The 72089-nt window shown below is 41.2% G+C and overlaps 2 protein-coding genes across 2 annotated transcripts in view; one reads left to right on the top strand and one right to left on the bottom strand.

Annotated features, from left to right (window-relative positions):
* Nucleotides 1-17426: 17426 nt before the first annotated feature.
* Nucleotides 17427-51737, top strand: TMEM123 (transmembrane protein 123). The gene is made up of 5 exons (XM_026675611.2): nt 17427-17646; nt 33873-33950; nt 42718-42957; nt 45101-45245; nt 50759-51737. The coding sequence occupies exons 1-5, from the start codon at nt 17592-17594 to the stop codon at nt 50781-50783; spliced, it is 543 nt and encodes a 180-aa protein (XP_026531396.1). The 5' UTR covers nt 17427-17591; the 3' UTR covers nt 50784-51737.
* Nucleotides 51738-58729: 6992 nt separating this feature from the next.
* The window catches only part of LOC113417299 (putative inhibitor of apoptosis), a 17143-nt gene continuing 3783 nt past the window's right edge, over nt 58730-72089 (bottom strand). Inside the window, exons 2-9 of the mRNA XM_026675610.2 lie at nt 66930-68758; nt 66724-66823; nt 65324-65402; nt 63658-63706; nt 62365-62607; nt 60446-60697; nt 60121-60162; nt 58730-59558 (exon numbers count right to left, since the gene is read on the bottom strand). Coding sequence (XP_026531395.1) covers nt 59365-59558; nt 60121-60162; nt 60446-60697; nt 62365-62607; nt 63658-63706; nt 65324-65402; nt 66724-66823; nt 66930-67902 — 1932 coding nt within the window. The 5' untranslated portion in view covers nt 67903-68758 and the 3' untranslated portion in view covers nt 58730-59364. The remainder of the gene's footprint in view (nt 59559-60120; nt 60163-60445; nt 60698-62364; nt 62608-63657; nt 63707-65323; nt 65403-66723; nt 66824-66929; nt 68759-72089) is intronic.

The following is a 72089-nucleotide window of genomic DNA, read 5'->3' as shown; positions in this document are numbered from 1 at the left end:
ACTTAATATTGCATGTCTTGACAGCAGTATATAATATTGCATGTCTTGACTATTTGCACAGTACTGGAAAAATGAGGGAGCACCTATAGAAGAAGACATAATTTTTAAAAAATTAGATTGAACAGAAATGGATAGATTGACCCTAAAAATAAAAGAAAAAAGAAGATACAGAGTATTTTCAAACATGGGACTTGTTTTACAAATGGTTGGATAGTAGAGGTAGAAATTAGAGTTGGGAAAAGTATTATTATATATATAAATAAAATGACCCAGACAATGAGCTGTTCATTAAGCACCTATGTATCAGTGATGGGATTCAAATTTTTTACTACCAGTTCTCTGGGCATGGCTTGGTTGGCGTGGTGTGGCTTGGTGGGTGTGGTGTGGCTTGATGGGAGTGGCAGGGGAAGGATACTGGAAAATCTCCATTCCCACCCCATTCCTGGGGAAGGTTACTGCAAAATCCCATTCCCTCTTTTCAGCGGGTTGCCCTCCTGTGCAGGGCAACAAAAGAAGACCCAGCCGATCAGCTGGGACTCGGGAGGCAGAGAATAGATGGGGGCAGGACCAGTCAGAGGTGGTATTTGCCGGTTCTCCGAAGTACTCAAAATTTATGCTACCGGTTCTCCAGAATTGGTCAGAATCTGCTGAATACCACCTCTGCTATGTATGTAATGTGAAAATATACAAATGAACTGTTAAAAAATTAAAACCACAGGAGGGCAGGGAGGAATGGGATCTCTGTGATCAACAAAACACTTTTGTGATCAGACCACCACTGATCTTTCTCATCACGGTTGTTGGAGAAGGAGCCACAGAAGCCTCAATCCTGAAACTGTTTATCCTTCTGACTGCTTGGGTCTTCAGACGTGGAGAGAGGAAATAAAGGACATCCTATTTGTCTCTCCTTTATCTCACTTTCCTTTCCTTTGTCTAGAACAGGGGTTCCTAACCACCGGTCCCTGGACCGGTACCAGTCCGTGGATCATTTTTTACCGGGCCGCAAAGCTTGGGCGCCGCCATCTTGTTTCGACGGCGCTTCCAGGTTTTCGGTTGCTTCCGGGTTTTCGGTTGGAAAATGCTTCCGGGTTTTCAGTTGGAAAGCGGCGTTTGGGTGCTCGCGCCTTAGTTTCGTCGAAGGGGGGGGCAGCTTCGAACGAAGAGCCATCCCGATGGCGGTGGAGTCTCGCGTTACTCAGGTACCGGTCCGTGGAAGAATAAATAATCGTGAAACCGGTCCCTGGTTCAAAAAAGGTTGGGGGCCACTGGTCTAGAAGATTGATATCCTTAGAAGCTCCCGTTCAGCATCGTACTTTTAAAAAACCCTCTACTTTGCTCCATCCTGAGGACAAAAGAGACGCTAATTTGAAACTCCAACACATAACTTCCATAATAGATTTCATTTCATGGACTTTACCCATTTCTAGATACATTTGGTGAATAATTCTAGTCATATATATATATATATGCTATGCTAAACAAAGGTGCTGAGATTGTATCAAAAGATTCCAGCATTTCCATGTTTTCTTCAGATAAGTTTTCTCTAGGTAGGAAGGGAGATCTTGAGAACTTGGACAATATACTTCAAATTACCCACACATGGGCTTTGTTACAGATAAGATCATAGTATGATAGGACTAAAAGGGACCTTAGAGGTCTTCTAGTCCAACCATTACTCAAGGCAGGAGATCTTATACTATTCTGGACAATGGTTACTTAATTGTGCCATTTGTTTCATCTTAGAGGTGGTATTCAGCAGGTTCTGAACAGTTCTGGAGAATCGGTAGTGGAAATTTTGAGTAGTTCAGAGAACTGGCAAATACCACCTCTGACTGGAGATTTTACAGTATCCTTCCCCTGCCACGCCCACCAAGCCACGCCCACAGAACCGGTAGTAAAAAAAAATTGAATCCCACCACTGTTGTTACCCATCTTTTACCCTCAACATTGATAGTATGTCATGTTTTGTCAACCGCATTAGATAGCTGACCTGCTTCAATGGCTAATTTATTTTATTAGGAGAAAAACAGTGAGCTACTCCAGTGATTCCCAAAGTGGGTGGTACTGCCTCTTGGGGGTGGGGGGTGGGATGCCTTAGGGGGCACTAAGGGGCAAGGGGAGTGCTGAAGGTGGGCCCCTCACAGAGTGCAATTCAGGGGTGGGATTCTCTGGTTTATTACCGTTCCCGGTAGTTCAGAGAACCGGTAAAATGAGCCCCTGGCTGGCCCTGCTCCTTTCTGCCTGCTCCTCTGTTTCCTGCCCAGTCAGTTCTTATTGTGCATTAGGTGAAAAACACACGGCGTCTGGAGGCTTTTTGCAGCGAAAATTACTGACTGAAAATTACTTTGCTCCACTTCTCCAACGCACCACCACCGCCGCGTTCTAGGTGCCGGCCATGCAGGCTCACCCCATTGACTGCTGCACCACTCCACTCGGACTTGCTTGGGCAAGTCCCTCCGGTGCAGCGGGCTCAATGGGGTGGACCTGCGGGGCACCTAGAATGCAGCTGCCGTGGCACGTTGGAGAAGCAGAGCAAAGCCGGAGGTCGGTAATTTTCACTGCAAAAAACCTCCTGCTGCTGCGTGTTTTTTTCCGTGTGGCTCCAGTCCAGTCGCACCGAAAAAAACATGTGGCGGCTACAGGCATTCATGACAAGGGTGACATGGGCTGGCAGGGAGCCCAGCGACAACAATGGCTCAGCCCTGGCTTGCTTCCCTGGCACCCAGCCATGGGAGGAAGGTAAAGTCATGGCTGTGGGATGATGAAAGAGGCGGTCGTGGGGGACGAAATGAGGAATTAAGGACCGGGGCCCCTGAAAGGGGAAACGGGGTGAAGCAGGATTAACCCAGACCTTTGACAGATTAGGCCATGCCTATATGGGCATAAAATAGGTAGATAGGTTAAGGAAGGGATAGAGAGAGAGAAAAGGGAGGGAAAGAGAGAGAGGGAAAGAGAGAAAGAGAGAGAAAGAGAGAGAAAAAGAAAGAGAGAGAAAGAGAAAAAAGAAAGAGAGAGAGGGAAAGAGAGAACAAACAGACAAGAAAGTAAAGAAAGAAAAAGGGAGAGAGAAAGGAAGAGAAAGGAAGAAAAGGGATAGACAAAGAAAGGAGGGATGGAAGGAAGGAAGGGACAGAAAGGAAGAGAGAGAGAGAAGGAAGAGACAAGAAAGAAAAGAAAGAGAAAAGGGAAAGAAAAAGGGAGAGAGAGGAAAAAAAGGATAGACAAAGAAAGAGGGGGGGATGGAAGGAAGGGGCTGTCAAAACTCCAAAAACAGGTCAAGTAGCTCTGGGGAGGTCAGTCATAAATTATAACACTTACTAAGCAACTGGCCATTAAGCGAGGACCACTTATATTTGGTTTGCCAGTCACATGGCAACCTGGACACATGACCACCCAGTCACATGACCACCAAACCATGCCCACCCGTTCACATGACCACCAAACCACTCCCATCCGGTCACGTGACCACCAAGCCATGCCCACCCAGCAAGCCATGCCCACCCAGTCACATGACAATCAAGCCATGCCCACAAATTAGGCCACGCCCATAGAACCAGTTGTTAAGAAATTTGAATCCCGCCCCTGGGTGGGGAGCACTGAGGATGAGTTTGTAGCACTAAGGGGGCGGTGAACTGAAAAAGTTTGGGAACCACTGAGCTACTCCATCTATTTTTTCTCAACCCCAAACTATTAAGTCTACAAAATGGGCATTATTCCATACAAACACCTCTTCCCATTTGTACAAAGCAATCTTCAAATTTCCACAATGTAGCTGATGTTGCTGAAAATGTTATATCCTGTCTCAAAACAACAAAACAAAGTTATGAAATAACAGACTATAAAGAAATATATCACCTAAAATCTAGCTTATCTTCTCAAACATTATCTATATCTATCTATCTATCTATCGCTCATCTATTATCTATTTTTTGTGTTTTCCTCATTGGAGCTCTGTTTTTCTGAATATTACTCTGGATCCAGATATCAAACTAGGCTGGATTATTTCTAGAGACTTTTCCTTCCAATCAGTATAGCCATAACTCATTTCCTCTTAATTGTCTATATCTTGAATATCACAAACATTCTTTTCGTGAACTGAAGTTATCAGAATGATTCTTTGACACACATTTCTATGTCTTCATTAGTGGCTGTAAAATAAATACAAAGTAGAATATTTATTTATAGTAATTATCAGCAAATTTTACCTAACTACATATTAGTAGAATAGCAATGCTTGCATTGCCTCTTGCCTAGCTGTGATTGAAGCTACATATAATTTGAGAGAGAGAGAGAGAGAGAAGGAGGGAGGGAGGGAGAGAGAGAGAGAGGGAGGGAGGGAGGGAGAGAGAGGTATATCGGGCTGATAAAAGAGAAGAAAATCTCGGCTGCTCTTCTAAAAGCAAAACAGCCCCCAAAGAACTGAATTCCACAGCCTGGAAGCCTTAGATTCTTCTCAAATCTCTTCCTGCCATCTAGTGGGTAAAGCAATTCAGAAATAGATAAACAGAGATTTTCTCCAAGTTTTCAGAAGAGGCTCCAGTGAGTGAAAAAAGAGTCATGTGCAGTCCTGAAGCTACTCTCTCTCATCCTACAGATTTTATTTAATTAGTTGTATTTAGTATCTTGCCACAATCCAAATCAATTATCTTAATAGGTTTTTTTAAAATGTCTACTTTTTTAGCGAGTGGAATTCAGAAAACATGCCTGCGCATCAGGACAAATATATAATGTATTCATTACAACCAATTCCATCCACCCACCCACCCATCCATCCTTTTCTGCAGATATTTTTCCTTTTATTTGATTCATACAAAAGGAGCCCTATAAAATAGGTTGTGCTGTGACTGAACAATACAAAGCCATCCAGTGAGAATAGAGTAGAGTAGAATAGAGTAGAGTAGGGTAGGGTAGGGCAGGGCAGAACAGAACAGAACAGAACAGAACAGAACAGAACATTCTTTATTGGCCAAGTGTGATTAGACTCACAAGGAATTTGTCTCCAGTGCATAAGCTCTGAGTTTGTTTGTTTGTTTGCTTGTTTGCTTGCTTGTTGAATGTATAGCCTTCTTAATTACATGACTGGTGGTGGCTAACAATGCTTAAAACATAATAAAAGCAAAATAACAACACTATAAATAACATAAACGGCAACTTAGGGGAAAACAACTCACACTAATTAATATATCCATAAAATAGGCTCTTGAGGACCCCAAGGTAGACAACAACCCAGATCTTCAAGGCCTTATGGAAGGTCAGCAGGTTTTGGGCAATTCTGATCTCCAGAAGATTCATGTTCCAGAGAGTAGATGCCATGACAAAAAAAGCTTTCTTCCTGGGTTCAGACAGATGACACTCCTTGATTGACAGGACTCAGAGCATGCATCTCCTGACAGAACAAGAGATACAACCAGGAAGAGACCTTTCCTTGAGTACATTTCCATGCTTGAGGATGAAGCTGGATCCTCCAAACTTACTCTCAACACCTTCTTTTGATTCCCAAACTTTTTTCTAATAACATGTTCCGAAGACAATGCTCACCATTTGGGGAAAGTATATTTGTCCACACCTAAAGGCCACATAACTCACTCAATGTCATTTCCCTGTTTTCTACCAGAGGCCAAGGGAACAAGAGGTCGCTCCTCGGGGACTTTGTGTCCATGAGACACAAACCACATAGTTCAACTTCGTGCAAGATTAAGGAATCAAGAGCACCCAGATTTGCTGACCACAAATCCTATATTTTTTTTCATTGATGGCTATTGAAGGAGAAAATATTTAATAAATTATTTTATTAATAAATAATTAATTTAGAAAGTTTGGCCGAACAAAATGGCTGCAGAGAGGTATCAGCAGAGGTGGTTATTCAGCAGGAGAACCAGTAGTGGAAATTTTGAGTAGTTCAGAATATCACCTCTGACTGGCCCCGCCCCCATCTATTCTCTGCCTCCTGAGTCCCAGCTGATTGGCTGGGTCTTCTTTTGTTGCCCTGCACAGGAGAACAGAGCTGGAAAGCAGGTTAGTGGGGTGGGGAGGGAATGGAGATTTTACAGGATATCCTTCCCCTTCCATGCCCACCAAGCCACGCCCACCAAGCCACGCCTACAGAACCAGTAATAAAAAAAATTGAATCCCACCACTGGGTATTGGTACCTTTTTGTAGAGTTGTAATTGCAGGAATGTTCTTATCTTGGATGGCAAACCTCAGATAAAGAATGTTTACAACCAAATACAACTCAGGCAAACAAAGTCACTAATCTAAAGGAGGATTCGAGAGAGGAAGTAAACATATGTTAGACTTTAACTAGAGATAATTAATTGTGTTAATTACTATTATGCTAAACAGTAATGAAAGTTAAGCAGTAACCAAAGTTAACCAATGATTGAGGATTACTAAAAATGTGTATAAATGCAAAACTAGACTCCAATAAAGATCATCATGATTCAGTTGATCATGATCAAACACCTCAACTGCCTCGTCATTACAACACCTTTTTGGGAGGTAGGGCGTGCCTTGGGATCAGTGTTAATTCCTAATAACTGCCTGGACCAGTCCTGCAAGGTCTTTTGGCCAGATTTCTAGGACCGAGAGAGAATGATTGGCTCTAGGTAACCCATGGGCTTCATCCCTAAAGCAGCAGCCTCCCAAGTTCCCCCAAGTTCAAGGAAGGCACCTTAAGCCAGGGGTCTTCAAACTTGACAACTTTTAAGACGTGTGGACTTCAGCTCCCAGAATTCCTCCTCCAGTCCTGTTAGCTCAGGAATTATGGGAGTTGAAGTCCACACGTCTTCAAGTTGCCAAGTTTGAAGACCCCCCTGGCTTAAGGTGCCTGCCTTGAACATGGGAGAACTTGGGAGGCTGCTGCTTTAGGGATGAAGCCCATGGGTAACCTAGACCCTTTCCTTAAACACTAAAACCATACTGGCTCTTTGATCATATGACATACAAATAGCTTTCTAAGAGGTTGGAACTGCAAACTCAGGGCTTATGTCCTGGAGACGTTGATCCCTTCTAGGGTCATGACTGCTACTCAAGGCTTGCTGAGCACACAAATCAGAGGCTAAACATACTTGGGTTGTTTTGGTCATGGGTTTGAATGGGAGTCATTCTGCCTTTCCTGTAAGATCCCTTCTAGGGTCATGACTGCTACTCAAGTCTTGCTGAGCACACAAATCAAAGGCTAAACATACTTGGGTTGTTTTGGTCATGGGTTTGAATGGGAGTCATTCTGCCTTTTCTGTAAGAAAAGGAAAACTAGGTAGTCCTCAATGTATGACCAAAACTGAGCCCAACATTTATGTTGCTAAAGTGAGACAGTTAAACAAGTTTTGCCCCATTTTACAACCTTTCTCGCCACATTTGTTAAGGGAATCACTGCAGTTGTTAAACTAGTAACCCAGTTGTTAAGTGAATCTGGCTTCCCCATTGACTTTGCTTGTCAGAAGGTTGCAAAAGATAATCACATGACATCAGGACACTGCAATGGTCATAAATATGAGTCAGTTGCCAAGCCTCTCTGAATTTTGATGCATGGGGATGCTGCAATGGTTGTAAATGTGAAAAATGCTCATAAGTTTTTTCAATGATGTTGTAACTTTAAATGGTCACTAAATGAACCTGTACCAGCTCAATAAACTTGGCTCAAACAGATCGTATTGGTCTCCGTTGTCCATTGAGTCTGGGGTAGTTTTCCCCCTTCACTCTACTGGCTGGGGTGCAGCAAAGTTGTAGCTCATAGTATGGGGGAATCCCACAATGTGTTAGCTGGCAGCAGGTGCAGACGGCTGAGGAGAGCAAGGACTCAGATGAGGGGCCAGGACCATTAGGAAGTGGACTGCTGCAGAGGTGGGATTCAAATTTTTTAACAACTGGTTCTGTGGGCGTGGCTTAGGTGGTGGGCGTGGCTTGGTGGTCATGTGACTGGGTGGACATGGCTTGGTGGTCATGTGACTGGGTGGACATGGCTTGGTATGGTGGTCTCTCATGAATGAAGACACTGAGGCAGTCGTCTTGAAGCCAAATCGGGATGAGAGCCCAGGGCAAGCTCTGACACCCTCTTTTATTAGAAGCAATCTTTGTTAACGTTTGCAATTTTTTGTTAGTGTGTTGTTACAAACTCATTACATCACACAAAATACCATATGAGAATACAAAGCTGTAAAGTTTAAGTTTGCTACAATTCTGGGTAAGAAGTGGCAACATTTCGACCTTGTCCCTCGCCTCGTGTTACAAACAACTACCAGAAGGCCCGTTGTCCTTGCACGCGCGCAGGAAACAGATAGCAATTCCCACATCTCCTCTGTTTTTCTTTTTTTAAGAGACAGGGAGTGTTTTAGTTCCAACAGCAGCCTTTGTCAGGCGCGTAGGCAAGAGTGCTGTGTATGTTGATGTTATCCATGGCGTTCGTGACTTCTTCGACCATCACAAACATCTTGTCCTCGTCTGGGTCATCACAGGTTGGCTCTCCCATTTCTTCTTCGGATGGCAGTGGTTAGTTATTTGTTGATTCTAGAGAGCCATTACCTGTGCAGTGGCTTTTTCTCAGCCAAAAGGGATAAACTGTTAGAAATAGTGCGTACAAAGATAGGTAATACACAAGGCAATATAATACATCCTGCAGCAATCATACCAATAAGTGCTACAATAGCTTGCAAACCAGGTAATTTTGGGAACCAGGATCCAAACATGTCTCTAAAATCAAGACCATTCCATGTTTGTACAGGTACCGTATTTGCCGGCGTATAAGACGACTGGGTGTATAAGACGAGCCCCAACATTTCCACTCAAAATATAGTTTTTGTTATATACTCGCAGTATAAGACGACCCCCACTTGGAGGCATGCTTTTCAAGGCAAAAAAGTCGTCTCATACGCCGGCAAATACGGTAAGTTGTAACACTTGGGGTATTCTGGATATAATTCTTGATTGACACCCCCAACCCCTTTCCCCCAAACTTACAAAGCCACCAAAATGCTTTAGAGAGGCAGCTTCGCCTTTCTCAGGCTGGCACTCAATTCCTCTCCCTTTGTGACAGCCCCTGCGTGCGTGCCATCGGGACTCCAAGGGTGGGGATGGACAGCTGCCAACTCTCTCTGTGTGTGTGTGTGTGTGTGTGTGTGTGTGTGTGTGTGGAGGGTAATTCCGGCTATCTCTGGCCTCCGCTCGGTTTTAAAGTCGCTTGGCCGGTTCCCAAGTCGCAAGCGCGCTGGCCGAGACGCGGCGCCGGGTGGAAGCTCGGTGCAGGGGAGGCAGATCTTTCTCTCTTAAGCGGGGAGGGAGGAGGGGACAAGAGGAGGGACGGGACGGGACAGGGGGCGGGAGGAGGGCGCTCGCCTTCTTCCACCGCCCACCGGACCCTTTTCTTCCCAAGGGGACCCTGGAAAGCAGCTCGGGAGCCGGGTGGCCCTGCCCAGCGGGGTCCCATCAGGAACTTCCTGAGGACACCCCCCGCCCCAAGCACAGCCCTCCCGGTCTTTCAAAGAGGGAGGGAGAAGTGGGAGGAGCAAATTGCCGCCCCGCCCGCTGCCCAGAAGGAGGGGCGCCACAGTCCACCCCACCACCTTCTCCCCCCACTCCCCGGGCCATTACGCGGCTCGGGCTGGCTGGGCGGCGGCCCGCCAGAGACCCTCCCGCTCCACCCCCACCCCACCTCCAGATTGGCCTCCGCAGCGCCCGAGCCGGGCGGAGGGTGGGTGCGTGGGTGGGAGGAGGAGGAAGAGAGACTTCGGCTGGGCTTGAAGGGGCTTCGCAAGTTGCGGAGCTCCGCCCCGTCACTCTTGCACCGAGTGACAATGTATTTACCGGCGTATAAGACGACCCCCACTTGGAGGCATGTTTTTTAGGGCAAAAAGTCGTCTTATACGCCGGCAAATACGGTACATGTGCAATCTTGATCATTCTATCAGTAATTTGTTGAATAACTTTTCCACTATCATCTATTTCAATACAACAATTACTAAGATTAAATTTTCCACACACTCTTCCTTCTTTGGCAAGAAGATCAAACGATTTTGCATGATATATGTTCTAGACAATGCACTTTCTTTAGCTAGTGTTTTCAAAGCAAGAGCAGTTTCATTGGTTATAATTTCTAATACAGCTTGCAACCTTATAATTCTATTGAGCATATATATGTGGGGGTATGGTACCCCTTGTTTCAGGTAAGTGAGTGTACAAGCAAATAGGATTACATTTGTCAGTGGTACATGAAGTAGAGCTTGATTTAACAGTGATATTAATATTTTGAGGGCCTCTTACTTGAGCAGAGTCAATAGGTGGGGTGTATCAGTAGTTGTAAACAGTGGTGGCCCCCACATTAGTGCCGGACACCTTTTGGAAGAGATATTTCTTTTCCTGTAGATAAGATCTTTGCCAGCTGTGTGAGCCGCAGGTGACTCCTGCAGTGTCGTTAGGACCTTGGCCTTTGTTGATGGCAAAGCAAGCATCAAAACACACAGAAGTGTTGGTATCCCCCAGTGACATTATGGGTAATGTACCCATTTTTGCTTGACTGGTAGAGAACATTGAGGCAAGGTCAGAGCTGGATCCTCCTTTGTAGGCATAGACATACAGTGAGGCGGTGATGGGCCCCACAGCCTTTGGTTCGTAGCATTGGATACTTTGTTTGGTGTAGCATCGTGCATATTGAGTGTTGTTATGCAGACAAGGGGAGACCGTCATGGAGTTGCATTCAGGTTTCAAAGTATGATAGATCAGGGTGGACTGGGTCTTCGCTCCGCTGCGAGTAGTTTTGATGCAGGCATCACAGGAGGATGGGGTGGCTGTCATATCGGCAGGAACGATGTGGAAACCCAGAAAGCAAATGATGAATGAAGTGGGCAGCTTCATGATGCTGATGTAGGCAAGGCTGGTTTGGGTAGAAAAGGCCTTACTTGTCGCCCAGGGACCCAGATGATGTTGTTGTTGTAGGAAACAGCAGCGCACTCCCCCAGGTTATAAGTTCAGCAGGACCTTTCCACTGAGGATCTGGAAGCTGATACCGTTGGTCTGGGTTCAGGATGAGGCGAGGAAGCGAAATGACGTGATGCTGCTGTGCATGGGGGATCCGGACTCATTGAGGAAGTTAAGAGTAAACAAGCAAACATTCAATGCATTCTGAGTCCTGGCAACCCTGTGACATTTTTAAATTTGAATTTAAACTGTCTGGCCAAGGCTTTTTTGTTTTGATGAAAATAACTATGACTGTCCCAGGGTGTTTGTTGTGAAAGAATCATGCAAGAGATGGCGCTGTCTGCGGTTGCAGCTGCAGCTGCCGCATCAGCCATATCATTGCCTTCCTGGAGAATTTCTGGGAAGGGTTGGTGGCTGCGAATGTGTGCTACAAAGAGCGGGTGCTGGTGCTGTGCAACAAGGTGTTGCAATGTAACAAAAGAGAGAGAAGATTTTTAGAGACAGAGACTGAAGTGAAGGATAGGCAGTAGTTGAAAACATTTTATGCGTATGGAGTTAGTATTTCGATGAAATCAATCTGTGTTCTCTGGAAAGGCCAGCCCATCAGGGGTTGCCCTCCCATTTCTTTTTTCCTTGCTACTTTCTTGTTTACTTTCAAACATACTTTGCATTCACAGAAACCACCTTCACCCTTCTCAGTTTCCCAACTCATCTTTCTCTTTTTCCTCAGGTTTCCAATCCTAACAACTCACATTTCTGCGCAGACCATGAAGGAAGGGAGGAGCCCTTTTATGACCTCCCCTGCTCCTATCATGACTGCAAATCCTGATTTCCTCTTTCCTTCTTCAACCCTGCTTGACCCATCCACCTACTTGCAACAAACAATCATGGTCCTCAGTTCCCACGATTCTGCAAGCCTTTAGATAGCCCGAGAGGGAAGCCCCCTCGGGCAGATAGAGGCTGCAGAATCCTCTTTCAATCCTCATTTGCATTTTCAACAACCAGTTTTAACAGACTAAGAGATTTTTAGGAGTGTTGAGGAAGATGTATCCATTCTAAGATAAGGAGGTTGCTAGTGTGCTGAGACTTTTGGGTTAATACAGCAGTAGGTAAGGAGGGGGTGTATTGAGCAAGATTAAGGAAATAGGAACATTGTTGTGACATCGGTTGACCCACCTTTTCTGCATAATGTGCTATATGTCCTGGGTGATTTTTAATTGATGATCTGTAATGGTAATTTTATCCCCTGGAGTGGTTCCTCCCTTTAACACCTCAAACAGGGGTTGAGCATGTGTGTAGTGATGCCAAAATAGGGATGGGTCCAATTAATAGCCCCTAAATATTGTTGTAATTGTACGAGGGATGTCTACACAATGGCATCACGTGTGGATGGACTGAAACTTGTATATCAAAATTTAAAAAAAAAAAAAGCAAGAAGGGAAAGGTGTCCTAGGCACTCTTTTCCAATATTTTACAAGGAGAAGCAAGAAGCAAGGGAGAAAGGAAGAGATGAGAGGCCTTAAGCAAAAGTTCTCCAGAGACAATAGACAAATTCTACTGAAAAAGGGATTTCAGAAAGGCACACAAGACCGCATTTCTACACCTGCCTCCAGAAATAACCATAGAAAACTGGAAACAACATGCAATTCAAAATGTGACAAAACACTCAGTATAATCTAGTGAAACCTTTGCCAAGAAAAGAAAGAGTACTGTAATGAAACAATGATTTAAGACATGGGATGTGGGGGGGAACAATCCGGGAAAGCATAAGTGTTCCCACAAAGGCATGATATCTAACCGAAAGGGGTAAAATGTTCAAGACATAAATGATTGTAAACATCAATGATTAGACTATGTTATCCCAGCGAAACCTTTTGTGAAATGAGAGATCTGAAGTAGGAGAAGGGGAACACTGCAATGAAATAATGATCAATAATATGTGATGTGGTTTAACTGAAAAGCAATGTACCAAATGTTCAAGACACAAATGAACAGCAACACTAATGAATAACAATACTGCACAATTTCAGAATGCACCAGATAGAATCCCAGTGCAAATTATGTGTTCTATATTAAGTATTACAAATATAGGGGAAAGAGTTAAAGGCATCACACTCCATTCAGTGCACAGGAGAAGTTTTTCTTCAAAGAAGAAAGATAAATGGATAGCTGGAAATAGAACAAAGAATAACAAACTATGATTCGAATTGAGAGGAGATAAACAAAATAAAACCGAGAAAATTCAAAAGAGAGGAGAAGCTATGTAGAAAATTGAAAATGCCAATAAGATGCCAATGGTATGCAAAATGCCAATGGTATGCAAAATGCCAATGGTATGCAAAATGCCAATGGTATGCAAAATGAACACGAATCTGAATCTGTGTCTGTACCAAGAGTTTTGACTTGGGACTAAGCAACTTTCAGAAAAGAGATTTTTATGCTTTTATGTTTTGTGTTTCTGTGTATCCATGTTCTGCATGTCTTTAAAAATTAACAAAGTTTGTTAAAAAAAAAGAGAGAGAGGCTGAGAGTTTTGAGGAAGGATAGAGCAGATCGGGAACCACAGAGATTCCTTTGAGAAGGGCATGAGGGTGAGATTGTAAGAGCAGTTTTATCGGAGAAGAAGGAGGCAGAAGGAGGAAGCTGTGTGCTGACAGAGATGGGGAAAGGATATGAACACATCTTCTGCCATTGATAATTCATACACAGTGGATGGTATATGGGCAGCCTTGGGAGAGGGCTAGCTGCCGGCCCCTCTACTGTCAAGCATCTCTGCTGGCGGAGGGCTTTGCTGCCCCCGCCGGGGCTCGACATTGTGATTTAAAATGACCAGGCTTCCCACAATTGTAACAATTACCAGATGGTTTATTACCTCTGGTGATAGCTGCAGCCATCATTTCAGAAGTGTCTAAAGAGGCTTTACTGAGGGGTTTTTTAAGAGAGCCCTCTTTTAAAAAGGAAAAATTTCGTTTGGTTGATTCTCTTAGTTCCTCAATGTGCAATTTCTGGTCCTGAGAGAATCCTCCACCCATACTCACGAGGATCCACGGCGATCGCCTGCGATCGAATCAGGGATGAGGTATACCAAGGCTATGCCAGCCGATGAGTATGGATGGTCCAAAGACGTACCACCTCGCAGATGATCACGTCGGGGTCACCAGTTATGGTGGTCTCTCATGAATGAAGACACTGAGGCAGTCGTCTTGAAGCCAAATCGGGATGAGAGCCCAGGGCAAGCTCTGACACCCTCTTTTATTAGAAGCAATCTTTGTTAACGTTTGCAATTTTTTGTTAGTGTGTTGTTACAAACTCATTACATCACACAAAATACCATATGAGAATACAAAGCTGTAAAGTTTAAGTTTGCTACAATTCTGGGTAAGAAGTGGCAACATTTCGACCTTGTCCCTCGCCTCGTGTTACAAACAACTACCAGAAGGCCCGTTGTCCTTGCACGCGCGCGAGGAAACAGATAGCAATTCCCACAGCTTGGTGGTCATGTTATTGGCTCACATCGAGGCACGCATCTCCTAGCCTGGGCCCCTCATGACTGTGGGGATGCTGCAATAGTCGTAAGTGTGAAAAATGGTCATAAGTCACTTTTTTCAGTGCCATTGTAACTTTGAAAGGTCACTCCACACAAGCAAAGTACCAGCAAAGGAGGGGGAAAAAAACTCCAGAGAAGTTCCTGAGACAAGAAGTCTAGTCCTGCCAAGAATGTAATAAGGGTTAATGGAGAGGCAGTTTTGGTAAGCAACACCAGAATGTTTCCTTCCTGCCTTCCTTACAGGATTAGGCCAGTAATTTCTTCTAACAACCAGTTCTCCAAACTGCTTAGAATGTTAACAACCGGTTCTAGAGAATAGGTGCAAACTGGTAGAATCCCACCCCTGGACTGCTGCCTTCTGAGATTGTGGGGGCTGGCAGCAGTGATGAGGAGATTCCTGAGGATCCTGTGCCAAGTGCACGTGTGCGTACTTGGAGGATTTCTCAGAGGTAAGAACAGTTACAACAGCACAGGCAACTCGGGAGTAAGGCTGCAAGGTAATGGCCCCTCCTTCAAGAAGATAAAAGATAGCTGTGAACGAACATACTTTGCAGAAGGCAAAAACATTCTGAACTCAGCCTCGTGGACATTACAGTTGGTATTTGAAGACTTGTGTTGTAAACTATTTTTTAATCTGTTGTGTTTTGGCAGACTTGCAAAAACTTGGCAAGGCTCTTTCTTGTTGGAGCTAATTAGTTGGAAGCAGCCTTTTATCTGTGAAGAAACAGGATTCTTAGCTGAAACATAAAAAGGTTATACTGTTGCCTTTGTCTTGTGTTTGCTTTCTTGGAACCAGGTTTGGGTCAGAACACAATTGCTTATCCCTTGCCTACCACGTGGTGGGAATCTAGCCCACGTGGTTAATTTGAGTTTCTGTGTGTCATAGGAACCTAGAAGACACGATTCAACACATCGTGGGTCAGAATTAGGCATAAGGGTATACAGTAGAAACGAGCCACACTGTTCAATCACTGTAAGCATGTAGGGTTTTTAAAAAGTGAAAAAGTAAAAAAAAGAGAAAGCAGAGAAGTCCCAACAGTGCTTTTTCAGGAGGCAACTGGACTTTTGTTGTTTTTTCTTTGAAGTTATTTTGTTTCTCATCCAAGAAACTTCTTCAGCTCTGAAGTAGGGAATGGAAGGATCCACCATCCAATCAGAGCTGAAGAAGCTTCTTGGATGTGAAGCGAAACTACTTCCAGTTTAACATTTTTATTGAGTTATAAAATACTAAATCTATACCCGTGCTTCGCTACGAAACTATGTGATCGGGCTTAGTTTTTGGGGAGGAAAATAAGGAGAAAAAATTGTGCCTCTGCCAGCATCCATCAGTATTCATCTGGCTAGCATCCTGTCAGTGTGTGAGAGTTGAGGGCTGTTTGGAAAGCGAAACAGTATTTGCTGTGTGAGCAAGGAGCGTGGGCGTGGCTTAGCTCAACTGTTCTGTACAAAAGCTGCTTGGCGCTGTGAAAGTAAAACTGAAACTGAAACTCCTCTGCTTGTGTTTTGCATTTGGAACATATTTCTTTTCAGGTGAGGAGGGGGATTAGAACTCCTTGGCATCAGAGTGTGTTAATAATAATATACAAAATATTAATGCTCTGATGGTAATTTTGAAAAATCCTTTCTTAGTGAGCACCTAGAAGCCAAGAGGAACATACGTGCCAAATTTCAAGTTTGTAGGCTTTACGGTTTTGGAGATTTTGTGATGATGCATGACTGGTATTTCGCTTTTCTATATAGATTATAAAATACAAAAGTAAACAGAAAAGCAGTAGGGAGGAAAATGAGGGGGAAGAAAAAAAGAAAAAGAAACATGAACTTTCAACTCTGCTGCAGTAAAATAAGGCATTGGCATCAAATCACAACTTTTTGCTTTTTCATAATGATATGAACCTAGAAGCGAAACGACTTCAACAGAAAAAAACAAGAAAGTCCAGCTACCTCCCGAAAAAGCACATTTGGGTCAGAGGTGGTATTCAACAGGTTCTGACCGGTTCTGGAGAACTGGCAGCGGAAATTTTGAGTAGTTCGGAGAACCGGCAAATACCACCTCTGACTGGCCCCGCCCCCATCTATTCTCTGCCTCCTGAGTCCCAGCTGATTGGCGGGGCATTCTTTTGTTGCCCTGCACAGGAGAACGGAGCTGGAAAGCAGGTTAGTGGGATGGGGATTTTGCAGTCTCCTTCCCCTGCCACGCCCACTAAGCCACGCCCACAGAACCGGTAGTAAAAAAAAAATTGAATCCCACCGCTGCTTTGGGTCAACCATGACCTGGATGACTTGAGAATCTCCATAGACGTTCAGGGAAAGAGAAGAATCTCCGCTTCAAAATGGGATCCTTGCTGGATTTGAAGCCTTTTGCTGAAACGGCATAGGGTTCTCCTGCTTGAGCAAGCGGGGGGCGGGGGGCTGGACTAGAAGACCTCCAAGGTCCCTTCCAACTCTTCGCTGTTCTGTCCCACAGCACACACACACACGCAGGGGTCGGAAAACGAAAAGGGAAGTCCGGGGCTTGTTTTTGGGGACACGTGAAAACATGCCCAGAGACCGCTGCCAGACGCGCCCCGCCAGCCAAAAGGATCGAGGGTGCCGGAGCAGGCTTGGTTTTTGTTTTTTGTTTTTTTGCACGTGGAGGCTTGCCCAGCCTTCGGGGAAATGGCTGGTGGATTGGGGCACCCACTTCAGGATGCCAAGGATCCAGCGCCACGGGGAAGAGCGTGGGGGGGGGAGAGTGGGTCTCCCCTGCAAAAACGGGGGAACGAAGCAAAGGAAACCTAGCCAGCCCAGCCAGGGGGGCAGTCGAGGGGTGGGTGGGGAAGGAGGGCTTCCTAACCCCGCAGAATTTTGCATTTTGCAAAACCTACAGCCTCCCCCCACCTCCGCCGCTGCCTTTGCCCAAAACGGGACCTGCCCTGCCGTCCCGCCTCCTCTGCTTGCACCACGTGGGAAGCTCGCCCCGGGGTCCTAACCGGAGCAGCCGCGCCTCGGAGGGGAAGTGGTGCGCGCGTTGAGGAGCGAAACCCGTGTCTAGGTCTTCGCTGGCGCTAAACGGCTTGGCTCCGGATTCCAGCTGTTGGGAAGAACTTTTTTTGTTTTTTGTTTTCCTTTTCCCCCCTAATCCCCATCGAGGCCACCATGAACCCGAGGTTGCTGCCGTGGCTGGTGCTCCTTGCCCCCTTCTGCCTTTCGGGTAGGTGATCCCGGGAAATAATACCCCCCCACCCACCCACACCCCATCCCTGGGAAGTAAGCGACAAGGGGTCGCTTACCGCCACCACCACCACCCTGCAAAAAAAAAAAACACTTTTTCTCTTCGACTTTCTCCTCCTTCCACGTTTCTCCGACTCGTGGCTCTCCGAGGACGGCGGCGCTTCCCAAAGTTTCCCGCACCCACCCACCCACCCACCCTTCCGCCGCCAGATTTTGGGGAAAACCGAGAGGGGTGGGATCGTCGGATTCAAAGGGGGTTCTTGGAGTTGTTGTTGTTTTGGAGTTGTTGTTTTCGCTCCTCCGCGGACGTAGCCAAAAACTACTTTCAATTCGGAGTCCAAACATGCCTGCGCTGGAAAAGAGGCCAGCGGTTCTCCTCTTTCTGGGTACAGGCTGGTGGAAGGGAAGGTGTTGGGATCCGGTCTGGGGTGATCCGAAAGTCAGTCCAGCCTGAACCACGGAAGTTCGGTAGGCGACTTGAGGCCATCTACTCGCTCTCAGCCTGTCGCTCTATCGGGGTTTTGTTGTGTGGTTAACAAGCCACCCCCACCCCACCCCCGCTCTTCCCTCCGGTGTCTATATTCTTTGAATTCCTGGTTTAAAATGAGATCTAACTAAAATAAATATTAGAACCATGGATAGGTGTAAGGCAGGTTATGGACAGATGGTTTCTTTTTATTTAAAGGGAAGGCAGAAGCCATCAGATTGTCTGTCCTTCGTTTAAACCTATTTTTCCCCCAACTTTTTATTTACTGCTTTTTAAAGTAATAACAGAAGAAAAAAGAAACAAAATGCAAAATTTTATCCCTAGTGTTTTGAATTCAAACTGGGCAATTTGAAGATATGGGAACTTCAACTCCCACAATTCCCCAGCCAGCAGGCTGAAGTTGCTGGGAGTTTGAAATCTTCACATCTTCAAGTTGCCAAGCATGAAAAAACACTAGGTCAAAATGCCCTGAAGTTTGCAAAAGTTATAAGGTGGGGGTTTTATTGGGGGGGGGGAGGTGGGGGGGCAAAGGCTGACTGAGGAGGCATCCAGGGATTACAATTTCAGGGGTCTCCAAACTTCTGGCTGGAGAATTCTGGGAGTTGAAGTCCACAAGTCTTAAAGTTGCCAAGTTTGAAGACTTGTGGATTTCATGAATATTGACCTAGGATTGATGATGGCTTGTTTGAAAAAAAAAACTGGAAAGAAAGGTAGGAATGGGGGAGGGAACAGGAAGGAGGGATATACGGTTGATTGATTGGAGCAGGGGGGGGAAATGTACCTACCACATTGTAATTTTTTCTTTCAAGCTCCATTTATCAAAAGAGACTGTTCTGTTTTCTCATTGTACCGATAACCTAATTTTGTTCTGGAACTCTCATTGTCTCTTGTAAATGCTCATAGTTCAGCAATGCTGTACTCTTCATTATCATTTTTTCAAATGCTAGGGTATTTGCACTGTTTATTTGGTAACAGGGTTTATGCCTCATAATTACTGCAGCATAATTTGAAAGGCATTAGAACACACAGCAATATTTTGCCTTTTCTAAGACGGCAGTGGAGGGCACTCTTTCCTAAAATCCAAAGCAAGCCATGAACAGAGCTTGCCATATTGAGTCAAAACACATATAAGGAAGCCAGTCTCATCAATTGCTAGACAACTTGCTTCTTCCAAGTAAGGCGACAAATCTTAAGCCTGGCTGCTAATACAATCAGCCGTGCTCAAATTTGAACAAACTTTTTTGCACCGTGGAAAGCATATCCTGCAAGCAAGCCAGAAGCTGTACTTATCTGTGACAGTATAAAGTAAACATGGCGGCATATATACAAACAAATATATCCTGTTCTCTCTGATACTTAGTGTATTTTCTCCAAATGGACATTAGACAATAAAAGGGGGGAGGATTGGGGAAGGGTGGGAGGGAGGAAAGGAAAAGAAAGCATGGATGGAAGGAAGGAAGAAAAAAACATGGAAGGAAAGAAAGCAAGGAAGGAGGAGAAAGGAAAGCATGAAGGAAGGGAGGGAGAGAAGATTGATTGATTCTGATGCTCCTTGTCAACTTCTTTGGTTATTTTTTTTAAGCTTCTGGGTAGTTGCTGAATTTCTCCTATGAAAGGAAGGAAGGAAGTCTTAGAGGGCAGCAAAGGATCAGAAGCATGAGCCAGGCCTTATCAACAGCATGGTCAAACTCATGTCTCCAAACTTGGCAACTTTAAGATTTGGAGACTTCAACTCCCAGAATTCCTCAGCCTGCCATGCTGAGGAATGCTGGTTGGTGAATTCTGGGAGTTGAAGTCCACAAGTCTTAAGGTTGCCAAGTTTGGAGTCCCCTGGTCAAGCTGACATTCATGATAAGAGTCCCCCGGTCAAGCTGACATTCATGACAACAGTTTGGGAAAAGCAGGCGGGAAGTCACAATTCTTGTTATGTGTGTTGAGTGGACATATTGGCAAGCATCCTTGTGGTTAATTTGATGAGTTTGCCACAAATGTTTGAAAGGGAACCACTGTCATTTGGGAGGCATGAATCAGAGAGGTGGGAGAATGGTTTAGGGCTGTTACTGCTCTTGTGTACAGGTCCCAAGCCACTCTTTACAGGATCACAAATGGGCTGCAAATCAAAGAACTTTGGCTGAAAACTCCAAGTGAAAAAGCAAGTCATTCCAACACAATTTCTGAAGTCGCAGCATATAAATTTAGTAAATAAACAAACTAAATGTCTGTGGGCTGAATCCAGTCCCAGAATAACTTACTTTAAAAGATTGTTATTAACACATCCTTAAAAGAGTATGGGGGCGTGGTGGCTCAGTGGCTAAGACGCTGAGCTTGTCAATCAGAAAGGTCAGCAGTTCAGCGGTTCGAATCCCTAGCGCCACGTAATGGGGTGAGCTCCCATTAGTTGTCCCAGCTTCTGCAGTTCGAAAGCATGTAAAAAATGCAAGTAGAAAAATAGGGACCACTTTGATGGGAAGGGAACAGCGTTCCGTGCGCTTTCAGCGTTTAGTCATGCCGACTACATGACCACGGAGACATCTTCGGATAGCGCTGGCTCTTCAGCTTTGTAACGGAGATGAGCACCGCCCCCTAGAGTGGGGAATGACTAGCAGGTATGTGCGAGGGGAACCTTTACCTTAACAGAGCATTCATGACAGCCAAGGCAATGCAGAAAGTCACACAGGCAGATTTCTTCCAAGAGCACCCTCGTTTTTAAGATGAAAGAAAATATAACTTGGAAAAGTGAGTTTGGGCAATGAGGTGCCTAGTTTCTCAGAAGTAAGTCCTATTGAGCTCAAGCTGGCTTAGGAGATGGTTTTGTATAATGCATCATATGCACATTGATCACTCTAGTGCAGTGTTTTTCCACCCTGGCAACTTTAAGATGACTGGACTTCAACTCCCAGAATTCCCTAGGCAGGCTGGGGAATTCTGGGAGTTGAAGTCCAGCCATCTTAAAGTTGCCACAGTTGAGAGACGTTGTTCTAGAACAGGAGTGTCAAACTCAAGGCCCGCAGGCCGGATGGGGCCTGTGGGGTGCTTAGATCTGGCCCACGGGGCTGCCCTGGAAACTGAAGGACCGGCCTACAGTACCTCTGCCAGTGAAAATGGAGGTTGGTGAGTACACCCGTTTTCGCTGGCAGAGCCCTGCAGGAGGCCATTCCAGCTGAAAACAGAGCCTGTTTTCGCTGGCAGAGCTCTCAAATCACCACAGGCACCCCGAACACGAGTGATGTTGAACTGGACACACCCAACCTGGACATGCCCACCCCCCAAGGTCAAACACAACCCTATGCAGCCCTCAATGAAATCAAGTTTGACACCTCTGTTCTAGAGCATTATAAAGGATATATTTTGGTAGTTTCCTCCTACCCCAAGAGTTCTTTTTTTAAAGACAAAATAAAGTTTTCCTACTTAGTAAGTACAACTGACCTTGTGAATTTCATTTACCTTCAATGATAATAGGTTCATGATCTCTGATTAACTAGGATAACTGCTATACACAGTATAATGAACAATGGGTTTTTTCAGACCTGTATAATATTAGCATATTGTCCAATTTATTCCATAATATTATGCATTTAATTAGTGATACAGGTAGTCCTCGACTTACAACTTGTTGCTTAGCATTTTGGGGGCTTGGCTACTGGCCCGTATATATACCTGTTTGCAGAATCCTGCGGCCATGGAACCATGATTTACATTGTTTTTGCCATTTACTCTGTTTTTTTTGGCAAAAGTACCCCATAGCAAACAATGAGTTTGCTTAACTATCACTGTGATCGCTTAATGATTACCATAAAAAGGTAATTAAAATCGGGTCAGTTATCCACTTACAACATCCTAACTTAGGATGGCAATGGGCAGGCTCCACTGAAATCATAAGTCAAGGACTAACCATACTTGCTATCTGGCTGTTGGCCAGATGGGATCATTCAAGGAAGAATAAAGCCCAAAAGGAAAGTAGCATGTATGAAATGATAAATGAAGACAATAAGAGTAAAAAAGATTTGTTTTGCTTTTTTTATGACCCTCAACCTGATGGGAAAAAGTACTATTTTTAATATTCTGGAAAAAGAGCAAGGAGGGTGACTGTATTCATGGCCCACTCCTTAAAGCAGGGGGTATAACTCAAAGCCTGTGGGCCGGATCCAGCCCATGGGTTGCTTAGATCTGGCCCATGGGGCCACTCGGAAAACAGTGGAGGACCGATCCACGGTGCCTCTGCCAGTGAAAATTGAGCCTTGATAGCCTCCTGCAGCCCTCTACCAGTGAAAACGGAGCTCGTGGGGGCGGGTGTGCCATCATGGCAGGAACCCATCATGGCCAAAAACAGATCTCGCCCACCCAGGCCATAACCGGTGTCCCCGACACGAGTGATGTTGAGCTGGCCATACCCCCCTGGCCACACACACACACCCCAACGTCAAATACAACGCTGATGCAAAATGAAATCGAGGTTGGCATCCCTGACATAAATCTTCAAGAAGTGGATTGTTGTATTTTAACAAAGACTTTATACAGGTATTGACTTACAACAATTCGTTTAGTGACCATCCAGTGTTAGAGCAGCACTAAGAAAAGCGACTTACTACCATTTTTCACTCTTACGACCGTTGCAACATCCCCATGATCATGCGATCAAAAGTCAGAATGCTTGACAACTGGCTCAGGTTTATGACAGTCGCTGTTTCCTGCGGTCACCTTTTGTAACCTTCTGACAGTCCAGTGGGGAAGCCTCATTTACAGCCATGTTACTGATTTAATGAGTGGAGTGATTCACTTAACGACCATGGCAAGCAAGTTTGTAAAATGGGGCAAAACTCACTTAACAACTCTCTCATTTAGCAATGGAAATATTGAACTCCATAGTGGTTGTAAATCAAGGACTACCTGTATTGGTAACATCGTTATAAATATACAGTTCTTGAAGCTGGTAGTTGCTTATGCCTTGAGACCAGCATCTTGAGTAGACTTATATAGGATGGCACAAAATAAACATGAACTAAGCCAGTATTTCTTTAAGAGAAAAGAAGCAACCTCTCTTTTTACTATCTGGCAAGGAAGTTTCTCTCTTACTCTTGCAATTTGATATTTAAATTATATAACTGCCATTGACACAAACTAGATGAATATTGCATTGTTTTTCTTTCCATACAGACTACCGATCGGCTAAGGCTAATGGAAATTAACTCACAGAATGGGCAGACTGTCTTTTGCTTTAGGAAAATACTAGCTTGATACCCGTGCTTCGCTAGGAAACTGTGGTCGGGCTTAGTTTTTTGGGAGGAAAATAAGGGGAAAAATTGTACCTCTGCCTACCAGCATTCATCGGTATTCATCTGGCTATTGTCCTGTCAATGTGTGAGAGAGTTGAGGGCTGTTTGGAAACTGAAGCAGTATTTGCTGTGTGAGCAAGAAGGAGACAACAAGGAGCCTGGGAGTGGCTTAGCTCAACTGTTCTGTACTAAAGCTGGTTGCTTCTGTGAAACTAAAACTGAAACTCCTCTGCTTGTGTTTTGTGTTTGGAAGAGATTTCTTTTCAGGTGGGGACAGGGAGTAGAACTCCTTAGCATCAGAATGTGTTAATAATAATACTAATGCTCTGATGGTAATTTTGAAAAATCCTTTCTTAGTGAGCATCTAGAAGCCAAGAGGAACATACATGCCAAATTTCAAGTTTGTAGGCTTTACAGTTCTGGAGATTTTGTGATGATGCATGAGTGGTATTTCGCTTTTATTTATATAGATTGTAGGATGCAAACACACAATATTTTGTGGTCCGAGGACTGCATCTCTCCTTCGAGTGTCATGCTGAAAATCACATGTCAAACATTGGGTGGAAACATCAGGCAGTTAAGATTGTTCTCTTCTGTCACCTTAAATATTGAAATGTGATAGTTGATGGCAGATATTAGAGGAGTTTCTGTGTAGAAGAATCCAGAAGCTGTGCGGTTTTTTTAAATTGTTTTTTGCTGTCTCACTTCCATCTCCTGTTGGGCAATGTGTTTGCACAATTAATATTTCCAATTGCACAATCAGGCTTGCTAAAATTTACAATAGTCCAAAGTCATAACAACAATTTGCAGACTTCATTTTGGACAGTATCTGAACTAAATAATAGTAGAGAGCCATCAAGAGTGAGAACAAGAGTGACAGTGAGGAGAACAATCAACTAAATGGAACAGTTTTCCTTTGGAAGTTGTGGGAGCTTCATCGATGGAGGCTTTCAAGAAGGGATTGGGCTGCCATTTGTCAGAAATGGTATAGGGTCTCCTGCTTGGGTGGGTGGGGGTTGGACTAGATGACCTACAAGGTCCCTTCCAACTCTCTTAATCTGTATCTGTATAAGACGACATGTGAAGGGAATATTCAAAAACAATGAAGGCAGAAACATTTTTAAACTTTGGGAAAAGTGATGGTATCAGGCATCAAGCTGGCTCTACCCTGACTTAATTGGAATATAAGAAAAAAAGGAAGATAAAACACAAACAGAGTTTCAAGATTCGTTACTATAGCCTATCTCAGTTTAACTGAGATATAGTCTTCCTGTGGCGTGGGTTTCTTGATCTGGTGTACCTCATAGATCTGAAGGAAATGGATTGTGGTTTGGGAGTAATTTCTAGTTCAAACAACAGCAGAAATCATGGTTTAAAAACTCAACAGAGACTTCCAGTTTGTCGGCTTCGCTAGCGGCAGGGATTCGCGATACTGTGCGATCCCTGCGGCGCTAGCCGTTTTGGTGCCTCCGATCCAGACGGGTTTGGAGGCTAAGGCTGCCCTGCAGGGGTGGCTGAAGACAGGGGGATCCGGAGAGGGGTTTGGGGGTGTTGCAGACCCCCCCCGGCCGGCAAAACCCCCTTTTCTCAAGACGTGCAGCGGCGGTCCGTAATGGCCGCCACAAAGAAGCCGGCAGCTGGGTAAGAATGTGCAGGAGGAAGAGGAGAAAGTTTTTTTAAAGTGAAACTTTTTCTTGGCTGACCCAGGACTTTAAGACATATTTAACATCCTGAAAATTATGGCTTTCTGAATGATACTTTCCAGAAGAGAACTATAAGCGGCAATTTTGAGGTGCTGAAAGGAAAGTTTACTCTCCTTCTCTATGGAATCAACAAATGGATATTGAGAAACTTGTCTTTTTATAGAAAGTTAAAACTTGCTTTCTGTGATAAGTGGGAAGGGAGAGGACAATATATATATATATATATATATATATATATATATATATATATATATATATATATATATATATATATATATATATATATATATATATATATATAAGATCTTGTTGGAGGAGATGCCTTAAGGATTTGAAGACTGAAATTTATTGCAATAAGGCTTTAAAATACAGATTTGGTCGTTTTTTTGATTGATATTACCCCAGGAAGAGAAAGTGAGAACTTTGTTTTGGCTTGGACTGAGTGGTGACTTTGGGATTTTGGGACTGTTCTAACTTTTGAAACATCTTGGTTGTTGTAAGAAGAAAGAGGAAAAAAAAGAAAAGAAAAGATTTATAATGGCTTTTTCCTTTGAGCAACTGAGAAAAGAATATGAACAAACAAAAAGAGAGGGCAAGGACGCTGTAAAGGAAGCTTTTCTCTTTTTAGAAATGGCGCTTGCTATTTATCAACAAACACAACAACAGATGGAGGCAGCAACAGAAGAAGAAGAAGAAGAAGAAGAAGAAGAAGAAGAAGAAGAAGAAGAAGAAGAAGAAGAAGAAGAAGAAGAAGAAGAAGAAGAAGAAGAAGAAGAAGAAGAAGAAGAAGAAGAAGAAGCCATCTTTGATGAATCTCAAAATTTAATTAAGAAAGAGAGGAAGGAAAATGAAGGACTTAAGATTTAAAAAAACACCCAAGAAAGAGAAAAATAAGATGCAAAATCAATATAATGCTAGAAAACAAAAGAAAAAAGGAACACAACAGAGAAGGGAAGCTAACAAGGCAGAGGCTAGGAGAAGGGGGGGTAGAAAGGCCTGGTGGGAGAAGAAAGAAAGGGAAAAGGTAGAGAAAAGCCACAAAGTTTTGAAACCAGATGGGAAAAGAGGAATTTTTTTTTAGGGACAAAGGGTAATGTATAATTTGTTTAAAAAAAAGATTCTGCAAGGTACATAAGATGGTACTGTAGCATTTGTATTAGAAATAGAAAATTAGAATGGTTTAAGAGTTAATAAGAGATTAAAATATTGAAATGTTTAGTAATGTATTTAATCATTTTGGATTTATTATTTTTCTTTTTTAAAAATTAGTAGATAGAATGTACCAAGCAGAATCAGATTGGGTATTAGGTGTTATTTTAAATGTTAATTTAGGGGGATGATAGAAAGGCATCATACTTTGATTAGTGATTTCAGGAGAAACTCTTTTTTCTTTTTACTATTGGGAATGAGATAAATGGATAATAAAGAATGGACAAAGGATACAAATATAATGACTTAAATTAAAATGAATTAAATAAGATAGAATTAAGAAGAGTGAAATGTGGAGAAGCTAATTTAGAAGATATAGAATGGTAAATAAAATAGGTAATGGCATGTAAGATGAGCATGAATATAATTGAAGTCCATGTAGAGAGAGGTTTCTGGGGCCAAGTTACTTTCCTAAAAGATCTTTTATATTTTTGTGTTTTGTGTGTTTATGTATGTGGGAGAATTAATAAAACCTTGCAGGAATATAGAATGAGAATAATGGTAACCAAGTCAGAAAGAAATAGATGATAATTATAAATTGGATAAATATAGAGAAAAATAATAATAGTGAAATTGGATAAGAGTAAAGAGTAATAAAGAGAAATTGGATAAGAGATATTTGTATGCTCATATGGAAATGGTCTAAAATAGAATTATATTGTATAAAATAATGTTTTATTTGATTTGTAAAATTTATAATGGAAAGAGGTTCATGTATTAATGGTTAATGATGGTTTGTTTGTCTTTAAAATTAATAAAATTTGTTTTAAAAAAAAAACTCAACAGAGACTGGACACAAGGTTGTATTTGGTCTAGTAAATTAAGGTTCATTGGTTTGATCGTTGTATCTGAACCACAAATCTCTTGGTAGATTTCCAAAATTGCACTCATGATATGCAGACTTTTGTTGAAAATGATTTTAAACAACAACCTAAGTTCTCACCATCACTAACAATTCTGCCTTGCAGCTTTTTAGAATATGCATGTGTGAGAGAAGCCCATGCTTTTTTATCAGCCATGGGGAAAATGTAGAGATTCACTGTGACAAGAGAGGCTTGTCAGCTAGCATTGTTTAAAATAAACATTAATCACAACATTTGAACCACTGTGCTCTCTGTAGCTGAAGATTTCTGCAACTATAGCGTGCTGCTGACTAGCGAATTCTGGGAGTCAAAGTCCAGACACTGTAAAGTGGCCAAGGTTGAGAAACACTGAATTAAAGAATATAACAAATATTTAAAGGGCAATATACAAAAAGGAGGTTGTTGGAAGAAATGTCCATCTGGTTCAGTTCCAAGCGGGGAGAAAGACACTGGAAACATGGAGGCTGATTGGAAAGATGGTGTATTGATGAACAGGACCACTTAGGTTTGAGGTCCTGGGCAGCTGACCACATGAGGGTTATTTATACCTTCTCTTGGGCCTTGCCTTTGAGCTTCCTGTTCCTGTGAAAGAAATGTATTCTATTGGATGTAGTCAGATTCTCATGTAGGGTCATGTTTGTCTGAATCAAGTTTGGTTGAAGCCTGGTGATTCAATGTCCCCAGGTGATTTTGTCATGCAGTGAGCCCTGCTGCTAGATAATCCTATAACCATGATGGTGAGCCTATGGCATGCGTGCCACAGGTGGCACACAGAGCTATTTGTACCGGCACGCGAGCTGCAGGCAAACTTACCTCACTGGGCATGCACGCGCCTCACAGTTGATTTTCGGCCGGTTTGAGGCCTTTTTTCAGCCTCCCAGAGGCTTCAGGAAGGCTTTTGCAGGCTTCTGAAAACTAGCCCTGTTTCGTCACTTCCTGTTTTTCCGAAAATTCCAGAAGTGACAAAACGACCCGTTTTTGGCCTGCAGAAGCCTTCCTCAAGCCTTTGGGAGGCTGAAAAAGGCCTCAAACTGGTGAAAATCAGCTGTGAGGCACAGTGCAGGTAAGGGGGGTGGAGGTGGGGATTGCGTGTGGATGCGTAGGGGATGTGGGGGGCACGCATTGCCGTCTGGGTGCTGGCACACAAGTGCAAGCATGCAAGCGTGCGCACAATTTTTGGCACAGGAGCCCAAAAAGGTTAGCCACCACTGTCCTATAATGTCCTAGAGGGTCATGTCTCTGAGTTTCTGTTTCCCTTAAGACTTCTATTTCTCTTGTAGGGGAAATATAATATTCTGCCTTTTTTTTTTTTTTTGAAACAAATTTTATTAATTTTTTAAAGACAAACAAAATATCATTAAACCTTGTAGACATTAAACCTCTTTCCATTATAAATTTTTACAAGGCAGATAAAACATTGTTTTATACAATACGATTCTAATATATCCCATTTCCACTTAAATATCTTTTAGCAAATTTCTCATTACTTCTCTTTACACTTAGTCATCCTATTCATATTTCCCTCTGTCTTGTTTGCAATTATTCTCCTCTCGCTTTCCTCCAAGGTTTTATTAAATCTCAAGTAAACATACACACACAAAACACAAAAAATAAAACTTCTTTTTCAAAAAAGTAGCTCGGCCCCGGATTACCTCTCTTTGTATGGACTTCAATTAAATTCATGTTCATCTTATATGCCATTACCTATCTTATTTACCATTCTATATCTTCATTATAACTTCTCCCCGCTTTCCACTCTTCTTAATTCTATTTTATTTATTACATCTTAGTTTAAATCATTATATTTGTATCTTTTGTCCATTCTTTTCCAATTATCTATTTATCTCATTCCCTATCGTAAGAGGAAAAAAAAAAGATTTCTCCTGAAATCACTTATCGAAGTATGATGCCTTTCCATCGCACCCCTAAATTAACATTTAAGGTAACACCTAGTTCCCTATCTGATTCTGCTTAGTACATACTACTTAGAGAAAGAAAATAATAAATCCACAAAGTAATTAAATATATAATTAAACATTAAATCTCATAACATTCCAATTATCTATCTCAAAAACAAATACTACAATAATATATTCATACTAACATCCACACAATAGTCAATTGAACTCTATACTTAAACTAAATATTTTAAACATCCCTTTTAATATTTTTTTTAAGTTATTAAACCTTTAATGTTTTAATCTTTACTCAAGTCTTATAAGATTCTAATTTTCTATTTTTAATACAGATACTACAATACTATCTTGTGTACCTTGCAGAATCCTAAAACAAAGTTATATTACCCTTTATCCCTAAAAAAAAATTTCTTTTGCACATCTTGTTTCATACCTTTATGGCTTTTTTCCCCTTTCTTCCTCCCTATCTTATCCCATCTGGTCTTTTTACCCCCCTTAACTTCCCCTCTCTGTTGTATTTCTCTTTTCTTTTGCTTTCTAACATTGTATTGATTTTGCATCTTATTTTTCACTTTCTTGGATGTTTTTTTAAGTCTTATGTCCTTTTTCCTTCCTCTCTTTCTCCTTCCTTTCTTAATCAACTTTGTAGATTCATTAAAGATGGCTTCTTCTTCTTCTTCTTCTGCTTCCTCCATCAATTGTTGTGTTTTCTGATAAGTAGCAAGCGCCATTTCTAAAAAGCGAAAAATTTCTCTCACAGTGTCTTTTTCTTCTTTCTTTATTTTGCCATATTCCTCTCTCAGTTCATCAACAGATAAAGTCATTATAAACCTTTTTTTTCTTCTTCTTTTTTCCCTTCTTTTTCTTCTTAAAACAACCAAGATATCAAACAGTCCAAACAGAGCACAAAGTTCTTCCCTTCACACTTTTTCTTCCTGGGGTAATATCAATTGAAAAGGGAAAAAAAAAACACCAATCTGTATTTTAGAGTCTTATTGCAATTAACTTCCAATCTCAAAATCTTCCAGGCATCTCCTCCAACAAAATCTTAATATAAATTTTCCTTTTGTCCTCTCCCTTCCCACTTATAACAGAAAGCTTTAAATTTTTACCTTCTATAAAATAGCAGGATTTTCAATATCCATTTGTTAAATTCATGTGGAAGGAGAGTAAACTTTCTCTTGAAGCACTTTCACTCGCCACTTGTAAATCTCTTCTGGAAACAAAGTATCTTTCAAAAAATCAGGATTTTCAGGATATTAGTTGTATTTTATAGTCCCAGTTCAGCCAAAAAACTTTTGCTTCAGAACTTTCTCCTTCTTCCTCCAGCACAATCTTATCCAGCTGCCAGCTTCTTTGTGGCGGCCATTGCTGACCGCCGCTCCACCGCCTTGAGAAAAGAGGGTTAAGCCGGGTGAGGAAGGGGTCTGCGAAAACCCCAACCCCCTGTCCGGATCCCTCCTATCTTCGGCTGCCTCTACGGGGCAGCCTTAGCCTCCAGACCTGTCCGGATCGGAGGCACCAAGACGGCTAGCGCCGCAGGGATCGCGCAGTATCGCGAATCCCTGCCGCTGCCGAAGCCGACAAACCGGAAGTCGCCCCCTTCCAATATTCTGCCTTTTTTAATCTTTCCTAAAACATTTCATTCTTCTAGGAGGGATGGGTGCTAACTTTCTACAAGGGGATGCACTTTAAGGCAGCAAATACACCAACTTCACTAGTACAGATGGTCCTCAATTTATGATAAGTTGTTTAGCAACCATTTTAACTGCAAGTTACTTTCTGTTGTCTGCAAAACCACGCCATGGTGAGCAATGGATTCGCTTAACAATCGTGGCATTCATTTAGTGATCACTGCAAAGCAGGTCGTAACATTGGATTGATCACAATGTATGACCCGTATTGGGCAAGTTCCATTATGGCCGTATGTTGAGGACCACCTGTAAGCAGTCAGAAAACTGCAACAGAATCATTAGCTAAGTTGGATTTGGCTTGTTGTCTGCTCTTCTATAGAGCTTTATTCATTGCTTCCAGTGTTTATTGGGTTTTTTAAAAAATTAGGTTCTTAAATTCCTCATTCTACATAGACTAAGAAGGTTTTTTTTCCATCTTGCCTCATATACACATACTTCTTAATTCTGAAACATTATTCTGGAAACATAGCAACCTATTAATGTCTCACTGCTTTAGGCTACATAGAAATTAAGCTTAATTTCTAACCACCCTTTTCCAGGCGTCTCTGGTAATATATATTGCATTCAAAAAAATCTCTCTCCACCCTTTCTCTCTTTGGCTTCTCTTCCATTTTTACCCAGGAATCTCTTAACAGTTAAAGAAAAGAAGTGGGTGGTTTCTGACTTTATATATTCTATAGTAAAGTGAGGATTTTTCCTCTTGTACAAATTCTGACTTGAGAATGCTCCTGAGAAATTGATGGATGGTGTTAGAAGTTGGGCAGATAATTACAGTTTATGATATCATCTTCCTAATAACATGACATAGACTCCCAAAAATAGTAATGGAAAGGAGTTTGTTGTGAAAAATGAAATCTACCATTGTTTGTAAGCTACCGCAAGCTCCACCTATTATGATACTAGATTCTAGCAGACAAATCCCGTTGTTCAAAGTTGCAGAAGACTTCTTCTTCTTCTTGTGCCATATCCATCATTGGACACTGGCGATCATGTTTAGCTATCCTATTTTTATCAACAGACGCACGAAAAACTGCTGCTAAGTTTTGTCCCTTAGATTTTGAAGCCACGATGTTCTTCTACTGCCTGGACCTCATTTGCCTCCAATCTTTCCCTGGAGGATTAAGTGAAGTATGCCATATTTTTCCAGGTGTCGCATCACATGTCTGAAATATTATAACTTTCACTTTTTAATGGTTTTGATGATTTCCCACCCCTATTGATGGAACCGTGTAGCTCAGGGTTGACATAAGGGGTCTTTAGTGCTCTCTGAGTTTGGTTGTTTCCTTGCAGACGTTTCATTACCAAACTAGGTAACATCATCAGTTACTTAGCTTAAATGCTTACTTAAACTGAACTGAGATAAGCTGCCTGCTGTTATCCCCCATTTTAAAATTCTGCTGTGGATTTTGCACAGCCTGAAATAATTGTCATTTATGCTACTTTCTTCTCTCTAGAGGGGATAGGAAAGGATGCCCCTTGAGGGGTTTGAAAACTTTCTAATATATATGTAGCATTCAACAGGATGCAAAATATTTTAGGTCAACCTGCACTTTTTTTTCATTTGAGAGAATTTTCTTCGTCCTTCTCATATTTATTGATTAGATTTTTTTCACTGCAGTCCTTCCACTCTGTGCGGCATAAAACCATAAAACATTCACAATAGGTACATTATTGCATTGTGAATACAATAATAAAATCAATAAAAAATTCAAAAAATGCAACCCAAAAATATGAAATGAACAACCTTATTATCTAAATATTATTATCAATATATAATATATTTAGATATTGTCTAACAAATTTAGAAAGTAGGTTATTTCTATTTTATTTTCTTACCGCTTGCTCAACAGGTATAGGTCAACACTAATTTCCAGGGGAGAGCTATTCCTCATGGAGGCCATGACAGAAGAACATCTCCAGACCTCTGATTTCAGAATAGGAAGTAATTGTTATCATTACATGTGTATCATATGGGTCAATTCTAGTTGAAGTCAGTCCTATTTTATAAATTAAAACCAATATTTTAATTTCTACCCCAAAACCTACTGGTAACTAATACAGGACATTCATAATCAGCCAGATAACAAGGTGATATCTGTTCCATTTAAAACGGTTCAAATAATCCACTTACGTGGGGTACTCTCTAGTTATTGCTTACAAAAAGCAAAGATTGGAGACAGGACAATGGTTGTCTGATATTACTGAATCCAGGGAAATCATCTTCAGGAAGATGTCAACTGCAGCTGCAGTTGTGTAAGAGTGTTGTATAATAATACATTGTTATCTTTTTTTGAACAAATCAGTGGTGCGTTTCAAATTTTTTTACCACCGGTTCCAGGGGTGGGTTTCTACCGGTTTTGTCCACCTCTGTAGAACCAGTAGCTCTGAAGAGCAGCAGACATAGTTCTATGTCTGCTGATGTTTTTGCCCACCTGCCCACCCGGGCTCTTACCTGAGTTTTATTTCCTGATTTTTCAACTTCAGCTGCCGTGCGAGGCACAGCTGCAGTTAAAAAAGCAGAAAAAGAAGGCTGTTTCAAAGGCTGCTTCTCTGCACGTAGTGTGCTGATGACGATTTACAGGCGCGCGCGCAGCGTGCAGGGAAGCACATCATAAATCACCAAACCTCGTAAATCACCGAACCGGTAGTTAACCCTGTCGGATCCCACCCCTGACCGGTTCGGTGGGCGTGGCTTGGTGGGCACACTTTGCGCAGGCGCAGAGGCGTTCCGACTCGCCTTCTGCAAACCTGCACTCTCCCTGTCGCTTCAGTGGCTGACATGCAGCAATCTATTGTGCCGCACAAAGCAGCTGCACTTCAAAAGCAGGGAATAAAAGTTAGTATGGGAGCCCAGGTGGGCCCAACAGCAGAGCGTAGGAGAGAATCGGTTTGGTCTCCACTGCTTGTTGGCACTACCGGATTGGTAGAACCGGGCCAAACCGGTAGAATACCACCACTGGAACAAATGTAGATTTTGGATAGCTAAAAGTGTTACAAATATGGGAACCTAGGTTTGTAAACATTGCAAATATTACATTGATATGTATCTGTTTTATTTCAGGGTCCATACAGGGAACTGACACCAATACCACTGCTGCCCATTTAAGCTCATCATCAATAAGTAATTCTTCAACAACAGGTAAACTTCCTTCTACTTTCATCTCTTTGTCCTGCAACCCACTTCAAAATGTATTTAAATTCTTCTTTTTCCATTTTTTTCTTTTTCCAAATAAAATATGTTATGAATAATCACTCCTGGAAAAGAGATGCTAGAGTAGGGGTCTCCAAACTTGGCAACTTTACGACTTGTGGACTTCAATTCCCAGAATTCCCTAGCCAGCATGGCTGGCTGAGGGAATTGAAGTCCACAAGTCTTGAAGTTGCCAAGTTTGGAAACCCTTGTGTTAGAGCCGCCACCATTTCAGGGCAATTTCATTTTTTTTTCTTCTTCTTTAGGACAGATCATGTAACAGAATGTTATGTTCTCTCTTGTCTTTGTTTTTTTTTCAATTGAAAGATTGAGATCAAAATCTGTGGTTTTTATCTTAGATATATGGGCAAATCCCTGTCAACCAAGGGGATTTATTGCACTGGCTTTCAAGAGCTAAGAGAAAGGGAATCCTGTGACTGAATACTGTTCTTTCAGAGTGGAGAATAATTCCTGGAAAAGAATAATGGGAGTTGAGTACGAATTACTAGAAGCACATTTCTTGATCTCAGAAACTTTTAAGATGGGTAGGCTTCAACTTTCAGAATTGCCTCAAGCAGTGGGGGAAGCTGGGAGTTGAAGTCCACATGTCTTAAAGTCATCAAGGTTTGAGAACCTCTGTTCTGGGTAGTGCTACACCTTTAAGGTAAGAAGTTACAAAGTCCTAATGATACCAGTGACGCTGTAATCATGCTTGAGTATTGTATACTTGCTAGGATCTGTACGCGAGGTACAGAACTGGAGGTACAGGTTGCTGTGGTTACCTGCCTTGGATGGAGGTTTGCTTACAAGCTATCAGAGAAAGAGACAAAAGCCTGGACCTGTGACTTAATAGAGGCACTTTCTGTTCTTTTCTGGCTTTTATTTCCTGGAGCAAAATGGCGGCATTTGAGAGAAATTGTTCTTGTTTTCTGCAGGCGTAATTAGACCTATCCGTCAAGTAACAATCATGTTCCTCCAAATAAGTATTTATAAGAGCCATGATGGCGCACAAACTTTTTTAAGGGCAGCATAGCAAGCATAGCACCATGGAGATGCTGCAACGATCATAAGTGTGAAAAACGGTGATAAGTCACTTTTTTTCACTTCCGTTATAGCTTTGAACGGCATCTACAGGGAAGATGCCGTTCAAAGCTATAACGGAAGTGAAAAAAAGTGACTTATCACCGTTTTTCACACTTATGACCGTTGCAGCAACTCCATGGTCGTATGATCAAAATTCGGATGCTTGGCAACCGGTCCAAATTTATGACAGTTGCAGTGTCCTGGGGTCATGGGTTTTTTTTTTTTTTTTTTTTTGTGGCCTTCTGACAAGCGAAGTCAATGGGGAGAGCCAGATTCACTTAACAACTGAGTTACTAACAACCGCAATGACGCACTTAGCAACTGTGGCAAAAATGTTGTAAAATGGAACAAACCTCATTGAACAACTGTGTTGTTTAGCAAATAAATATTGGGCTCGGATGAAGAAAATAGGACTTTATTATAGCTTCCTAACTTTTGTCTACACCCGTGATGGCGAACCTATGGCACGCGTGCCACGAGTGGCACATAGAGCAATTTATGCCAGCACACGAGTGCAGGCAAACTTACCTCACTGCACATGCACATGCCTCACAGTTGATTTTTGGCTGGTTTGAGGTCTTTTTTGGCCTCCCAGAGGCTTCAGGAAGGTTTCTGCAGGCTTTTCAGGTTGAAAACTAGGCCCATTTCATCACTTCCTGTTTTTCCAGAAATACTGGAAGTGATAAAATGGGCCTAATTTTCGGTCTGAAAAGCTTGCAGAAGCCTTCCTGAAGCCTCAAACTGGCCGAAAATCAGCTGTGAGGCGCAGTGCAGATAAGGGGGCAGCGGGGGTTGGTGGAGGTGGGGATTGCGTGCGGATGCATAGGGGGCGTGGGGGGGGCGCATTGCCTTCTGGGTGCTGGCACGCGAGCGCGAGCATGCAAGCGCGCACACAATTTTTGGCACAGGAGCCCAAAAAGGTTAGCCACCACTGGCCTACACCAATTCAGAATGAGAGAGAGAGAGAGAGTGTTATGTGTACTTGGATTAATAGTTAAGGATTTAACTATTAATCCAATCTATTAATCCAATCTATTAACTAATAGTTAAGGATTTAACTTGATTGCAGGAAATACGACTTCAGCAATAGAGTGGTCAATGTCTGGAATACTCTACCCGACTCTATAGTCTCTTCGCCAAACCCCAAAAACTTTAACCTTAGACTGTCTACTATTGACCTCACCCCTTTCCTAAGAGGTCTGTAGGGGGCGTGCATAAGCGCACCATCGTGCCTACCGTCCCTGTCCTATTGTTTCTCTTATTCTTTTATTTTTCTTATATGTACCCATTTCATGTATTCACAACTATGTATACACTTATACTTATTATCTTGTAAACAATTGGCAAATCAAATAAATAAATAAATAAATAAACTAGGCTAAGAATAGAATAGAGAGAGACTATGATTTTAGTCCTACATTAGGTATGAAAGCCACCTGGGCAGTGGTGGGATTAAAAAAAAAAAATTACTACCAGTTCTGTGGGCATGGCTTGGTGGGCATGGTGTGGTTTGGTGAGCGTTGTGGGAAAGATACTGTAAAATCCCCATTCCCTCCCCACTCCAGGGGAAGGTTACTGCAAAATCCTATTCCCTCCCCACCCCATTAATCTGTCATTAACCATCAGATGTTTCTGTTTCCATTCTGTCTAAGAATTGCCCTTCAGTTTCTGTTTCTCCCGTACTTCAGATAGAATCTGTGTATTATGGGGGAGGGCAGGAGAGGAGAGGAGAGGAGAATCTCTACTAGCTTCTCCAAATCACTTTCAGTCACCCTAATCAAAAATAGGACCTTGTATTTATAGTAAAAGTGATGAAAATGTTAACTTCAGCTAGTTCTATAATGTAGTAGGCAAAAAAATAAGGTGATTGGCTTATTTTTAAAAATCACATGCTATAAAAGGAAAAACAAGTGGCATCATGCCTTGTTTACCAACATTTCAAAAAGTGATCTGCACATTTATTGTATCTGTTCCTGTATTTCATACATGCTCCTCAAAAAGATCATGTCATGAGGTAAGTATTTCACCAAGCAAATGTCCTGATCCTTTTGCCCATGATTAATGTTGTCTTTACATGATATTTGAGGCAGGGGGACATTGACTCTCACATGACAAGAAAAAACAGTCGAGTTTAGGATCGTTTCAGGAAGTTTCAGTTTAATCTTTGAAACCATAGCTGATTTCTTTGCAATGTGCTAAAGATAAAACCATTCTCCACAACTTCCGTTTTATAAAGGCTGCTGCAAAATCCCCAGAGTGGTTCTGCAAATGAGCGAAATGTTTTGACCCGCCCCTCTTTTCCCTGATGCAAATAACAATTCCGACCTAAGCATTGGTGCTTTTTTTTTTTTTTTTTCAAATTTCAAATTAAAATATAACTCATGAAAGAAAACGGTGGTTGGATACTTCATGCATAAAAGGTATTGGAGAAAAGACACTCAGAACCAATTATTTGCATGAAGAAAATTTCTCATTTATTTCCTATCATTTCTGGCTACGGATCAGCTGTTTTGTGAATTGTCCCGTGTCAGCCATGCCTAGATGTACATGCAAAATGCTTGCAGAATTCTGAAAAGGGTCTACTCTTGAATGGGTGGGGGAAGGGGAGAGAGATTTTATTTAATGATAATTTAAATTTAAATTTGGGGGGGAAGGAAAGTTTGATACTGAAGCCGTTACTTAAAAGAGTGATGGGTTTGCCCTTCTTGGAGTTGTAAATCATCTATCTCAGAGTTCTCCAAACTTTCCAGGTTGGCGCCCCAGAGTGGGGGGAGGGAGAAAAGAGGGGATGGTTTTGTGGGAGGGGCAGGTACATGTGCACAGTGTGGACACCCGTTGCTTGCGCGAGTAGGTTGTGAGGACTCACGCGAGTGGGGCCGTGAGCACCCACGACAAAGCTCACATGAGTGGGACTGTGAGCGCCCGTAATGACACTTGTGCTAGTGGGGCTGCGACACTCGTGCAAGTGGGTCTACCGGTGCTCACACAAATGAGGTCATGAGCGCCCGCGATGCATGTGTGTACATATGCACTGATCAGATACTCATGTGGCCCGGTGGCCAATAGGCCACAGCCCAGTAGTGGGCCATGGCCCACAGGTTGGGTACCCCTTGGTCTATATCAGGGGTGTCAAACTCAAGGCCTGGGGGCCAGATGCGGCTCACAGTGCTTAGATCTGGCCCGCAGGGCCGTCCTGGAAATAGAAAAGGATCGGCCCACATTGCCCCTGTCAGCAAAAATGGAGCTTGGGAGGATTGCATGCAGCCCTCCTGAGATCCGTTTCCCCTGGAGAAGGAGGCCATTGCAGCTGAAAACAAGCTTGGAGGCCCGTTTTTGCTGGCAGAGCACTCGGACCACCACAGGCGCTCCCGACACGAGTGATGTCGACCTGGCCACACCCACCCCGGCCCCCCGAGGTCAAACACAGTCCTGATGCAACCTTCAATGAAATCGAGTTTGACACCCCTGGTCTACATTATCTCCAACCTTGTGATTATAATTAAACATGACAGAGATGAAAAGCCGAGCCTGGGTTGGGCCACTCGTTCCCAATGTGTTGACTTTCTACAGAGAGCCCTTCTGCTTCCTTTTGAAAACACACCTCTGGATTTGCAAGCCAAAATGATACAGACAGTTTTATCCCTTCTGTTCTATAGCAGCTATAAACCAAAACATGAACTGCAATATCATGGTGACTGGATATAAATATTTGTATTCTTTTTTTTTTTTTTCCATTGGGTTTCTAGGTGGCTCATAGACTCTCCTGCAGAAGATGTTACAAATATTCCACAGCTTATCCCCCTGTGTGCCCCTTTTTGCCTCCTGGGCCTCAGGGAAGCCTCCTGGGCGAAGCAGTAAGACAGCAAGGGGGGGATCCCAGCACAGCTGATTGTTGGAACAATTGATCATTTGGGGGGGGGGGGGAATACCGGTTCAGCTGAACCGAAAGCTGGTTTTTTACTACCAGTTCCGCCAAACTAGCATTTTTTACTACCGGTTCACCCGAACTGGGCCGAACCGGTAGAATACCATCACTGTGCTATAGAGGAGGCGTCATAGATCTGGTCCCTGACAAAGTTTGTTTTATTACCATATGTTTTATTATTTCATCCGTTTCCTTTTGGGATATTAGTAGGTTGTTTTTTTGTTATTGTTGTTTTAAAACGGTTGTTAGCTACCTAAAATTGCTTAGTGAGTGGGGGTAGGGAGGCTGGATAATTGATTCAAGTAAAAATAAATGAAATGGATAATCCAACCTAGTACAACCTTTATTTGTCTTGGTCTTTAGGATTCAACATTTCTAAAGTGTAATAGCAATAGCACTTAGACATATATACTGCTTCACGGTGCTTTACCGCCTTCTCTAAGCAGAATTACAGAGTCAGCATATTACCCCTAACAATCTGGGTCCTCATTTTACTGACCTCAGAAGGATGGAAGGCTGAGTCAACCTTGAGCTGATAAGAATCAAACTGGCAAACAACTGGCAGTCAGCAGAAGTAGCCTGCAATATTGCATTTTAACCACCGCACCACCACAGCTAATAATAAATAATAGATTTATTGTGTTGCTCTGCTGTTAGATCAGATGACAGAAATCCAGAAACACATAACTCTGCAAAGCCATTGACCATTTTGAAGCCAGAACATAGGATATAGCTGGAGTACTAGTTCCTAAATATTTGAGTCACTAAATGAGGAATAGCAATAAAAGAATATATATCTGGTTTGTCCCACTCTAATATTGCTGGTAGACTGCATTTAACTTGGTATATAGCAATTTTCTGCAGTCAATTTGGGGTGGATAATGTTTAAATGTTGTTTTTTAAAGTTAAATGCAGCCTTTGATGGTAATTAATCATGGAAGCAGAAAGAAAAAATGGATTACAGGCAGTCCTCAATTTACAACCATTTATTTAGTGACCATTCAAAGTTACAACGGTACTGAAAAATGTGACATGACCATTTTTCACATTTACGACCATTGCAACATCCCCATAATCACATGATCAAAATTAGGATCTTTGGCAACTGATTCATATTTACGATGATTGCAGTGTCCCATGGTCATGCGATCACTTTTTGCATGTTACTAATTTAACATCTTCAGTGATTCAATTAACAACTGTGGCAAGAAAGATCATAAAATGAATCAAAATGCACTTAATTGCAAATTTTGGGCTCAATTGTCATAAGTCAAAGGCTATCCTAAAGAGATTTAAAAATTCCAAATTCCAGGAATTTCCCAATATAATAGATAATAGAATAGAATAGAATAGAATAGAATAGAATAGAATAGAATAGAATAGAATAGAATAGAATAGAAAATGGAATGGAATGGAATAGAATAGAATAGAATCCTTTATTGGCCAAGTGTGATTGGACACACAAGGAATTTGCCTTGGTGTAAATACTCTCAGTATACATAAAAGAAAAGATACAGTGGTCAAGAGTCGAGAATCATAAGGTATGACACTTAATGATAGTTGTAGGGTGCAATAAGCAATCAAATCATACAAGGATATAAAAATCAATAAATCAATCCGCGTAGAAATCAATTGGATAGGAAAAATATCAATCAATAAATCAGTTCATAAATGAAATACACGACACAGTTTCCCATTCAGGATGTAGTAGTAGCTCATATTTCCTTTCTGTTCTCCAAAATACCGTATATGGTTGAGGAATTGTGTATTTTTTGGTGTGTCATGCCCTGGTGAATGCTATCAGTCCCCTCAATGGTGAAAATGTAACTGCAGTAAAAATTGAATAGGAAGGAACTTGTGTATCTTTCATCTCCATAGCATGCTTGGTTTGTCAAGATGAAAAGAAATAATGGAATGTAGTTTCACAAGTTCTGGAAGAAAGGGTATTTTCTCATGACTAGGCTACGAACTGGTCTGATGATTTGTATCAGAAAGAATTTGGCTATTGATTGCTAGGGAAGTAAAAGCATAGAATAAACCAGCCACATCAAGGAATGAGTAGCATCTCATCTTCGTAGCAAAGTAATTTGTTGTTGGGTAAGGTAAGGTGTATTTAAGCTACATTATCCTTATTAGTACTGTTGCTATTTAATTAAAGTTGAATGTTATGGAGTTTTTCCCCCTTCTGTTCAGACATGTCCAATTAAGAAACTGCCTGGACAAGTCCATGTGGTTTTGTTGGCAAGGTTTTTCAGAAGTGCTTTTGCCATTGCCTCTTTGTTAGGCTGAGAGAAAATAGATTGGCTCAAGGTCATCCAGCTGCTGTTGTGCCCAAGGTGCGACTAGAACTCCCAGTCCCCTGGTTTTTAGCCTGGTGTCTCAACCCACTGCACCAAATTACCTCTCATTTTCTGGCTTAGAGAAGTTCAAAACCTATTATTCTAATCATAATGAAAGAACATTCTGTATTTCTTTGGAATCTTAAAGATCTGGCCATTTGAGCAGTGGCCATTACTTCTCCAGAATAGTGTATACCATTCCCTCAGTGGTGGGATTCAAAATGTTTTACTACTGGTTTTGTGCGCATGGCTTGATGGGCGTGGCAGGGGAAGGATATTGTAAAATCTCCATTCCCTCCCCACTCCTGGGGGAAGGTTACTGCAAAATCCCCATTCCCTCCCCACTACACTAACCTGCTTTTCAGCTCCGTTCTCCTGTGTAGGGCAACAAAAGAAGACCCAGCCAATCAGCTGGGACTCGGGGGGCAGAGAATAGATGGGGGTGGGGCCAGTCAGAGGTGGTATTTGCCAGTTCTCTGAACTCAAAATTTCTACTACCGGTTCTCCAGAACTGGTCAGAACCTGCTGAATACCACCTCTGCATTCCCTGTTCCAACATTTTTACTTCTGGAAAACTCTAGGACAGGGATGTCAAACTCGATTTCATTGAGGGCCACATCAGGGTTGTGTTTGACCTTGGGGGGCGTGGCCAGTGTTGGCGTGGCCAGCTTGACATCACCTGTGGTGGCCAAGTGCTAAGGCAGAACTTCCCTCAGACCCTCACTCACTCTCATTATAACCTTCCTTCCTTCTTCTTTTTCCTTCCCTCTTCATTCTCCTTTTCTTCTTCTTTCCCCTCTTTTCTTATTTTTCCTTCCTTGCTCTCTTCCCATCTTTTCTCCTTTTTCTTTGTTTTTCCTTTTTCCCTATCTCCTTTCTAGTCCCTTCTTGATGCTCAAATGCAAAAGAGGAAACATTTCTCCTTTTTTGTTTTGTTTTTAGTTTGTTTTGCTAGCCCTCTGCCAGCGAAAACGGAGTCCAGGGAGGCTACATGCGATGCGCCTGGGCCCTGTTTTTGACTGCAATGGCCTCCTGCAGCCCTCTGCCAGCGAAAATGGAGTTTGGGGGACGCAAGCTCCATTTTTGCTGGCAGAGGCACCGCAGGCCAATCCTTTGCTGTTTCCAGGGCGGTCCCACAGATCAAATCAAAGCACCTCATGGGCCAGATCCAACCCATGGACCTTGAGATTGACACCCCTACTCTAAGAACATCTCCAAAATGGCTGGACTGGCAGTTTCTTATAATGTTTCTGTGTTCCAAAAAAGATAAGAATCACACATCTTTGTTACAATACCTTTTGATATATTAATAAATCTATCCTGTAATACAAGTATTATTTTACAAAGCTTACATGTCTTCCTAAACCAGCAAAGACCATGACCATTACCAATGCCACCCAAAAATCAGTGAAAACCACGGCTCATCCTGAAGTGACTTCTAAGATCCCAGCAATCACCAACAAGACCATCCCTGCTGCACAATCTACCATTGCCTCCAAAACAGATAAACCTATACAACCTGCCAGTACAAAGCATTCACCAACTGAATCTGGGACACACAAGACCACTGCAGTTCCTGTAACTAAGCCATCATCTGCTTTGGTCACAGGTACGTACCCACATTTCATTTCCTACTTGATTGTTGTCTAGATAGCATCTGCAGCTCACTTCATTCAATTCATCATTATTGTCTTTGCTTTTAAAAAACTTAGTCCGAATTTATAGAAGTGAGCACATCTCTTCTTGGATTACTCTGTAAAATCAGAATATTATGGGTAATTTATTACATTCATGAGCATTTGCTTTGTTTCTCACGTACGGCTTTAACATCAACTGAAGAGAAACTATGTTTTAAACAAACAAAATGCTGTAACTTTTCCAACCAGATGTACTTCAGAAGTATTGGAATGACAAGTCCCAGAATTCTAAGCCAGCATCCAATAGAGGACAGTCCAGCTACTTCCCAGGAATAAAACTGTTCTTTAACAATTACAGTTCCGAAATATAGCAAGGACATAGAAGGTTACCTAACTAAGAAAGTTTGTTACCTGAACTTCACAAAGGAACAAACCTATCCGGTCCCTCCCAAAAGCAGATTCTACAAAGGACACCATTAATAAAAAGGAAGCCCCTTTCTAATAGCTTTTGACTGCAAGTTGGATTACATGTTCATAGAACAGGGTTAAGCAATGTGGTGTTTTTCATATGTCTTGGAGTATGACAGCCATTAACTCTTGCCTTTGACTATGCTGTCATGGCTTAATGCAGTGTTGGGATGCTGCCGGTTTGGACCGGTTCACTGAACCGGTAGCCCCGCCCTATCCTGTCCTTTATTTCCTGATTTGTAGCTCATCTCAATTCCGCGTCTCAGCTGATTCCCCCCCACACACACACACCCACTGTTCTACTTACTGTTGCTGACTTGGAAGGTAAGCAGCTGAGCTCTTAAATGCTCCATTTTCAGCACTGCGCATAAGGACCTTAGGCAAACACACGCTCATCGAATCGGTTGTTAAACCGGCAGCATCCCACCACTGGCTTAAAGGCAGTTGAAGTCCAAAACCACTGGAAGATACAAAATTCAGGCATGTGGAGTGGGAAAGCTGACAATATATGTCCAGAAGGGAACAACATAGATGGAGTGAAGCCCGGAGATCAAATTTCTTTGTGGGAACATTTAAGGTGAACCCATGTAGAATGGAGAGCACAAGATTAAGAGGTAGCGTGATATCCTCCAAATAATTAAAGCCAGTTGGCTCCAATTACAAGGACAGGATTTTTGCTTCAAATTAGGAAGAATTTCCCAATGATTCCACTGACATATGACATGATAGGAATTATCCTCCAAAACATGTTAACATTAATTTAATATCTTCCGACTGGTGTGCAGGACGGGATGAACAAAAGAGCAACATAGGCAGGACCAAGCAAGCATTTCTGTTTTCTGCTTTTTTTTTGGAGCTGGCCGATTCTTACTGAATATTCTAGAGCATTCACACAGTTGTTATTCCCATTTTAGAATCATTGGAAATGATGACTCCCAAGTCTTTAGCAGTGGGGTGAAGGTACTCTAGGGGTACTGAAAAGAGGTTCTCAATTGTCCACTCCGGCTCTAAAAGTCAGCCAAGAGAAATCCAACCTGGTCTGAGCTATGGTAAAGAATAGACCCTTGAGATAGGTTCCTACAACCCAACAGAATTCATTTTATTTGACTGTTAAAGCAGTGGTCTCCAAACTTGGTAACTTTAAGACTGGTGGACTTTAACTCCCAGAATTCAAGTCCACAAGTCTTAAAATTGCCAAGTGTAGAGAGCCCTGTGGTTAAAGGATAAGTCACCACTTCTAAAGTAGAATAAAGATTATTTTGAGCTCATCTGGTTCTTCCATAGATACAGTTTTCTTGGTAACATTTCAGAAGCATTTGTCAGTAGTTTCTTCCAGGAAGTTGGTTGGGGTTTTTTTCTTTTCTTTTTAAGCCTTCCTACTCTCTTCTACAGAATGTATTTCCTGGTAAACTCCTGGCCAAGTAAGTAGTAACCATAGCCAACCTACTTAGTTTTTCAAGATCAGCCAATGTCAGCTACATGTCCTTAAAAAGAAATATGGTAAAACATGATGAGAATGAAAAAAACTAGAACTGGCAAGCAAGAGCTATCCAATATACACACTTAGAAAAAAAATGAAAAATTAATACTTCAGCCAAAGTGTATGAACATTTTTGTCATGTTCTTTTTTTTAAAAAACCATTACAGAAGCCTCAGCAATTCAAGGCAACCCATCGGGGTTCAGCGCTGGCAGCTTCATTGGTGGCATTGTGTTGACTCTGGGACTTCTCGCCTTTGGCTATATTGGATGCAGATTCTACCACACAAAAAGAGGTGTTCAGTATCGAACTATGTACGTTGGATTGAGTACTTTTGATCTTTCTCTAGGTATACCTTGTTTCTCCAACAATACGCCCCCCCCCATAGGAAGACCCAGCATGTTTTCTAGGCATAAAATGAAATTAAGCCCCTCCCCCCAAATTTAGGCCTAGTTTAAAACATGCAAAATCGGGAGGGATCTTGCCATTAGGAGTGCCCCGCGGGCAGCTACGCCTCACCATCAGCCGCTCCTAACACCATGGTGGAGCCCGGAGGGCTCCCTTACCCCTCCCTTATCCGGGTGAGCAGGCGGACGGCGTCGGCGTGGATGTCCAGCAGCGTTTCAGCCGCTTCTCAGGCCTCCGTAGCTTCCACGGTTCCCACCGGTGCTGGCGCCTCTCTCGCCAGCACCGTCTCCAACAACAGCATCTGAGTCGCTCCCGCTTTCCCCTCGTCCCCGTAACAACAGGAAAAAGAAACCTTTTGAGGTTCCTGGGAGCGCCACGCGCTGCTTTTTGGTTTAATCCTGAGTGACTGGGTGGGCGTGAGAAGAGCCGAGCGAGTGTCTCTGCTGCTGCTACCCTTGGTGCTCCAGCCTCGGGCTCTGCAAGTTTGCAAAACTCCCGGTGCACAGCCCATTCCTGCATTCCAAGCACCCAGCTGAGCTGCAGCTGTCCCTCTCTCACCAGCGCCATCTCCAATAACAGCGGCAGCAGCAGCGGGAATCGTGGAAGTTACGGAGGCGGCTCCCTCACCTGAGAAGCGGCTAAAATGCTTCCACGGTTCCTGCCGCTGCTGCCGCTCTTATTGCAGATGTCGCTGGTGAGAGAGGGACAGATGCAGCTCGGCCTGGGCGCTTGGAATGCAGGAACGGGCTGCGCACTGGGACTATTGTAAACTTGCAGAGCCCGAGGCTGGAGCACCAAGGGTAGCAGCAGCAGAGATGCTCGCTCGGCTCTTCTCATGCCCATCCAGTCGCTCGGGATTAAACCAAAACACAGCGCACGGCGCTCCCAGATACCTCAAAATCTTTTTTTTCCTGTTGTTACGGTGACAGGGAGCGACTCAGACGCTGTTGTTGGAGACTGCGTGGGGGGGGGAGAAATTAATTCACCCCCAAAAAGACGTCCTAGCCGTTTTTTAGGGGCTCAAAAAAAAATAAGGCCTGGCCTTATTTTGTGAGAAACACAGTAATACTGGACAAGCTTTGAGGAAGAATGTAATCTGCTTGAACACTAGAGAATATGACACAATACAGAGTTGGCAGGGCTGACATCCATGTTTTTCTAATACAATAATGAAACCAATGGTAGGATGATGGAAGCTATAAGTCCAGACATGTTAACCCAGAGGACTCCAAACTTGGCAACTTTAAGACTTGTGGGCTTCAACTCCCAGAATTCTCCAGCCAGCTATTCTGGGAGTTGAAGTCCACAAGTCTTAAAGTTGCCAAGTTTGAGGACCCCTATGTTAGCCCAACAAGATAGAGCAGACCAAGAAGCCAGAACCCTTCTCAAATACAGGCTGTCAGCATCATTCAACCATAAAACTCATTGAATTGCTTGAAGTCGGCAGATAAATAATGCTGAAGACTGAGCCAAATCTTAAACTAAATTGATCAATGGTCTCACCTGATAGAAGGAGTTCTTCTACTCTTTTTTGCAGGTCAGGTGGTTACCAAAACATTAATGTATATTCTGCCTTTCTCATCCAGGTATACTTCTCCAACATTTTAATGCAAACTCAGGCACAATATTACACCCTGCTGCTAACTGCATGGAATCTTGATTTCCCCTCTAATAATAATTAGGATAGGATAGGATAGGATAACAAAGTTGGTACCTTGGGGGTCTTCTAGTCCAACCCCCTGCTTAGACAGGAAACCCTATACCATTTCAGACAAATAGTTAACCAATTTCTTCTTAAAAACTTCTAGTGTTGGAGCATTCACAATTTCTGGAATCAAGTCGTTCTATTGATTAATTATTTCAAGCACTCAGGAAATTTCTCCTTAAGTTTAAGGTTGCTTCTCTCCTTGATTAGTTTCCACCCATTGCTTCTTGTCCTGCCCTCAGGTGCTTTGGAGAATAGATTGACTCCCTCTACTTTGTGGCAGCCCCTGAGATATTGGAACTCTGCTATCATGTCACTCCCTTATCTTTCTTTTCATCAAACTAGACATACTCAATTCCAGCAACTATTCTTTATAAGTTTTAACCTCCAGTCCTCTGATCATCTTTGTTGCTCTTCTCTGCACTCTTTCTAGAGTCTCAACATCTTTTTTACATTGTGGCGATCAAATAGACTCAGTGAACTCTAAGATTGGGCTCATCATCCTAATGAAATAGCAATATTTAAGAACGGGGTGTTAGTAATTTGTCTGGTTCCTTTCATCTTAGCTCTTTTAAGTTTTTATTCCTCTGTAAGGCGAGACTAGCATCTCTTGCCCAAGAGGAAATGTCATAGTACTAAACCCTTTGTAACCCTTTCTAACAATGAGAGTTCTTTTGTTTACTTGGTGATTACTTCCTTTCGTTGGCTCAACATGGGCAGAGGCCGGGAGCTCTGCAACATCCTGCCTGTTGAACCATTTCAGCCCCTGGTTGGACCCTACCTTTTTCTGTTACGGCAGAAAGCAAACTCTCTTGCCTCCAGCTGTTGTTCACAAAAGTATGGGGCCATACAGTGGAGCACATAGCTGATCCTAAGATAGAATAACTTTTTCTTTGTTTGAAGGAAGCTGCACTCTTTCATCTTATGCTTGCCTTGCCACCCAACTCTAATTCCAGAATTTTGCTCACCAAGCTCCTTTGGTTTATTTTTAATCATCCAGTAAAAAAAGGAGGTATTTTCTTTCTTTCCAGTAAGATCAGATACTATTTTTGCTTTGTGGTGGTTGTGGTTCCCAGATAGTGCTGGCTCTTGGTGATTGTCCAGACAGGAAGCCCAAGCAAAATCTTTATTGTAAGGTTCCATTAACAAAATCTCGTAAGACTGAAAGTAACTCTCACCTCTTTTCCTTTTAATCTCCAGAAAGCTAGGGTGTCTGTCTCACTTCTGAAATGCTTATCACTTCACTTTACTTTATTGATTAGCCCTGGGGTCATATCAAACTGCAGAGTTCCAGACCCAAATTATTAGTAAAATCTAATAAAAATAATTTAAAATGGAATTGGAATAAAATACGATATAAAATGGAATTGGAATAAAATACAATTTAAAATGCAATTGGAATAAAATACAATAATATAATATATAGATAAATAAAATATGATCAAATTATATTTTAGGATCACCCCTACAATCTACCCCAATCAGTTCCATATATGCTGATCTCAGCCGAACCATTTTGCTTAAGTACTGTGCTGTGTTAAATGTTATTTCCAGATTCTGGCTGCACATAAGGTAAGTTGTTTTGAGATGGGGATCCCAATGGGTCATTCGTTTGGTATATAGACCAAGGAACCTGTCTCTCACCCTTTTATACAGTCAACAATCAAATAGGATGTGAGCCAGGCCTTCTACCTCTGTCGCTCCGCAAATGCAGAGGCGTCCATTGGAACCTCGGGTTCACAAACAAATCGGGTGACGACCAAAAATTTTGGAAAATTGTTGCTTCTGGTCACGAACAGATCCTCGGGTCCTGATCAAATACAGCTACGGTGATTTCCCCTACTGTGCCATTATTATTTTTTTGTCTGCACATACGCAGTCAGTCTTGTTTCCTTGAACGGATTACGGTCGTGACCCTAAGTTCCACTGTATAGAATGGAATCTCCTATATCTGACCATTGTGTCGAGCTGTTCGAATCTCGCTCGCATAAATATCTCCCTAAGATGTTTTGACAGTTGTAACTTCAAATAGCTGTCTAGTTGAAAAGTATGTTTGTATTTGCTCAGCCATTTGCTCTGCTTATCACACACACACACACACACACACACACACACACACACATATGGACGGACTTCCCTTCTATAGGTTGAGATAACCTTTACATAGCAGTTGTCCACTCTGTGGCTCTTCTTCCTGTTTTCCAAGGCCATTCCCACACATCATCTGACATAGTTGAAGATTCCTATTCATGGGAAGAATGTACTGCCAAATGCAGGACAACTTTACAGTTCAATTATTTTTAACTTCAACATATTCTCTTTGCAGTTATAGTAAGCTGTATTAGTAAAGAAACCACAAGGTGCTTGTTCCTTGCCCAGATACCCATCTCCACCTTCATTGTTTTTACTATTGAAATAATTTCCCCCACCTCAACTTCTACTTGTATATTTAATTGCATCCCATTGGAATTAATGGGCAAAGGATACATGCATAATAGCAATAGCAACTAAGACTTATATACCGCTTCACAGTGCTTTACAGCCCACTCTAAGCTGTTTACAGAATCAGCATATTGCTCCCAACAATCTGGCTCCTCATTTTACCCTCCTCGGAAGGATGGAAGGCTGAGTCAACCTTGAGCCTGGTGAGATTTGAACGGCCAAATTGCAGGCAGCCGGCAGGCAACAGAAATAGCCTGTAGTACTGCACTCTAACCACTGCACCACCATGGCTCATATTAGAGAGCATATATTACAGGTACTCCTCATTTACCGAGCACAATTAGGATTGGCATCTTGGTTGTTGAGTGAGGCAGTCACTAAGTAAAATCATGACTGCTTAGGAACTTCCTTCAGCTTTTCTTTGCTTGAAAGGACTATGAAACTCATAAATGCGAGGATTGATTGCAGAGTTATTTTTTCATCACCTTTCATCATCAGTTTGCTCCAGTGCAGGTGTGTCAAACTCACATCATCATGTCATCACATGACGTATCAGGACTATTTCCCCCTTCCCTAAAAGGGGGTGGGCATGGCCAGCACGTGACACATCCGGCCCACCAGCCGTGAGTTTCACACCCCTGCTCTAGTGATTAAAACACCAGGCTAGAAAGCAGGAGATTGGAGTGCAAGTCCAGTCCTAGCCATGGAAACCATGATTTTTGGGATAGCCATGATTTTGGGCTAGTCATTCTCTCTCAGCCCGGCCCACTCACAGGTGGTTGCTGTGGGGAAAAGAGGAGGAGGAAGGTGTGTTGGATATGTTCGCTGCCTAGAATAAAAATAATAAAGGTGGGACATAAATAAGCAAATATAACTGTGAAGTTGTTAAGCAATGTAGTTGCTAAATGAGACCTGTGTGTGTTCTTTCACATCACCAAGTTCATTCCTCGTTGTATTTCACTGACATTTTTGTGCTCAAATTTAGTAACAAGCACCGTCAAATACAGTGGTTTGCACAGTCTAATATTTCGTCCCATTGATCATGTGTTGGGGGACACCAAAGAATTAAATCCTCACCAACAGATTTGTTATGAGGAATTACATGTTTTGATTGTAGAACCCGGCTTGTTTGTGAAGGTCTAAAGTTTGTTTTTTTTCCACAGCTCAAAAGATGGTCCAGAAAGCTTTGCCTGTTTGTTAATCTCATTTAACAATTCTGTAGCTCCCAGTGAAGTGTATAACATAGTTCCTTTTCTTTTCTTTGTCCTCCAGTGATGAACATGATGCCATTATTTAAAGTCTGCGCCAAAAAGACAGAAGACAAACATCCACGCCTGTTACTCCTGCTTTTAGGAACACTTTCTCTCTGGGAAAATATTATCTGATCTGATATTGACTGTTTTGTCTCTTTTGACAATGATCATACAATGATCTGCAAATCTGGAGAACTCCATAAGGGCTTTGCATATTCAGAGTATCTTCAATAAAGCATTTCAAGGAATTGAAATTATATCTGGTTTTAATCACTCTCTTTTAAAAACCTTTAAAGTAAGCATTGTTGCTTCTTACCTCTTTTCTACAGAAGATTGGAGATGATAAGTTCACAACAGAATACGACTTCAAGTGTTGGATCCTGAACCTTTTTGTTTTACTCTCCAGTTTTTTTTTCATTCAGGAAAACAAATCAGACATTGCTGGGCAAAGATTTTTTTTTTTACTTTGTGGTTCCAAAAAAAGAAATACAACAGATAGGAGGGCAAAAACTAATTTGACGCTTTTGAGGTGGAGGGCTTTTGTTATGTTGTTTTTTAAAACGTGATAAACATTTGAAAACATGATAGATGAATAGGACTGTCCTGAAGAAGATTCATATAAAATTGGTGTCTTCAGATTTTTTCTTGGAAAGGAAGGCCAATTTCTTCCAATTTGAAGGCATTCTGAAATCATTCATTTGAGGTTCATCTAGTGCAGGGCTATCAAACTGTCACGCATTGGCCACACCCACGCCCAGTTTAGTGAAGGGGGGAAGTCATGTGATGCCACCATGACAATGCAAGTTTAACACCCCTTGATCTAGTGAGATCTGTTTATTTGAGGTCCCCATGTCAAAAATTTACCAGGTCATATGAGTTAGATCATATGAGGCTGTGTGATTTATCTGTTAAATGCAGATAATTGTGTAATTACTCATTGTCTTGTGTTTACACTTTCATAGAGAAACTGATTAAGGAATAAACATCCAGAACATTTACACCGGTCATTATTTAATAACTTAGGCAATTGTGTGTGCTATGTAGCAAGCATCAGTGATAAACTAATTATTCCATGCTGTCCAACATCTAGAGTGTATTTCTGAAATGAAACAAATTTGACATCGATCAGGCCTTGGGCACTTAAAGCATAAATGTGCTATGCGCAATTCCCCATCTGGTTGATTTGATTCTCAAAGAAGCTCTCAATGGCTTCTGTCAAGGAATGCAACATTCTGAGGCCCAGGAAGGCAAAAAAAGGGAGGGGGGCTGGTGCCAGAAAAAGGGGAGCCACACCCACCTAGTCACATGGCCACACCCACCTAGCCATGCCCACAGAACCGGTTGTTACAAAATTTGAATCCCACCCCTGCTCATGACCGTTTTTCAGTCATGTCCTTTGCAGCATCCCCATGGTCATGTGATCAGAATTCAAACGCTTGGCAACTGACTCATTTATGACGCTTGCAGTGTCCTGAGGTCATGTGATCCTTTTTTGCGACCTTCTGACAAGCAAAATCAATGGGGAAACCAGATTCACTTAACAACCAGGTTACTAAGTTATTGTCGGGCTCCGGACATGCTGCAACATGCGCCGGAGCCCAACAACGAGAGGAACTGCTATTTACCTCGTCGCCGCCCCTATGGAGAGACGAGGATGATGTCATCAGGAGGCGACAGGGAAATGGCAGCAGGTTGGGAATGGGTGGCAGTTACTGAATCCAGGACTGAAGGAGAGACAAGCAGTGGCTGATGTTCGGAGAAGAATGGCCATGGTGGTGGGTAATCTGGGCACAATCACGGGATAATAAGGATTGTAAGCACATGGGCGAAGGGAGCTGCAGATAGGCAGATGTTAGTATAACGAAGGACCAGATGTTAGGCAGCTTGGATGAGTGGGAGGGGCAGAACGAGGGTATTTAAAGCGCTGAGTGGCAGTGGCTCAGCACTGGCTTTATTTGGAAATATCCTTACTCGCTGTTGCATTAGTTTGCTTGCTGGAATAAAGCAAAGATTACTCCAAACTAAGTCCTGGCTGCTTTTTCCAGATGGGAGACCAAGAGACTAGAGGCAGCTGAGAGTTATCAACTGCAGTGATTCACTTAACAACTGAGGCAAGAAAGGTCGCAAAATGGGACAAAACTCAAGAAATGTCTCAATAACGTAAGTTTAGGGATCAGTTGTGGTTGCAAGTTGTGGATCACTTGTACTCCATTCTGAATAAAGATCCTACGAAAAAAGCAACTTTATTCGGGGATGGGTTATGTGCATGGTGACAATTTGTGAGAGATTTCTGTGCTGAAGAGGCTGGAACAGTTCTTGTGTAAGACAGAATGAGGGAACCGTTTCCAAGCTGACAACATTTGCAATGCAAAAAATGATGGTGAGATGTTAGGAGAACATTCTCTGCTGTGCACATTTTAAATCCATATGGGTTGAAGCTACAATGGAGGGACAGAATTTCTCGGTTTTGAGGTGGGGGGCAAGTTAATTAAAGTAAGAAACACATCAAACCCATACATTGTGTCATGTCTTATTTGAATACTGCACCAAGGGTGACTGCCTTCGCTAGAAGAAAGTCCTTGTCTCCTGTCCAACTGAAACTATAAGACAGGAAAACACTCGGCTACATATAAAATCATTCTACCCCATCTCCTAAGTCACACACAGCAACAAAACCTTTTGGTCCTGGAAGTTGTAAGCTACCTGTTGGGATTCATGTATGTTTACCCCATCCGAAAGGGCATGTATGAACCCACTGGGATTTTTGGCATTCAGAGAACAGGCACTAAGTGTATGGCCCATTATTAGTTATATTTCATCTAAATTAAACTTGAGTTTCACTTTGAGTTTTATCCATTTCTGTCCTGGCCACAAGACTGAACTCCTCCGAGGGAGGTTAAATATAAGCAAGATTATTAATAATTTTTTTGCCACATTTGCTTTTCTAGTCTTTTGATAGTCTGGGGAAAATATTCTACAGCGCACAGTCACAGATTCCACATCAAACAGGAAGTACAACAATGTCAGCTGGAAGGGATTTGCCCCCCAATACTTGGGTTGTTTTTTTCCTCAACCCACATCCCACTATGCACTACTGCCCATGCTGCTAGTTCAAAATACCTTGACCTTCCCGTCAAACTTTCCTTTAAGTCCTTGAAACATGATTGTTAAGATTTATATCCTATCTTCCCTCTCACGTTATCTTACACAGAAATCTCAGTTCATTGTATATATTACTAACAAGAACATTCAATGGGTGACTGGCCCAAAGGAAGGGCCATTTCCTCTAATCCTTTGCCAGTATTTTTCAAAAGAATGAATATAAAATACATTTATAGAATAGAATAGAATAGAATAGAATACTTTTATTGTCATTGCATTCCACAAATACAATGAAATTTGAAAGCTACTCCAGCACAGTGCCCCAAACACCACATCACAATCACACTACAGTTTTAAAAATTAAAATTGAAATACTACTACTACTACTACTACTACTACTACTACTACTACTACTAATAATAATAATAATAATAATAATAATAATAATAATAATAATAATATTAAGACTAAATCACAAATGCACTGTTTGATTCAAGACAATTACTGCCTTGGAAAAGAAACTGTCTCTCAATCTATTAGTCCTCATTTTAAGACACCTATAATGCCTCCCTGTGTCAGGCTTCAACAACGCTGCTGACGGAATGAAGCCCGACACGTCGCTGTGGTTGGGGGAGAGCTATCTACCTTGAAGGTCCTGAGTCGATGTCGATGACAGCTGATGAAGCCAGGCGCAACCGCCCCTCCCTGCTTCGGTGTAACCGGCTGGGAAAATGCCTGATCAGTTGTTTGTATTGAGATCAGTGGTACTGAAAAGATGTCATGATGTTAAGCAGGCAGGACACTATGGATTCCTGAAATCCTTACATTTAGCAAAACGACAGTTTTGGTGGCCAGGCATGCGGTCGGATATTGAAGCATATGTGAAGTCCTGTCCAACTTGCATGATGAATAAAAACTAAAATAGGGAAACCAACGGGTCTATTGCAATCTGTATTGGAACCAACGAAACCATGGCAAGAAATCACAATGGATTTCATAGTGGATTTACCAGAAAATAACGGGTACACAGTTATATGGACTGTTATCGATTTATTTTAGAAACAGGCACATTTTATACCGTGTAAAGGAATACCATTGGCTAAAAATTAGAACAATTATTCATGCAACAAATATATCGATTACATGGAGTACCCAAACGGATTATATCTGATAGAGGAGTGCAGTTTATATCCAAATTTTGGCGTGAATTCCTTGATGCGATTGGATCGATGCAAGGGTTAAGTACAGCCTATCATCCAGCTACCAATGGTGCAACCGAACGAGCAAACCCAGCCATCGAACAATATCTCCGATTTTATGTTGATTATCAACAAAGTAATTGGACAACTTTTACTGCCATACTCTGAAGTCGCATACAACAACACGGTTCATAGGAGCACCGGTTATTCTCCTTTTCAAATAGTTAATGGGATGGAATTTACACCCATACCGGAATGGCCGCAAGCTGCACAGACACAAGAAACTCCCAATACCACTACATGGGCAACCAATATAGCAAAACAATGGGAATCAATGCAAATTGCATTTAAAAAAGCCCAGGAAGCATATGCAATCCAAAGCAACAAGAAATAATCAGACCAAAAGCCATATAATATTGGAGATTGGGTTTATTTATCCACAAAATACATACACCTGGGTTTAAATAAGAAAAAATTAGGACCAAAATTTATTGGACCATTTCAAATATTACGAATCATAAATCCGGTAACAGTGAAGCTTCAATTGCCGTCCCATTTTAAATGAATTCACCCTATATTCCATGTTGCTCTATTAAAACCGGCTAATATGGCCAGACAAGAACTGAGAGTGATTCTGCCGGGACCAGTACGTGATGATCATTACGAAATTGACAAGATACTTGATTCACGTCAACGACGGGGTGTCCTGCAATATCTAGTTAGCTGGAAGGGGTATCCACTATCAGATGCAGCATGGATACCGTGTACAGATATGTCCGCTCCCCGGTTGCAGCGGCGGTTCCATAGGAAATACCCCACGAAAGTGGGCGGGGAGGGGGAAATTGTATATACAAGATAATTATTGCCTATTTTTTGTTTTAGAGAGTCACATGGTAGAGGGGGCCACATGTGTCAAGCTTCAACAACACTGCTGATGGAATGAAGCCCGACATGTTGCTGTGGTTGGGGGAGAGCTGCCTACCTTGAAGGTCCTGAGTCGATGTCGATGACAGCTGATGAAGCCAGGCGCAACCGCCCCTCCTTACTTCGGTGCAACTGGCTGGGAAAATGCCTGATCAGTTGTTTGGCGTTTTGCAAAGCTCTAAGCACAACGCCTCCCACTCTTCTCTTTTGCCAGCCAGGAAATGCTTCGGGATGTCATTTCAGCTGGTCAGCATTCCACATGGGGGATGTCAGATGGATCGGGTGGAGGGGCAACACTCGGGAGGGGAAGATGTTGTTTGGGGAGTTGGGGGTGGCGCGCGAGATTGCTGTGGATGGATGTTAGGGCGGATGTTAGCTACTTAATGGGGGGGGGGGTGAATGGGAAATATAAACAGCACTGAGAGGCAGAGTGAGTGAAGTGTTTTATTAAACCAGTTTCAACAACCTCCCATAGGAGCTGACACCCTGATGGTAACAGATCTAAATATGAATGTCCAGGATGAGAACGATCTGTGGAGATTTCTCGTGTTCTAGGGAGGAGTCTGGTCTTCACAATATCTTCCAAAGAAGAGAGCAACTGATGATTTTTTGTGCTGTGTTTATAACTCTCTGGAGCATCTTCTTATCCACTGCAGAGCATCCAGCATACCACACTGTTACACCTACACCTACTACTACTACTTATCGGGGTAGTACTTATTTGTATTATTTATTACCATTACACAGTATGCCAAAATGTTCTCGAGGGTAGACCGGTAAAAAGTAACCAGCAACTTCTCACCCAAACCACTCTTTGGGCTCAACTGGATCTGATCAGCTAGGATCTTCAGCCTTGAATATGGGTTCAACTAGATCATCAGCAAGGACCTTCAGCCTTGGAGACCAACATTCTGGGTCTCGAGACTTCTTTCAAAATCTGCAAATATTCCTTGATGCTTCTTTTTAGCTGAAATACAATTCTGTTCACTCAGCCAGTTCATCACAACTATCTAGTACGGGGTGTCAAACTCAAGGCACAAGACCCTGATCTGGTCTTCTGGTGAGCTTCCGGGAGCTCACCCTTTCAAAACAAGGGGTGCCTACGATCGGCATAAGGTTGGACCGGGCCATGCCCACAAGACAGGGTGTAAACCAAGGCACAAGACCACTGGTCCACGGGGTGACTGGCCGCCTCTCCAGCGAAAATGGAGCTTGGGAGGGCTGCAGGCGGTCCTCCCAAGCTTTGTTTTCACTGGCAGAGGATTGCAGAAGGCCGTCGCATCTGAAAGCAAAGCTTGGGAGCCCGTTTTCACTGGCAGAGCTCTAGGGCTGCCACAGACACCAACACAAGTGATGTTGAGCTGGCCACGCCCACTCTGGCCACACCCACCCCGGCCCACCTGAGATCAAACACATCCCTGATGCGGCCCCTCAATGAAATCGAGTTTGACCCCCCTGATCTAGTAGAATATACATATGTATTCAGGGAACCCAGAAGCAAATAGCTGAGAAATTCTGCCTTTATTTTTGGTACCTGTTACATTTTTGGCACATTCACTGAAGAGGATTTTTTGAAAAACGATTATTTGGGGCATACATGAAACCTTTGGAATGTTCTTGGCCTCTTCAATCTCAGCTCATCCTGAGCTTTGACTTTCTAAATAAAAATCCCATGGCAATTCAATTAACGAAAAATTGGTTATAAACTAATATGTTTATAATCTCCCCATTAGGTTATAAGGGTTTACAAAGCATTCAGAATGGAATTTCGTGCAGAACAGTGACATAAATTAATTTTTATTTAAATTTATTACTTGCCCACCTTCAATGGGCTCCTAGTTGAAATACTAAGGAAGTCTTCATCCACATGGAGATGGGATGGAGATGCAACAATATGCTATATTGTATTATTTTTAATATGAAGGACCAGGACTCCAATATTAATTCTTTATAGTGCGAATAAAGGGAAAATATATGCAATAAGAAGCATAATACAAACTGCCCAAACTGAATATCTGAAGTTGCACTATTAAATATATGAACCAAGAAATAGGTATGTAGGGAGGCAGGAATTCTTGAAATTCAGCTGCTCTAAAGAACAATCTCTTCTTCAGGCATGGATGGTTAAAAAGGCTGGCAAAGAACAATTTTTAGGAGTATTTCCTAATTTGCTGATTACATTTGTGCACAGGTAGTCCTTGACTTACAACAGTTAATGTAGTGATCGTTTGAAGTTACAATGGCATTGAAAAAAGTGATTTATGACAATTTTTCACACTTACGACCATTGCAGCATCCCTGTGATCATGTGATCAAAATTCAAATACTTGGCAACTGCCTCATATTTATGACGGTTGCAGTGTCCCGGGATCATGTGATCACCTTTTGCAATCTTTGTCTAGCAAAGTCAATGGAGAAGCCAGATTCACTTAACATGTTACTACTCACTTAACAACTACAGTGGTTCACTTAACAACTGTGGCAAGAAAGGTCATAAATTGGGGCAAAATTCACTTAACAAATGTCTCACTTAGCAACTGAAATGTTGGGCTCAATTGTAGTCATAAATTGAGGACTACCTGTAAATCTACTGAACATAATAAAAATTTGCAAATCAAGTTTAAAAAATGTTCTGCATAATACTTGGCAACACTGCTTAATTTCACAAAGGTATTTAACACTATTTCAAGAATGCTTAAGAATTATGACAATAATTACCTCCGTACTCAATTATTTTACAATAGAGATACAACAGACCCAGAATGTTTGTTTCAACCACAACGAAGTTTTATTTATTGTAAATAAAATATTTTCAACTAGTCAACAAGTTACAACAAGCAATCTTTCCAGACTTTTCAAATCATAAATAGCAATAGCACTTAAGATTTATATACCACTTTACAGTGCTTTACAGCCCTCTCTAAGTGGTTTAGAGTCAGCATATTGCCCCCAACAATTTGGGTCCTCATTTTACCGACCTCGGAAGGATGGAAGGCTGAGTCAACCTTGAGTCTGGTGAGAACTGAACTGCCAAACTGCAGTCAGCCAGCAGAAGTAGCCTGCAGTACTGCATTCTAACTACTGCACCACCATGGCTCAACAGCTTCTTTTACTTAACAGTAGCAAACATTAACACACGAATCATCATTCACTTTATGTCACTCCAAGCCATTATGAAATTATGTCCTAAAAAGTGTCAGCTTATCCAGATCCCCAAATACTTGAGGGATCATTGACCTCAAACGCCATCAACTTTGTGTCCTTCATTAGAATATTGAGCTGCAGCTTAGACTGTATTTTGCAGATACTTGAAGCATCAAGATGTTGTGAATTAGCTTAGTGTCGTTCAGGAAGCATGAAAATGTTTCCTTGGAAAAAGAAATAGCATAGTTGGTTGTCTTCACGAAAGAAATGTCCGCACTGTACCCTTGACGGTTCCTCTGCATATAGGGCATTTCCTAAGGGAAGGGGCACATTCCTTGCAAACAACCAAATGGCCACAGGGGATGAAGACAATGGACACTTCCTTGTCCATGCAGACTTTGCAAGTTCTCTCCTCTTGCAACCGTCTCAGTTGTTCTTCCATAGGTAAGCCTGCAATTAAAGACTCTTTATTATCTATACAAAAATAACATTTTGAACTAGGCTTTTTATTTTAATAAAGAAGAAAGGCATTCCTCACTTCCCTGCATTTGCAACCCTTCCTAAATCCAATCAAATGTATGAATGAAGGCAAATATACATGTGCCAGGATAATGTTGCCAGATCCAATCTGGGTCGTTCACCGGGACCAGAGGTTTTGTCTTCTGAGCATTTGGACTCGTGCTGGAGCCCATCCTCAGAGAACTTCTGTCTCACCAGAATATGTCACTGACCCAGATTGGATCCTATCACCAACTTATGTTGAGACACTCTACTGAAGAAAGGAAGAATATTCTATTTCAGGCCCAAAGATTTCCCAGTCCATGTGCATCCTTCTGATCAAACTAAATTTTGAAATACTCAAAATATTAACCCAGCTCAATTTTATAAACATTTGTAACTCCTATTATGAGCTATTTCATCATAACCTGTTTTTTTTAAAAAACAAAAAACAAAAAACATTGCAATCCTTATATTCCAAATGCCACTCATGTCTATTTAGTAAATTGTTTACCTGAAACATCTTCTGTTGGAATGTATGTCATATTCTTCTCCACTAAAGAAAGTAAGTTAAATATTGTTAGATCAAGTAACAAATTACCTCAGATTCATTAGAATGCAGATAAACTCTAACCCCCCCCCAACAATTATTAGCATAACAGCGAATTACTTTTGGGAAGTCTAATCCACAGAATTTCTTCTGCATTATCTGTTTCATTTAAGAGGAATAAAACTGTTTGCAACTCTTACCTATAAAAATTCATAAATCCACTATACTTGACCAAAGTTACCACTCCTCAAGAAAATGACAATTCAAAGCATTTATCTAAGAAACTCACCAAACAAATCCTTGTATAATGCAGGATCACACTCCTGCAAACAATTTCTGAATATATCTGCTGCAGAATTTCCTTTCACCAAGATGGTATCAATCAGTTCTCTAGCTTGCAAAGATGTCTGGGTTTTTTGTTTAATAACTTGATATTCCTGGTCACTTATTACTTTGGAACTTAATAAACTTTCCAGGATAGGGAGCGTACATGTCAAATGCTGAAACAATGCCATTCGATTCTTTCTGATTAAGGCCAGATCTAAAATATAAGAAATGAAAATATGACACAGAGAAACCTTTTTATTAGCAGCTTTAGCAGAAGAATGGACATTTCCCAGGTTCTGAACTTATCCAGAGGAAGGGCACAATGGGTGTATCATGAATATAATGCAGTTTTGTTTTTTTTTAACCTCATAAAACCATACAGTTTTCCAGATTCACAAAATCCAACAGATCCACCACCTTTGTTGAAAGGAACTTTTTAACACCATTTTTAAATTTAAACTCCAATTTACTTTAAAAATATGAATCCTACAATGGCACATAAATTAGCATAATAGCATAGCATTTAGTATGCTGGTGAAACTGACATATACAATTGACATGAATCAATATATTATATAAATATATCCAGCTACTGGACAGTACTAATTATTTAAAAATAATAATACAAATTAATTACTGCATGTTTTGGCAGCTGCAGAGTTTCACCACCCTCTCCCATTAGCTAATAACTCTATTTTGGCTCCAATGTATGTAAACAATACAGCCATTCTTGTAACATCCTAAGTTGGCATGAGAAGTTATTTTGCCCCTTGTTATATGAGAAACTGCCTTGTATTCAATCATCACAAAACTATAGCAACTGTGTTGTCAAGAGGTTCTACTATACACATATGTGTTAGAAAACTGACAGCATCTATATTAATCAGGCTAAGCCCTTTAAAAGTTCTATGTGTTTTTTTCCCTCTGCCCTAACATCTTGGAAAAAGAACAGACAGAATATAGGTAGAAAGTTTCACAAATGCTACTTTGATGAGTCACAATGGTAACAAACATGTCCAGGCAGCTATTAAGACTTACAGGACAAAGTCTTGAGCTACTTTATTTATGGCATGAAGGTTTGTAAATATAATAACAGGTTCCCTTTGAAAATAATGCAAACCAAATTCTTCAGAAAACTTGTTACGTATGCTCCACGATGCATTCACACTGCAAAGTTTGGAATCTGACCTGATCTCCATTAGGCTCATCTAAATATTTAGAATACAATAACACTATTGGAAGGGACTTTGGAGGTCTTTTAGTCTAACCCCCTGCTTAGGCAGGAAACCCTACTCCATTTCAGACAAATGGTTATCCAATGTTTTATTTAAAACTTCCAGTGTTGGGAGCATTTATAACTTCTGGAGGCAAGTTGTTCCATTGATTAATTGTTCTGTCAGGAAATTTCTCCTTAGTTCTAAGTTGCTTCTCTCTTTGATTAGTTTCCACCCATTGCTTCTTGTCCTGCCCTCAGGTGCTTTGGAGAATAGCTTGACTCCTTCTTCTCTGTGGCAGCCCCTGAGATATTGGAACCCTGCTATCATGTCACCCCTAGTCCTTCTTTTCATCAGACTAGACATATCCAGTTCCTGCAACCATTCTTCATATATTTTAACCTCCAGTCCCTTAATCATCTTTGTTGGTCTTCTCTGCATTCTTTCTAGTTCTAAAAAAATGGCTTAATCTATTTTGAGGGTCTTCTAACTACTCTGGCTCTCCAATATTTGTGGCTAATGTGAATAACTTTGAATGAAAATGCTGTGGTCTCTCTAGTTATCAGAGTTCATTAGATTTTGAAAATGCCCCATCCAAGATGAATAAAGGGGTATTTGACTCAAGCAGCAGAATTCATCAAACTGAAGCAATGAAACTTTTATATACCCGATGTCATTTTTTCTGATGGATCCTCCTTCTCCTCCTCTTTCTTCTCATCTTCTGCACTAATAAGGTCAGACACAAGATCGTTTACTGTTTTGTAATTCTCCCCTGTTGTTAAGATTTTACTCTGAATGGTTTGTTTGACCAGTCTTCTGTTGAATCCCATCTCCAAAACAGCTTCAACCATGGGTGTTTTCATTATGACAGCATCTTCTGAAGTATTTTCACCAGGTTCAAAACGAATAACTATTCAGAGAAAAACATTCTAGCATTATTTCTTGAAATATCACTATCTTACTGGGTTCAAAATAATTAAACATCAGACAAATGAAAAAGAATCACTTCTGTGCTGGATCTCACATCTAAGATACTGCAAAACCAAGATCTGTTTCCTAAAAAAAAGGCATGTGTTCCAGCTACATTCTTCAAATATAGAATGTGAGTATATGAAGATGCCATATCCTGAGTCAATTTAGTTTGCTATTCCCTATTCTCTTGCAGATTCATGTCAGCATCATTAGTCCTACTGCTTGGAAAAGTCATAATTCAGGCTTTATATATACTACTGAATTATACCGATTGCTTTTAGGTTTAAACTTAGTCTCCTCAACAGATAGTATAGATATGGTAATTTGGAAAAAAATATAATCATATTCACCACCAGAGGGCTTTGATGATATTAAAAGCTCTGGTGAATCTGGGGGGGGGCTCAAGGGGGATGGCCCCCCCCCCCCCCCCCCCCCCCCCCCCCCCCCCCCCCCCCCCCCCCCCCCCCCCCACCCAAAAGGACAACCAGATTTTAAACAAGCAGCTAAAACAGGTTCATTTTCACTTATGTTTTATAGTGCAACTTGATTTTATTGCAAAATTGTATGTTTCTGGTTTAAGTTTAAATTTGAATGGTCAGCTTCAGGATGTTTGACTTAAAAACCACAACAAAATATCTTACTAAGTTAGTAAGAATAACAAAATCGAACTGCTACAGACCACCAAGGATAAATGTGTTAACATCCTAGTGTTACATTCCCATGCCAATTTTATAAATGCTATCAAAATTCTGATGAGCCAGTTTGGCGTTGTTGTTACAAGGAGTGGACTAGCAAATCAGGAGACATGACATTATAGTCCTGCCTCGGCCACAAAACCAGCTGTGTAACCCTGGGTCAGTCATTCTTTCTTAGCTTTAGGAAGGAGGCAATGGAAAATTATCTGAAAACCTCTAGGGACCTTATGCAGGTAATCACCAAGAGTCAACTCTAACCCAAAGGCACAAAACAAACAAATAAAAAAACTTACTTGGTACTTCTGTATTTTCATCTACAGGTATATCTGCAGTGGATAACAACTACAACAGAAACACACAGAAAATAACAGATTTTTAGAGGGAAATGTTTGCTTTTTGAAAGGATCCATTGTTCACAAAGAGTTTGCTAACAGTAATACATTTAGCCAATCTTTCTCAATACAATTCCACGGATAGATTGAAGCTGCAACATTTGAGAACTGTCCACAGGTGGTAGTCCCAAATTATCTGGGTGCCACTAAGTGGAGGAACTGGTGAATCTTCGCCAGGGGTGGGATTCTACAGGTTTGCACCTATTCGCTAGAACCGGTTGTTAACATTCTAAGCAATTCGGAGAACCGATTGTTAGAAGAAATTACTGGCCTAATCCTGTAAGGAAGGCAGGAAGGAAACATTCCGGTGTTGCTTACAGAAACTGCCTCTCCGTTAACCTTTTTTACATTCTTGGCAGGACTAGACTTCCTGTCTCAGGAACTTCTCTGGAGTTTTTTTCCCCTCCTTTGTTGGTACTTTGCTTGTGTGGAGTGACCATTTAAAGTCGATGTGAGTGATGTTGAGTTGGCCACACTCAGCTGGTCACATTACCACCAAGCCATGCCTACCAACTAAGCCATGCCCACAGAACCAGTTGTTAAAAAAATTGAATCCCACCCGATCTTCACCCTAAATATCTGCACGTACTTTGATTAAAATGCCATGCTACATTGCACTTGATCCTCGCTCATTATAAACAATGTTGCCGTTTGTGTAATAATGTGCAAAATTAATCAGGTACAGATAGTTATGATCATAACTGAACTCTGAATTATGGTCATGTCATGCTAGTCATTAAGCAGGTTACCATGCGACTGCACCTGATTTTAAGATCTTTTCAACTGCAGTTGTTATGTGAATCACAGAGGACTTTAAGTGAATCATTGTCCACCATGGGCATTTTTTGCTGAAGCCAGAAACAAACACCAGTTTCCAGCAAAAAAAAACCACAAACCCATAAATCAGTCATGTGACCACAGGATGCTGCCAATAGCTGTAAATGCAGAGCAGTTGCCAACCATCCAAAGTACAATCATGTGACTGGGGGTGGGGGGAATCCACCAGAATTTTGAATCTGGGTTGTAATAACCCTGGGAAGGTCCATCACAACTTCAAACAGTTGCTAAGCAACCAATTGCAAGTCAAATGCTACTTGTACTGCCTGTCCACAACAGCCAACACAGCTCATGCCTGTTATTTATCCAATTTTATATAACTTGTTTACAGGCTGTGATTTGGCAGCATATTTATAGCCTTTATCACTCAATCTTTTAACTCTTATCATCTTTTAATTCTATCGTCAATCTTTTAACTCTATCAAAACAGTCTAGGAGCAGATGGTTTCACATTATAATGCTTTATTTCACAGCCTCTGTGATCTTGGTGAAAGCCTGAAACAAATCCATTGCACTGTTATTTTACAAAACCACAGTGTGATGTCCTTGCCAGAGACAATATAAGTAAAGGGGCTGTAAGTCTAAACCTTCACTCCTACCTCAAAGTACTGTCTGAACAGATAAAGTTCAAATACAATTTTGAAAATGGGTTAATTCTCTCAACAAATGTGCATACTATGCTGCAAAAGAAAAAGCACATCATACTGAAAATGCAACAGTACTTGCATACCTGTTGAAGAAGATGAGGATACCTTGCTTGAACTTGGTGGACAAACTCTTGACCCTTCCTATAAATCAGGTATTCACAACTAGAAGAAAAGTATACCAAGCTTAAGTTTTAATATGCAGGAGGATATCTGCTCTTCTAAGAATATTAGACATTGTGATCTGTTTAGTGGGCCAAAAATCTATTTATTAAAACCTACCCAGGACAATACATTGAAGCATTAAATATAGTCAAGCTGTCAAAAATGGAATTTAGATGTGAAAAATATTATCCAATCAACAGAGAGAACCAAAACTAATTAATCTCCTCTATGAGGGAGATGGCAGTTAAATATATAGTCTTTATTTTATATTCAGTTTATATCCTGTTTATTACATCTCAAAATAATCCCAAAATTATTAGTGCCAAACATCTTCACTACAAATGGAATCTTTATTAGATGCAATGTATTAGAAATCAAGAACTGAAATTTTGTACAAGCCCTATCTTAAGAGCTGTTTGGCCCAGAGCCTTAGAATGGTGAGCCAAAATTTTATTCATTCCTAAAGTTTTTTGGCCATGGGCCAAAAGTAGTTCTTTATTCCATTCTCTGGATTATTATTTTTTAAAAATATCTAACATCAGTTGTTCAGAATGCAACCCAATCACTACAATACATGATTAGAACTTAGGTAAAACAGCTTTGTTAAATACTTCAGTATCTAGTGTTCTTTAAAAAATATAAGCATTGTTTAACTTAACCCAACAGAACTTTTGAAAATAGCTTTCGAAATAGCTACAGTAAGAATGCTTTCATTCTTGAATCAATATTCAATATCTTGCTTTTCAGCTAAGAATATGCTCCAGGCAAGCAGGCAAAATTTCTCCCACAGCATGTTTTCATTATGGCTGTGCAAAAAATTGTGTACGAACAACCTCTTCTCAAATGAGTAAAGCACCCATACATTTTTCTCCAGCAATATATGGCAGCTCTATCTAGGTGACTGGTTGAATAATATGCAGTCAGATCTCAGTGGTTAAAGGCACAACTGTTTTAAAGATACTCAGTATCTCCAGAAAAATACAATTCTTTTCAAGCCATTTTCAGATAATTCTGACCAGCTTTAAAGTTTAATTGTACACAAGTTATGACAGCTAATAATTCCATGTGTTCTCCCAAAATTTTAGATTCCTTTCTTGAATAGCAATGTTCCCTCACAAATCACTTTTCAAGCTAAGGGAGTAATAAAAGCATACATGGTAAAGGTGCTTCATATTAATACAGAAGCTTTCCATGTACCTTCATGGTAACGTTAAAATAGATCTCACTGAGGAAACCTTTTCAGAGAAACAGTTCTACTTTCAATAGGACAAAAGTATTACAATAACCTCTTTTTTATTACATTAAAAAAAATGAAGGATACCTTGGAAACCATTTAGCATGCTCCACCCATGGATCATCCCCGGTCTCCCAACACCTGAGTCCACCGTCGCAACAGAAGCATTTGACATCATCACTGCGACCTTAACAACAAACATTTCATGAAGTAATCAGACAGAAAGACAAACGGTAAATTTCAACTGTTGAAAAATCAGATTAAATCCAAAACATGAAAGAACAAGTGCTTACCCACGTAATAGAAGCCAGCATCTGCCAGTTGCTGTGGGTGAACCGGAACTGTAACTGGCCAATTTTTGAAGGTTTTGAAACGGCCTACGTAGTTTTGCATGCCCAAATTAAAGCCAGCCGAACTTGAACTGTTCTGAATTTGTTCCACAAAAGGACAGTTTGGGAAATGCCTTTGATGTTCTGATATAGCATTGTCCTCTGGTTCCCAATTACTCAACTGACCACCACAGGCAAAACAAGCCACCTTGTCTGAAGGTCCTACATAATAAAACCCGGCTTTGGCTAAAGAAGATGGGGACAAAAATGTCAAGGGCCATGCCTTGAAAGTGAGTAATCTGCTTTCTTCTGTGCTCATCATAGGGTTGAAAGCCTTTCGTCTCAAATGTGACAGATCTTCCACTCCTCCAGATGTAACTAGATTATGAGGAAAATTGGAAAAGCTTCCACTGTAATACCCAATTTGACCCAAACTTAATGCTTGCATTGAAGAATGTGAAAAGTGAAGTCCAGAGATAGCTGGAGGTGAAAAGGCAGAACGAAATGAGGATCCAAGGCTAGTCACTGAAGTCAGACTCTGAACAAAACTGCAACTGGGGTAGAGTTGTTTATGCTTCTCCAGGGCACTGTCACCTTTTTTCCAGTTATCCAACATTAAGCCACAATTGTAACATTTCACTTTGTCTTTCAGACCAGTGTAATAGAAACCAGCTCGAGCAAGACTCCTTTCAGATATTGGCACATTCGGTGGAAAAGTGGAATATGTAGACATCCTGTAGAGTTCACACGATAAGTCATACTTCAGTTCTGTCACTTCTGCATCATTCTTCAGTTTTGGCAGAAATGAGCCAATAACATTCATGATGAAGATAAAACAGGAGAGGAGCAAAGGACGAGTCTGAAGTTTGGGAGATAATTTTGTGCAATTCTTATCAACTTCCAGGCCATCATAAAATAAAAACCTGAAAGTTAACATTACATGCAATGCTTATCTTTTTTATTACTTGACTTTAGTAGTTCCTTTTTGATAGGGTAATTTGTTCCCAGTTCACAATCCAGACTTGTTTAAAATATGATAGTTCCTTTTTCTTCTATAATTACATAAGTCTTACTAAATTGAGGGAGGAGCATATTTAAAATAAAGGAAGTTTGAAGAAAGAATTAAGGCTTTAATTATAAGTCTGTATAAATGGGGCATCTCAATTCTTTCCAAATAAAATAATGGAGGAATATTTTTTAAACTTTTATTTGTGAAAGAGCAAAGTCAAAATAATGGTTCTAAGAGGGAGTATCTGTATGGTACTACAGAAAAGCCAGCTTAGATCAAATGCATATCTTTGAATACCTCTCCTTACAATAAGGAACCGTTTTTTTCTTATCAATATACCATTTCACTCAGGAATACGCCACAAAAAAATCCTCAAAATTTTATCCTGACACATATCAGTGAAATTTGAATTTGGTCACCAAAAGCTCTTAAAAGGCTTGGATTGTTGTCTTTTTTACATTCTCATTTAAGACTGTAGTGAATTTTCAGTCAGGCTGCATTATTATTATTAAAGGATTACTGAATTTAATAAGTTTATGGAGTCGAACCCAAAACAGCAGTTTAAATTCATTAACCAAAATATTATTGCAGATGTTTGATAAGTGGATGCAGCTGTTCTGCATATTGGCAAAAACCGATTTAAATATGTATGCACAAAATTATCTCCCAAACTTCAGACTCTAGTCCCTTCAAAGGGCTTAAGCAGCCATAATGCAATATGGTATTCACAAGGAGAAATTTTTACAAAAAAAATGAAAAATATGTTTTTTCGGGTTACTGAAACCTGCATGAAAAGAAAAATACATAAGCTCCTTTAAACAATTAACTTTGCATGTAAAGTGTTATAAATAATGCATATATTAGAAATAAAGTTTAAGCTTTATTCCATGGTTATAACATTTTTAGATTAAAAATTTAAAACTTTTGAATCATCAGTCACAAAAGACTAGAAGTGCACAAAATCCTATTGTATCTATATTAAATCATCAATTTACAGATGAGTTACTCAAACTTTGCAAATTTAAATCTTCAAACTTCAACTTCTAAAACTCAGGTTGACTACATAGCTCTGAACACTCTTTAGTATCTTAAACTTATACTTACAATTTCCTCTAGATAACTTTAACTCAACTGTGCATTTTAGGTATCACTAGAAGGCAACAGCTGTCTTCTGTTTTTGTCCATGTTACAAAAATAACCCTGGATTTTCAGCCTCCTTAAAGTTGCTATAGTAAACTAAAAAAGATCTGCCTCAGGGCCAGATCATCTAGTGCAGGGATGGGCAACTATGCCAACTTCAAGACCTGTGGGACTTCAACTCCCACATTTACTGAGTCTACCGTTGTCATAGTTGCCCAGTCCTGATCTAGTGCTTTCTAAACATCTACTGGTACACCTTTGTGGCAGTCAGTGTGGCTAATACCAGTTGATAGAACTGCAGTCAAAAACACTTAGATCTAGAATCAGATGGGCTATTCTTGACTTCCCAAAAAGAAATTGCAGAAATCTGTTTAGACTAACCCAATTTTTGATCTCTGTAATGGCAAGAATCACTTTAATTTGGCACACAACACACGTGTGTTTGATCCCTTTTGTCTAATTATAAAAGCAATAATGAATATGCATATCTTATTTAGAGAAGAGGTGGAAAGGAATAGTTTCATATGAAGCCAAACCAAAATGATAAATATACTTTAGGATACAAATGTAAATGAGGTTCAGGCAAGTTAATAATTTATTAAACTTTTATGCCAACTGTCAACAAATAATTATAATAAAGATCCAGAATAGGTGTAACCCAACACAGAAACCGGCAATTCAGGGTGAACTGGCAGTGCAAAACATTTAGAAGTATAGAGACTTACAAATGGAAAACCTATTAAGTAACCTTTGTTGTGTTACTTATGTCCTACATTAAAGACTGGAACTGGAAAATGAAGAATGGATCTACCTTCTATCAAGCTCTTACCTCTTTAATAGACAGTGAGTAATCATAATTAAGATTGTATACAACTGTAATGGTCTAATACAAGGGTCTTCAAACTTGGCAAGTTTAAGACTTGTGGACTTCAACTCCCAGAATTCCTGAGCTAACATGACTGGAGAAGGAATTCTGGGAGTCGAAGTCCACAAGTCTTAAAGCTGTCAAGTTTGAAGACCCCTGGTCTAATATAAACTTAACAAGATACTCAATGGAAAGCAGAGGATGAAGAGTAGCTATTATTAGATTTGTATTATAACAAATTCATCTGGCGATCAGATGAATATCAAAAGCACAGAGAATAACTTATGAGGAAACTTGTTGTAATTAGGGATCCTTTGTGCTTTCTGAGCTTGGTTGGTTTCTTGCAGACTTTTCATTATCCAACCAGGTAACAGTAATGATGTTACCCAGTTTGGGTAATGAAACATCTGGAAGAAAACAACCAAATTCAGAGAGCACAAAGGACTCCTTCATTTCAACCCTAAGCTACCAATACTCTGTCAATATTGTTGTGTGTGGAGTAATTGCTAGGAAACAAATATAATTATAGAAATCTTAATTGAGCAGATCAGTAGGACTAGTGTGATTGTATAAAAAGAGACAGATTACCATCAAGTGAAGCTATTTGCTATATCATAATCATAACCAGCTGATTTTTTGTTAAAATTACAGTAATAGTCTTAAATACATGATCAAAAGCAGTAATGTTTCTGCATCTTTAATCAATTTTATTTAATTCCTATACCCATCTAAATCCAGTAACTCTGGGCATTGAGAATTACCCACTGGTTATTCATTATCAGAAATTTCATCTTCTAAAGGATCAGGATATCCTATCTCTGAAGATGACATTTGAATCTCACTTTTCTGTCTTTATAGAAAAATATATGCTATATCCTTGTCCTAATAATTCTAGACAACTTCATAAAAAACATTTTGAAACTGTATTCAGGGAAACCCTGAAAGCTCCTAAGAAGCTTATCAGTAAGGACAGACTTGTTTCTAGAAAGATACACAGACTTCAACATCCTTAGACAACTTTCCCAACATGAACCTCTCCAAATGTATCAGGGTATACCCCTAATAATCTATTCCCAGGCACCTGGGAACTGTGGAAGACCTAACCTGATGCAACTAGAAATCATTAGATTGGTTTTGGTCAATTCACTACAATTATCTTCAGATCCAGTATTCATTATGAGGCCCCAAATTGTCAGGGGCAATAGGCTGACTCTGTAAACAGCTTAGAGGGTTGTAAAGCACTGAAAAATGGTATACAAGTCTAAGTGCTTATCTTAAAACATATAATCCTCCAGATGTGGCAGGAGTGCAGCTTTTAGGATTGTGACCGCCGGATATACTGATGAAAGCTGCCATTCTATGCTACCCAGGCACAGATGCAACCCTCTTATTTGGGGGCTGGGGAGCGAAAGAACAACAATTGTCTTCTTCAGGATGTAGCCTTGAGATTTCCTGGTGGTCTTCTTTCCCAATGCTCAAATGCTCCAACCTCGCTTAGCATAGGGGGGTCAAGCAAGGCTCCACCTCAAAAGCAAAGGGAGCCCCCAAGTCTCAGAGGCGGGGTTCACAACTTGTGCTTATTAAGCAGCTGCACTTATACAACTCTTACTCAGTTAAAGCTCAAGGCTTTATGTGCAACCAGAAAATGGCTAATCAGCAAGTTGGAATACACACACACACACACACACACAATATGTGTGTGTGTGTATATATGTGTGTACACACTATATATATGTATACACTTGTTGGAAGTTATAACCCACCCCCTCTCCTAGAAAAATGAAATATTTTAGGATACACTAAAAAGGCAGACTTAAAAGAGAAGTAGAAATTCAGAGAGTGTGTGTGTGTGTGTGTGTGTGTGTGTGTGTGTGTGTGTGTGTGTATATATATATATATATATATATATATATATATATATATATATATATATATATATATATATATATATAATATATATATATATATATAATGTATATGTATACGTATATATGTTGTATATTGTATATGTATATGTATATGTATATGTATATATGTATACATACATACATACATACACACAAACACAATACAGAACAAATTTAAAACTGAAACAACCAAATTTAAAACT

The sequence above is a fragment of the Notechis scutatus genome, chromosome 5, assembly GCF_049901735.1.
Source record: "Notechis scutatus isolate UNSWTSFEM ecotype Mainland chromosome 5, rNotScu1.2, whole genome shotgun sequence".
NCBI classification, from domain to species: domain Eukaryota; kingdom Metazoa; phylum Chordata; class Lepidosauria; order Squamata; family Elapidae; genus Notechis; species Notechis scutatus.
This window is presented reverse-complemented; position numbering and strand designations above follow the sequence as displayed.

Bases quoted from the DNA above. Each gene is read 5' to 3' on its own strand.
- TMEM123 (XM_026675611.2), top strand. From the start codon at position 17,592: ATGAACCCGAGGTTGCTGCCGTGGCTGGTGCTCCTTGCCCCCTTCTGC. The intron at 17,647-33,872 runs GTAGGTGATCCC...GTTTTATTTCAG, and splicing joins TGCCCCCTTCTGCCTTTCGG to GGTCCATACAGGGAACTGAC. The intron at 45,246-50,758 runs GTACGTTGGATT...TTTGTCCTCCAG, and splicing joins GGTGTTCAGTATCGAACTAT to TGATGAACATGATGCCATTA.